Source organism: Oncorhynchus tshawytscha, linkage group LG07, assembly GCF_018296145.1.
Source record: "Oncorhynchus tshawytscha isolate Ot180627B linkage group LG07, Otsh_v2.0, whole genome shotgun sequence".
In the NCBI taxonomy this organism is placed as follows: domain Eukaryota; kingdom Metazoa; phylum Chordata; class Actinopteri; order Salmoniformes; family Salmonidae; genus Oncorhynchus; species Oncorhynchus tshawytscha.
The window spans coordinates 51323137-51395225 of record NC_056435.1 but is presented as its reverse complement, the minus strand read 5'-3'; the positions used below and the strand labels follow the sequence as shown (position 1 = coordinate 51395225).

The window sequence follows — 72089 nt, the reverse complement described above, 5'->3', positions numbered from 1 at the left end:
TTTTTTAATGTCCCATTGGTAGGATGGTCTTGATCGGAGCTCATCCATTTTCCACTCCATTTTATTATCCAATGATTGCACGTTGGCTAATAGTACTGATGGTAGAGACAGAATACTCACTTGCCACCGGATCCTTACAAGGCACCCAGACCTACGTCCCCCTGATATCTCTGTCTCTTCTTCATGCAAATTATTTGGATTTGGGACATTGTCGGATGTCTTAAGTAAATCGTTCAACCTCATTAAAGAAAAATTATTCGTCCAGAGTACGTGGTGTGAAATTGCTGTACTGATATACAGAATCTATTTTAGGTCATAAGAGATGGTGGCAGAAACATTATGTACAAAATAAGTTACAAATAATGAGAAAAAAACACTCACTGTAGCACAATTGGTTCAGAGCCAGTAAAATGGCAGCCATCTCCTCCGGCGCTATTCTGTAGACTCCTGTGAAAGATGGATCATCCAAATAATGATGTTCAAAATCTTTAATATCTCCTCTGTACAGTAGATCATTTTAGGTTTAGTATTAGCATCGGATCATGTGAAAGATGGATGATCCAAACCTCCACCAGCTAAGCGGTCAAGGATGCAGTGTGTGGGGAGTGTTGATGACTCCATAATGACGTTACACGATCCAGATGATCCCTTATACCATCCGAGTGTATCAGCTTTGGGTTACTTTCTAATTCAACAGAAAGTCACTGGACTCTTTCTCTACCATACTCTACCATTGTTTTGACAATGAGAGAATTTTTAACAGCCACTTTCGGTGTTAATGAAAGGATGTGACTATCTAAGTATATCAATACAATGGAACCAGGGTTTCGAGGGTTCTCAGAGTATCTTGGTTTATTGACTTTTCTGGTTTCATGAACCCTTTGTTCTGCTTTTTTTAACGAATAGAACGTTTAGAGAGACGTTACTAATTTGTAAATAAATCCAGTTTGTTATTTATAATGATTTATTTATGTTTTTAGAGGGAGAGCAATCAAAAGCCTAACATCACCTCATGGGTCTCCTGGTCGCAGCCAGCATGGGTATTGAACCAGCATCTGTAGCATCAGTTTGCACTGCAATGCAGTTTCTTAGACTGCTGCACTGTACAACGTGACTGGTCAGGAGTAGGCTACAGTACTACAGTAAGAGCAAAATAATCCTAACCTTTCCACACCTTAATTGTAGGCTAAATTTATCTTAGAATAAAAACCTTAGTGTAACAACATTTTTAGTAAGTAATAATGACAAGTAGTAATAAAAAAAGAAGAGACACAGTAGAGCCTTGAGACCCAAAAGCATAATCAGTGCTCTAACTCCCAGTTGCGCTGGTCTGAGGCAATGAAGTATTGATGCAGCGTACCGTACTAAACCACAAATTACCTCTAAGTCCAGCAGCATAAACGCAAAACTTTTAGTTGAGCAAGCACTGTAGGGGCTAGCCACAAAGAGTCAACACTCTCCTTAGACACCGGCAGGTGAGGACCTTTCTCCGTTCGTAATCTCCACCTCTCCGACACCATCGAGAATGTACAAGGTTTCATCTGATCCCTGTGGATAACACGCTCCCTGACGCCTTTCTCTGGACGGACAGTGAAACCGGCATGTCTGAGCCATTCTGTCCCACAACAATGTAGGGCGTAGACTCCCAGAGATCCAGAATTTTCTTGCAGCCTTTGGATTGTGGTTAGGGACCAGAGGTAGTCTGGGGTCTCAAATCAAATTGTATTTCTCACATGCTCCGAATACAACAGGTGTCACGTTCTGACCTTTATTTCCTGTGTTTTGTATTTGTTTTGTATTCTATGTTTGATTTTCTATGATTTGGGGTTTTCTATGTTTCGGCCTAGTATGGTTCTCAATCAGAGGCAGGTGTCATTAGTTGTCTCTGATTGAGAATCATACTTAGGTAGCCTGGGTTTCACTGTGTGTTTGTGGGTGATTGTTCCTGTCTCTGTCTTTGCACCAGATAGGACTGTTTAGGGTTTCACACGTTCCATGTTTATTGTTTTGTAGTGTTCATGTGTACATTTACATATTAAAAGAACCATGGACACTTACCACGCCGCACATTGGTCCTCTGATCCGTTTCGCCTCTCCTCTTCGGGAGAAGAGGAGGAAATCCCTTACAACAGGTATTCAGGTACCTGTTGTATTCGGTACCTCAGGTACCTCACAGTGAATATATTACTAACAAGCCCTTAACCACAAGCAGTTGTAAGAAAAATAAGAGTTAAGAAAATATTTGACTAAATAAACTAATATAAAAAATAAAAATAAAATTACAATATAATAAGCATTGAAGTTCCCCAAGAACACAGTGGCCTCCATCATTCTAAAATGGAAGATGTTTGGAACCACCAAGACTCTTCCTAGAGCTGACCGCCCAGCCAAACTGAGCAATGGGGGAGAAGGGCCTTGGTCAGGGAGGTTACCAAGAACCCGATGGCCACTCTGACAGAGCTCTAGAGTTCCTCTGTGGAGATGGGAGAACCTTCCAGAAGGACAACCATCTCTGCAGCATTCCACCAATCAGGTGTTTATGGTAGAGTGGCCAGACAGAAGCCACTCCTCAGAAAAAAGGCACATGACAGCCTGCTTGAAGTTTGCCAAAAGTTACCTGAAGACTCTCAGACCATGAGAAACACAATCTGGCACCATCCCTACGGTGAATTATGATGGTGGCAGCATCACGCTGTGGGGATGTTTTTCAGCAGCAGGAACTGGGAGACTAGTCAGGATCGAGGCAAAGATGTACGGAGGAAAAGTACAGAGAGATCATTAATGAAAACTTGCTCCAGAGCGCTCAGGAACCCCAGACAGGGGAGAAGGTTCACCTTCCAACAGGACAACGAGCCTAAGCACACAGCCGAGACAATGGAGGAGTGGCTTCCAGACAAGTCTCTGAATGTCCTTGAGTGGCCCAGCCAGAGCCCAGACTTGAACCTGATTGAACATCTCTAGAGAGATCTGAAAATAGCTGTGCAGCAACCCTCAGACTTGAGGCAGTAATCACTGCCAAAGGTGCCTCAAATAAGTACTGAGTAAATGGTCTACGTACTTATGTAATTGTGATTTTTCCGTTTTTTTCGAAAAAAACTGTTTTTTCTTTAGACATTATGGGGTATTTTGTGTAGATTTATGAGGGGGGGGGAACTATTTATTACATTTTTTAATAAGGCTGTAATGTAACAAAATGTGGGAAAAGTCAAAGGGTTTGAATACTTTCTGAATGCACTTGTATATGACCTCTGCTTCAAAACTCCTGCCTTGGTCAGAGTGCAGGCGGGCTAGTAAGAAATAGTAGGCAAACTAGTGTTTGATAAGCACTTGTGCAGTTTTCTTCGCCGTCTGGTTCCGGGTAGGCACAGCAACTGTGAGGCTGGTAAACATATCTGTCAGCACTAAAACCGTACCCATCACATGTTTCACATATAATCCATTGCTAGGAACTCCCGTGGCGCTGTCATGTTATCTTATTGTGTTACTTTTTAAACATTTTATTTTACTTTTGTTTATTTGGTAAATATTTTCTAAAGGAGAAGTGTATCTAAAGTTCCATGCATAACACTTGAATTTTCATCAACATTTATAACGAGTATTTCTGTAAATTCATGTGGCTCTCTGCACAATCACTGCATGTTTTAGAACTATGGAACGTAATGCGCAAATGTAAAATTAGATTTTTTATATAAATATTGACTTTATCGAACCAAACATAAATGTATTGTGTAACATGAAGTCCTATGAGTGTCATCTGATGAAGATCATCAAAGGTTAGTGATTAATTTTATCTCTATTTGTGCTTTTTGTGACTCTCTTTGGCTGGAAAAATGGATGGGTTTTTCGGTGGCTTGGTGGTGACCTAACATAATCGTTTGTGGAGCTTTTGCTGTAAAGCATTTTTTAAATCAGACACTGGGGCTGGATTAACGGGAATTTTATCTTTAAAATGGTGCCTAATAATTGTATGTTTGAGAAATTAGATTTATGAGATTTCTGTTGATTTGTCTTTGGTGCCCTGCCAGTTTATTGGCTGTTGGCGAGGGGTTCCGCTGTTGACGAGGTGTTCCCAGTTCTAGGCAGGTTAAGTTGTGTGGGATTTTATTTTGTTTGCATCTTCTTTGGCAAATTTAGTGGGAACTCGTGATGGGTGTCTTTTAGGTCCCAGTTGTTGTTGCTAGTCAACTTTCAGTAGACACACCCATGAGTATCTCTTCACAACCCCTCCTAAAAGCCCACCTGTTTCGTTTTCGTTGTTTTTAGTGACACTTCCCATTTCTGTTTGAGCGACAATTTCTTGCTTGGGGAATGTAACAAAAGTGTCAGGTTAAAAAGAGTAATAATAATGAAGTATTTACTGAGTTATTGTACTTGACAAATGTCACAATTAAGGTTTTAACAATGTGTAAATGCTATGTATTTTGAGGAAAGAAGATATTTGTGCACTATACCTATGTAAAGAATTTACAATTTGATGCAGTTCATTCATTACAAATGACTTGAAACTAAAGCCACTTCTCCGTGTGAATAATTTCTACACTTCCCCCCTTTCTGGGGTATAGCACATAGAGGACATTGTCCCAATAATGACTATTCGCACACATCCCAAACCAGAAAACCTGGGTAAATAGCAATGTCCCCACAAACCTGAGAGCGCAGACCAGCGCATTTAACTCTGGCTGTGTGTCTGGGGAAATTGATCAATACAAGAAGACTAGCTTCGACCTCCAAAAACTGCATTTCAATGGCTCCAATACGAGACGCATGTGTCAAGGACTATAAACTATCACAGATTATAAAGGAAAAACAAGCTGCAGGACGAACGCAAATGCCTTCTCCCAGATGAGCTAAACACTTTTCATGCTTGCTTTAAGGTAAACAACACCGTTCCTGATACGAGGGCTCCCACTGATGTAGAGGACTATAAGCTCTCAATTTCTGTGGCTGACGTAAGACTTTCAAGCGTGTGAATATTTGCAAAGCAGCAGGTCCATATGGCATCCCTGGACACATCCTCAGAGCATGGCTCAGGCCAGCTGGCTGTGGAGTTTATGGACATATTCAACCCGTCCCAGTCTGTGATCCCCACATGCTTCAACCATTGTCCCTGTACCCAAGCAAACAAAGGTAACCTGCCTAAATGTCTATCGCCCCGTAGCACTCACTCCTATTATCATGAAGTGCATTGAGAGGCTGGTCAAGGACTACATCAGCTCCACCTTACCTGACACCCTGGACCCATTACAATTTGCATACCGGCCCAACAGATCCACGGACAACACATGCACACCTCCCTCTGCAACTGGTTCCTGGACTTCCTGACGGGCAGACTCCAGGTGGTGAGGATAGGCAACAACACCTCGGCTTTAACACGGTGGCTCCACAGGGGTGTGTACTCAGCTCCCTCCTGTACTCCCTGTACACCCAAGACTGTGTGGCCACGCACGACTCCAACACCATCATTGAGTTTAAAGATGACACAACGGTGGTGGGCCTGATCGCCGACACTGATGAGGCAGTCTACAGGGATGAGGTTAGAGCCCTGTTACAGTGTTGCCAGGAAAACTGCCTCTCCCTCAACATAAGCAAAATCAAGGAGCTGATCGTGGACTACAGGAAACGGGGGGAGAGCATGCCCCCCATCGACACCGACATGGCTGCAGTGGAGAGGGTCAAAAGCTTCAAGTTCCTTTGCGTGCACATCACGGAGGACCTGACATGGACCAATCACACTGACATTGTGGTAAAAAATATGTAACAGTGACTGAAGAAATTTGGCATGGGCCCTCAGATCCTCAAAAAGTTTCACAGCTGCACCATCAAGAGTATCTTGACAGCATCACTACCTGGTATGGTAACTGCACCGCCATCAACCACAAGGCTCTACCGAGGGTGGTGTGGTCGGCCCAATACATCACTGGTGGCAAGCTCCCTTCCCTCCAGGACATTTACACCAGGGGATGTCTGAGGATGACCTCGAAGATCGTCAAGGAATCCAGTCACCCGTGCCATGGACTGTTACCATCCTGCAGGCATTATCGGAGCATCAGGACTCGGACCAAGAGGCTCCGGGACAGCTTCTACCACCAGGCCATCAGGCTGTTGAAGAGCAAACCCTAGCTGTCTACTGCTCAGACCTGCACCTTAGAGATATTTGCACCTTGAGACTATTTGCACTGACTCTCCACACACAAACTAACACACACTACCCACATAATATTGTTAATATAGTCATACTTGACATAGCACATTCATAATACTGTATATACTGTATATCCTATTGTGTACATAGCAGTGTTTTACTATGCATACTACCTCTTCTATTACATGTTGTTTTGATTTGAATTTGTATTATTTATATTGATTATTGTACTGTATTGTTGAGGGGTAAGCACACAAGCATTTCACTTTCATGGTGTATGGTTAATCAATACCTCCCCGCAGGACTTTATGCAAGCACATACAGCAATATGGCTTTATGAAAGACACTGCCTTATTGACCTGTTTTTCCTCCCTGCAGCCATTGTCATTTTCTCCGAGATATGGTTACACAGGAGAGAAATATTGTCTCTGCATGAAATGGCCCCTATTCCATATTTTTTTAACTGTTTTATTTTACCTTTATTTTACTAGGCAAGTCAGTTATGAACAAATTCTTATTTTCAATGACGGCCTAGGAACAGTGGGTTAACTGCCTGTTCAGGGGCAGAACGACAGTGCACAACATTTGACCAGAATCCTATGAGTGCTACATAAGGAATAGGTTGACATTTCAGACTCAACTACCATTGTGGGTTGGGTAAACTAACATGATAAATAGTTGAATTAGTTAAATTAGTTAAAAAGTAGTAAATAGTTTGCCTGTGATGTGATTCTAACACGTTATACACCCACCCATCCTCCCCGACCAACCCTCCTTTGGTTATTGGCTTACTGTCTTATGTAACCATACCAAACATAAGAGATCATACTAATGGGAAGTACACAAATGTAAGCTTACTATGTTATGTCAAGCCAGCAACATACCACCCTGCATCCCTCTGCTGACTTGCTTCTGTCCTAGTCGATCCCTGGATGGGAGACCAGATGCAGCTGGAAGTGGTGTTGGAGTGGCAGTAGGATGCAACCTTTCCTCTGGTCTAAATCCCAGTTCGCTGGGTAGGGTGCTGTCTTTTGGATGGGAAGTTAAACGGGTGTCCTTACTCTTGGTAGTCACTAAAGATCCCATGGCACTTATTGTAAGAGTAGGAGTGTAAACCCTGGTGTCCTGGCTAAATTCCCAATCTGGCCCTCATTCCATCATGGTCACCTAATCATCCCCAGCTTACAATTGGCTCATTCATCCCCCTCCTCTCCTCTGTAACTATTCCCTAGGCCGTTGCTGTAAATGAGAATGTGTTCTCAGTCAACTTACCTGGTAAAATAAGGGTTAAAAAATAAACTAGTCTGAGCAACCAGGCTGCCAGGAACAACAGTAACAGTAACCAGAGTAACAGGTCTAGAATGGTGCAGGAAGAGGTATGGGGGACTGGGGACATTATGGTGGGGTAAGGGTGCTGAACCGGCAGACAGGAGGGCCACTGAGGTGGTCCCGTTCTAGCTGGAACTGGTCCTGAGAGTGCAGGTAGGGCATACACCCCTCATCAGTCTGGTCCCCTCCCTCTCACTCTCCTTCCAACTAATTTTCCACATGATTAGCCTGCCACCTGTCCTCCGGCTGGCCCCTGGCCCTCGGTCGCCCCACGCTACGCTGCCATTAAGCACAAGCAAGTTCCTTGCAGAGTCACGGCAACTCCAAAGAAGGACGTGACAGGGAGAATGAGTCCAGACAGAGAAATGTTTCTGCGTCGTTGCAGGAGTGCCACTGCAGTCAGATCTGGGACCAGTTTACAGTGAGTCTTATAAACATAATAGGTCATCAGATGTTTCATATCAAACTACAACCATCAAAAAGGATACATTGCGTGTCCAATCAAATACACACTGGATGTTTGCTGTAACTCAGTGGTGTAAAGTTTAAAGTACTAATTAAGTATTTTTTGGTGGTATCTGTAGTTAACTTTACTATTTATATTTTTGACAACTTTTACTTTACTTCACTACATTCCTAAAGAAAATAATGTACTTTTTACTCCATATAAATCCCCTGACACCCAAAAGTACTCATTACACTTTGAATGCTTATCAGGACAAGAAAAATGGTCCAATTCACTCACTTATCAAGAGAACACCCCAGGTCATCCCTACTGCCTCTGATCTCACTAAACACAAATGCCTTGTTTTTAAGTAATGTCTGAGTGTTGGAGAGTGCACCTGGCTAGCCGTACATTTTAAAAACAAGAAATTTGTCCCGTCTGGTTTGCTTAATACAAGGAATTTGAAATGATTTATACTTTTACTTTTTATACTTAAGAATATTCTAGCTATTACATTTATTTTTGATACTTAAGTATATTTAAAACCAAATACTTTTAGACTTTAACTTAAGTAGTATTTGACTGGGTGACTTTTACCTGAGTAAATTACAGTTGAGCCGACATCAGCAGTGTTTACCTTGTAATGCAATCATAGTACCCTCCAAACATGGTAACATTGCCATTGAACACCACATTGTATACAAACGCAATTGGATTAAACCCCAGCCTTTACCGACCAGCATCAAATGTACTGTTGAAGTCAGACGTTTACATACACTTACACGGCCCGACACGGCCCGCTACCAAGACCTGCGGGCTCTCCTTCACTGCAGCAAATGAGAGTAAAACATTTAAACGTGTTAAACGTGCCGGCCCAGACGGCATCCTTAGCTGCGTCCTCAGAGCATGCGCAGAACAGCTGGCTGGTATGTTTACGGACATATTCAATCAATCCTTATCCCAGTTTGCTGTTCCCACATGCTTCAAGAGGGCCACCATTGTTCCAGTTTACAAGAAAGCTAAGGTAACTGAGCTAAATGACTATCCCCCGTGCCCCGTAGCACTCACTTCCGTCATCATGAAGTGCTTTGAGAGACTAGTCAAAGACCATATCACCTCCACCCAACCTGACACCCTAGACCCAATTTTCTTACCGCCCCAATAGGTCCACAGACGACGCAATCTCAACCACACTGCACACTGCCCTAACCCATCTGGACAAGAGGAATACCTATGTAAGAATGCTGTTCATTGACTACAGCTCAGCCTTTAACACCATAGTACCCTCCAAACTTGTCATTAAGCTTGAGACCCTGCGTCTCGACCCCACACTGTGCAACTAGGTCCTGGACTTCCTGACGTGCCGCCCCCAGGTGGTGAGGGTAGGAAACAACATCTCCAGCCCGCTAATCCTCAACACTGGGGCCCCACAAGGGTGCGTTTTCAGCCCTCTCCTGTACTCCCTTTTCAACCATGACTGCGTGGTCATTCCAACTCAATCATCAAGTTTGCAGATGACACTACAGTGGTAGGCTTGATTACCAACAACGACGAGACGGCCTACAGGGAGGAGGTGAGGGCCCTCGGAGTGTAGTGTCAGGAAAATAACCTCACACTCAATGTCAACAAAACAAGGAGATGATATTGGACTTCAGGAAACAGCAGAGGGAGCAGCCCACTATCCACATCGACGGGACAGTAGTGGAGAAGGTGGAAAGTTTTAAGTTCCTCGGCGTACACATCACGGACAAACTGAAATGGTCCACCCACACAGACAGCGTGGTGAAGAAGGCGCAGCAGCGCCTCTTCAACCTCAGGAGGCTGAAGAAATTCGGCTTGTCACCAAAAACACTAACTAACTTTTACAGATGCACAATCGAGAGCATCCTGTCGTGCTGTATTACCGCCTGTTGTGGCAACTGCTCCGCCCACTACCGTAAGGCTCTCTAGAGGGTAGTGAGGTCTGCACAACGCATCACTGGGGCAAACTACGTGCCCTCCAGGACACCTACACCACCCGATGTCACAGGAAGGCCAAATAGATCATCAAGGACATCAACTACTCGAGCCACTGCCTGTTCACCATGCTATCATCCAGAAGGCGAGGTCAGTACAGGTGCATCAAAGCTGTGACCGAGAGACTGAAAAACAGCTTCTATCTCAAGGCCCTCAGACTGTTAAACAGCCATCGCTAACATTGAGTGGTTGCTGCCAACATACTGACTCATCTCTAGCCACTTTAATACTTCAAAATGGTCATGTATGTATCACTAGCAACTTTAAACAATGCCACTTTAGACAATGTATACATACCCTACATTACTCATCTCATATGTATATACTGTACTCTATACCATCTACTGCATCTTGCCTATGCCGTTCGGCCATCGCTCATCCATATATTTTTATGTACATATTCTTATTCATTCCATGACACTTGTGTGTCTAAGGTAGTTGTTGTGAAATTGTTAGATTACTTGTTAGATATTACTGCATTGACGGAACTAGAACAAGCATTTAGCTATACTCGCATTAACATCTGTTAACCATGTGTATGTGACAAATACAATTTGATTTGATTTGATTAGATCTTGGTCAAAAAAACATTTAAATTCAGTTTTTCACAATTCCTGACATTTAATCCTAGTAATTATTCCCTGTCTTAGGTCAGTTAGGATCACCACTTCATTTTAAGAATGTGAAATGTCAGAATAATAGTAGAGAGAATGATTTATTTCAGCTTTTATTTATTTCATCACATTCCCATTGGGTCAGAAGTTTACATGCACTCAATTAGTATTTGGTAGCATTGCCTTTAAATTGTTTAACTTGGGTCAAACGTTTCGGGTAGCTTTCCACAAGCTTCCCACAATAAGTTGGGTGAATTTTGGCCCATTCCTCCTGACAGAGCTGGTGTAACTGAGTCAGGTTTGTAGGCCTCATTGCTCGCACATGCTTTTTCAGTTCTGCCCACAAATTCTCTGTGGGATTAAGGTCAGGGCTTTGTCATGGCCACTCCAATACCTTGACTTTTTTTGTCCTTAAGCCATTTTGCAACAATTTTGGAAGTATGCTTGGGGTCATTGCCCATTTGGAAGACCCATTTGCGACCAAGCTTTAACTTCCTGACTGATGTCTTGAGATGTTGCTTCAATATATCCACATAATGTTCATTCCTCATGATGCCATCTATTTTGTGAAGTGCACCAGACCCTCCTGCAGCAAAGCACCCCTACAGCATGATGCTGCCACCCCCGTGCTTCATGGTTGGGATGGTGTTCTTCGGCTTGCAAAAGCCTCACCCTTTTTCCTCCAAACATAACGATAGTGATTATTGCCAAACAGTTCTGTTTTTGTTTCATCAGACCAGAGGACATTTCTCCAAAAAGTATGATCTTATTTCCCATGTGCAGTTGCAAACCGTAGTCGGAATTTTTTTATGGCACTTTTGGAGCAGTGGATTCTTCCTTGCTTCGTGGAATTTCAGGTTATGCCGATATAGGACTCGTTTTACTGTGGATATAGATACTTTTGTACTTGATTCCTCCAGCATCTTCACAAGGTCCTTTGCTGTTGTTCTGGGATTGATTTGCACTTTTCGCACCAAATTACATTAATCTCTAGGAGACAGAAGGCGTCTCCTTCCTGAGCTGTATGACGGCAGCGTGGTCCCATGGTGTTTATACTTGCGTACTATTGTTTGTACAGATGAACGTGGTACCTTCAGGCTTTTGGAAATTGCTCCCAAGGATGAACCAGACTTGTGGAGGTTTACAATTCTTGGTTGATTTCTTTAGATTTTCCCATGATGTCAAGCAAAAAGTCAGTGAGTTTGAAGGTAGGCCTTGACATGATGTCTTGAAATGATGTCAATTAGCATATCAGAAGCTTCTAAATCCATGACATAATTTTCTGGAATCTTCCAAGCTGTTTAAAGGGACAGTCAACTTAGTGTATGTAAACTTCTGACCCACTGGAATTGTGATACCGTGAATTATAAGTGAAATAAATCTGTCTGTAAACAATTGTTGGAAAAATTACTTGTGTCATGCACAATGTAGATTTCCTTACCGACTAGCCAAAACTATAGTTTGTTAGCATGAAATTTGTGGAGTGGTTGAAAAATGAGTTTTAATGACTCCAACCTAAGTGTATGTACACTTCAGACTTCAACTTTACCTGGTTATGCATGTAATTCCTGGTTTTACTTTGGAGAAATGCACCAGACCGTGCGGGTTCGGGGGGGTCATTTCCATACTGTTTCTTAACTGGAGGATTCCATATTTATGAACAGAACACAACTATCTTTTTTAGGTTTTGCCCCAATAAATGATATTGAAAAAGTGTTGTAATGTCTAGATTACTAATCTACTCCCTTCCCTGAAAATCCCACCTCTAATAATTAATTGACAGGTCTGAAACACTACCAACTCTGGGACTCACAAACATTCTGCCCCTTTCCCTGAAAACCCCACCTATAGTGATCGATTGACAGGTTTGAAACCCTACCAACTCTGTTACTATCACAAATATCCTGCTTCTCCCGTGACAACTCCACCCACAGTGATCAATTAAAAGGCCAAACTGTTAAAGGTTCATGCCAGTCATTTTAGTTTCACTTGATTTCAATAAACAATGATCTCGAAGTATCATCAAGCTTGTTATGTGTCGTTCTTTTCAATTAAACTCGTCAAAGAGTATTTTTAAAACAGCTTTTACTGAAACCAGAATCTCTCCTGGAAACACACTTGGCGAAAGTTATGGGTGTGAGTTTAACATGATAAATATTAATGTATCTTAGTTCTAATTGGCTGATGCAAACTAAAACAAACTCACCACGCTTCTTATTCAGAAATAAAACTCTAACGTTAGCCCAGCAGTGGCGCAAGATAGTATACGGCCGACATGTATGAGTCTGACCCTGAAATTATTGAGGAAGATAATGGGCCAGCCCAAAACCCAAGAGGTATGCAGGACGTAACAAAGTGGTAAGTCTATTTGGATATCGTTGCAACCCTTAATGTTAGTGTGGCTATGTCTAGCTAGGTTGCAGTTAGCTTGATTCCCAGTGCACGCTACATTTTAAATCTCCTGAAATTTCAAATGGACAATTAAAAAATGTATCGCAAATCTTTCATATGAAAATTTGTTGTGTTGCTACTGTACTGCATGCCTATTAGCTTGTTAGATGGCTAATTGTTTGATTTGACATTTTATTTCAACGAATAAGCTATACTAGATCATAATCTATGAGCTAGCGTTATAGCTAGCTGACATCTTGACTAGATATGATTTCGACTGAATATGCTTTCCATAGCAAACTATACACAGTTATAATTTGAGCATTTGGTGGACAAGTATTGAACGATATTGCCTGAAATTTTAATGTCCTTATTGGAGACTGTGGACAGTGAGCGCCAGACATGCTGTCTCACAGGTGTACCTGTGGGCATTGTAGCGTCAGACAATGCCAACCGAGGTGGAGAACGTCTGCTGCCAGGAGATTACACAGGTTTGTGTAGGATTCTTTGTAGTTAATTGAAAGACTTTATCAGCGTTACCATGCAATATTACAGCATAGCTTATTTCAATAGGTTATCAGAAGATGTTGGCAGGTGCCTACAGAAGAACCATGCTATTACATGGCAGATCACCCTGGTATTGTGGCAGTCTGTGTCAATGGGTATGCCTTACAACATGCCATGAACATATACAGGGCAGATTATGGAGAACTGCGTCTGAGAGGACTGAATAAGAAAGTATAATGAATGTATTGAAAGGAATAAAATATTTATGTGATGGTAAAAGTTTCAATTCTTTTGTTATTATGTTGCATCCATGATCCTCATGTAACAAAATTAACAGGTTCTTCAAATAACTGCGTCTGAGGGGAGTGAATAGTGAATATAGTGAATGTGTTAAATCTGGAATAAAATATTAATGTTATGGTAAAAGTAATACATTTTAGTTTGTTTGTTGCATACTCATGTATTTTGTATTACATTGTTTATTTAACAAATTGTTATTTTACAATGACGGCCTACCCCGGCCAAACACTCCCCTAACCCAGACAACACTGGGCCAAATGTGCGCCACCCTATGGGACTCCCGATCACGGCCGGTTGTGATACAGCCCGGGATCGAACCAGGGTCTGTAATGACGCCTCTAGCACTGAGATGCAGTGCCTCAGACCACTGTGTCACTCTGAACGCAAAACAGTAATGAACAGGATCTTCACATAATGAGTGTATCATGTTCATAGAAATACAAAAAACAAAGTACAAGTCTTTATTTTTCACAAGTTAGCAGGTGGTACTGTTTGGACAGATGTTGGCGGATCAAGCTGACCAAGTTAACAAGGGAAGCTGCTGCAGAATACAGGATATCCTTTGATGTCTGACTAGTCCGAGTGCTGGGAGAGAGAGAGACATATTTAAATAGACACTCCTTCATGATGATAAAAAGGAAAAAGTCTCAGTGAAATCTAGTAGTGCAAGACAGACTCAGTGTTCAGAGAGGAGGGATCACACCTGAGGTCAAAAAGGGGGATGAGACAATGTCAGTTAATCTAGGAAGTAGCCGTGCAAGACAGGCTCATCATGGATGAAGGGTGTTGGAGAAGAGCTCAACACGTCCGCTGAGGGCAGGACAGGATTTTACTGGAAACACAAAAAAACATACACAACACTGTTAGACAAAAGAGCTATGAATGAAGGACTTAGTCCAAGCAGTGAGTGAAAAAGATGTACAGTATACAGTATGAATATGATATATTTATTTATGTAAGGGTTTTCCTCCTCGTCTGAGGAGGAGAAGCGAGAAGGATCGGAGGACCAATGCGCAGCGTGGTAAGTGTCCATGGTTGTTTAATAAACTCAACATGAACACACTACAAAACAATAAACGTGGCAAAACCCAAAAACAGTCCTATCTGGTGCAGAGAACACAGAGACAGGAAACAATCACCCACAAATCCCAACACAAAACAGGCTACCTAAATATGGTTCCCAATCAGATACAATGATTAACACCTGCCTCTGATTGAGAACCATATCAGGCCAAACATAGAAATGGACAAACTAGACACACAACATAGAATGCCCACCTAGCTCACGTCCTGACCAACACTAAAACAAGGAAAACACACAAGAACTATGGTCAGAACGTGACAATTTAGTTACTGGTTTACTATGGTATTTATCCAAACATGAGAGCGCTACTCACACACACAGTGAGCACGTTTACATGAAGAGTAATAATTCGATATTAAACTGACTGTGGCAGTAGGCAGATTATGCAATAATTATGTAACCACCTTACTAGCACTAAAGGGCAAATGTATGTGTCTTAGAAGTAACTTTATATGTCCATACTCAGTATCAAATATGATTCCCAAAAATAACATGGTCGCTGTGGTAGAACGTTTATTTTGATTGCCGATTTTCTGCATTTATCAGTGCCATCAGGTAGCCTGATTTCAGTGTCCATGTAAACAGGCTTATTAGGGAAATTATTTTTCTTGCAAAGCATGTAAACATTTTAATGACACTATTATATTCATATGACTATCCACAATAATAATCATACTCAGTGTTGGGAAGGAATCACAGCAGTGATTGAATGATAGTAAGACTTGATGTCTTCAGAGGCTTGACTTCAGGATATGACAAGACGGGGATTGATGTCTTCAGAGGCTTGACTTCAGGACACGACAGGGCAGGGGTTGATGTCTTCAGAGACTTGAATTCAGGACACAATAGGCTCATCATGGATGTAGGGTGTTGGAGAAGTGCTCAACTCTTCCGCTGAGGGCAGAACAGGATTTGACTGGGAGCACAAAAAAAAGAGTACACAACACAGTTAGACAAAATGAATGACTTAATTCAAGCAAGTAGTAACATCTCATTGATGTGTAATAATGTGATTGTGTTAGTGAATTTCATCGACTGTCGTAGCCGCTGCAGCACACCCTGATAAATCTGGACCCGTCCTCGTTCATCCTGATCCTACTCATCCCTTTGTGGTGGAGGTGGACGCCTCGGACACTAGAGCAGGGGCAGGCCTTTCAAAGTGGAACGAGGGGGGCAAGAGAATGCACCCATGTGCCTTCTCGCCAGCGGAACGCGAACTATGATGTAGGCAATCGGGAGGTCTTGGCAGTCAAGTGGGCCCTTGAGGGGTGGAGACACTGGTTGGAGGGGGCACCTCATCCTTTCATGATCTGGACGGACCATTAGACTTTGGTCTCCATTCAAGAGGTTGAATGCTCACCAGCCTGGGTGGGCTCTGTTTTTTAATTAAGAGGTTAAACTTCACTCTAGCCTATCACTTGGTATCTAAGAATCAGAAAGCAGATGCCCTGTCCCGCCAACACGATGTCTCTGACGAGGGACTCCGAGCCTATCATCCCCAGCTCCCGCATTGTGGCTCCCGAGTTGTGGACTGTAGAGACCATGGTACGACAGGCCCAGGCCCGAGAATCTGACCCTGGTGGGGGTCCCACTCACAGACTTTATGTTTCGCGATAAGCCCGTTCTCGAGTGCTACCATGAGGACACTCCTCAAAATGAACTGGGAATCCAGGGGTTAATTGGACACTGGAGTTCCTGAAGCAGAAAATCTGGCGGCCTGTTCCACCTGTGCCCAAAGCAAGTCCTCTTGACAGCAACTGGCTAGGTTGCTCCAACCTCTGCCCATTCCCATTCAGCCCTGGTCCCACCTGTCTGTAGATTTTATCACAGGGTTACCTCCATCGCAAGGGCTTACCACTATCCCGGTGGTCGTTGATCGGTTCTCCAAGGCAGCCCATTTCATTGCCTTACCCAAGTTGCCTTCCGCGAAGGAGACCGCTGATCTTATGATTACCCATGTCTTTCGACTACACAGACTTTCCAAGGACATTGTCTCGGATCGTGTGCCCCAGTTCATCACACAGTATTGGAATGCCTTCTGCTCCCTGTTGGGGGTGTCGGTGAGTCTCTCCTCTGGGTTCTACCCACAGTCAAATGGGCAAACAGAGCGGGCCAACCAGCAGCTGGAGAAGGTCCTCTGCTGTTTCGTCTCCACCCAGGCCAGTAACTGGAGCAAGTTCCTCATCAGGGCAGAGTATGCTCACAACACAGTGCTGAACTCGCACACTGGACTGTCACCGTTGGAGTGTCAGATCCCAAAATCAGAGACAATGATAGACAGCTGCCTCTGATAGGGAACCATTCCCGGCCAACAAAGAAATAGAAAACATAGATTGCCCACCCTAGTCACAACCTGACCTAACCAACTAGATAATTAAAAGGATCGCTAAGGTCAGGGCGTGACGGAAAGAAATAAAACCTGAAATAAATCATTCTCTCCACTATTATTCTGACATTTCACATTCTTAAAATGAAGTGGTGATCCTATCTGACCTAAAACAGGGAATTTTTACTTGGATTAAATGTCAGGAATTGTGAAAGACTGAGTTTAAATGTATTTGGATAAGGTGTATGTAAACTTCTAACTTCAACTGTATATGGACAAGGTGAAATCTGATTCAATTGGGTGTTGGAATGCACTGCTATATTAAAGCAATTCAGAGCTAACTTGTTGACATGTTCTGTTGCAGATTCAAAGCCAGATTAACTCATTGCAGAATATATCCATAGTCGTGAATGAATAAGCATATTTATTTGACACAAATGTACCTAGTCACCCATCAATCATGCCAAACAGCTGAAGTCCAACCATTACATTGTTTTAAAGAAATCAAATAGTAAACAATGCATACAGATGCCTTTTATACATGACATATCTGATTTATTCATTAATGCCACAAAGCTGGCACATCGAAGAGCACCATATGAACTATTATTACTATCAGAGAGCACACAGATTATTCTGCTTTTCCATTTAAGGAATAAAACCAGCACAAATAAAACAAAATGTAAAACAGCATACTGTGATTTTGGTGGGTGAGTTACAAATGCAAAAACGGGATGTTTAACAGCGAACATATCAATGTTTTCTCTCGATTCGGCAGTCTCGTCCAGATCAACATGGCCCTGGTGGGTGGTGTGAAGCTTGAGACAGGCATTTGTAGTGAGCTCCAACATTTTTTTGCAGTTTTACTTTAGTGCCATAATAATACAAACAGGGTGCATGTTTTGGTATATTTCTATTCTGTACAGGCTTCCTTCTTTTCACTACGTCATTTAGGTTAGTATTGTGAAGTAACTACAATGTTGTTCTACACCTGCATTGCTTGCTGTTTGGGGTTTTAGGCTGGGTTTCTGTACAGCACTTTGAGATATCAGCTGATGTACGAAGGGCTATATAAATAAATTTGATTTGATTTGATTTGATTTGTTGATCCTTCGTCAAGTTTTCTCCTATCACAGCCATTAAACTCTGTAACTGTTTTAAAGTTACCATTCCCTCATGGTGAAATCGTACATGAAACATAGCCCTTATTTGAAGTGTTTCTAAAATCCACAATGGATCAAATGAATGGTGGAAAAGAAATTGGAACCATTTCCGTGTTTGACTGCTAGGTTTTATGGGTATTATGACTCATACTATGGTAGACTATTACTTGTTGGCAAACATTCTGATGCTGTATTATTATTATTTCATTATAACACTAAAGCATATTTCATTACATCACATATGCACTTCCTGATGATCATCAGATTGGGTAGTGTGGTGGTGTGGTTTGAGAGAAGCATTAAAGCTCTCTTTTTTAACTCTATTCACCTCTGTCCTTGTGCTTCATTGTTATCATCATCCTCGTCATCATCGCCGTCATCAGCATTGTAATCATCATCATCATCAGTTTGATAAACATCATCACCATCTTAATCACACATCATAATTTTGGTCAATATCATCATCATCATTTTGATCAATAACTAGGCTACCCTATCTGACCTCTTTCCCTGCCTGAGCTGACCTACAACAATACCACACCCGTGACTGTCACCTGAAATTACTTATCTGCTGAAATGACTGAAATCACTTGCTCTCTGGGACCCACAGACATTTTTTTCATGAATCATTGGTGAACTGCAGCCAGCAGCCTCTAATTGTTTGTTTTGGAAGGTAGTCACATTATTTTGGGAGAAAAAAAATATGAGAAATTGCAGCTAAGTGAGTCATTTCTACTGTTAAGCTCTGAAACAAATAATCACAAAAGTGTTCTGTCATGCATATTTCATGAGAGACATCATAAAATCAGCTGGCATTTCTCCTAAAATAACGAGGAACTTTTATAGATGTAAATACTCAAGTTCATTCTGGTGTTCTCTTCACACACTACACTAAACCAGTTTGGAACAACTCAGACAAACTAGGAATGTTTACCATCAACTTTTTTGTCTGGATACATTTCAGCCCTCATCCATTGACCCTTGCCTATGGTACAGAAATGCTATTCTACACAGAATAAAATATAAACGCAACATGTAAAGTGTTGGTCCCATGTTTCATGAGCTGGAATAAAAAAATCACAGAAATGTTCCATACCCACAGAAATCTTATTTCTCTGTGCACAAATATGTTGACATCCCTGTTAGTGAGCATTTTTCCTTGCCAAGATAATCCATCCACTTGACAGGTCTGGCTCCACATCTGGCTTCTTCACCTGTGGAATTGTCTGAGAGGGGGGGGGTGCACTGAGGAGTTTTTCTGTCTGTAATAAAGCTGTTTTGTGGAGAAAACCTCATTCTGATTGGCTGGGCTTGGTTTCATAAAGCCTTCATAATGCCTTCGTAAGCACTGCATAACTGTGTTACAAAGCATCTATGTCATGCTTTATAAAAGGTTAATAAATTTGGCATAACTGTGTGCCATAATCACCACTGTCAAATGTGACATAAACAACAATGTAGAATATGATATAAACATATGCTTTATAAAGGGTGACATGTTGTGCTGAAGGATAGTACTCTAAACTGAAGTCATGTTAGTCACATTACACTTCATCTCATTCCCAGACAGTTCCGCCAAAATGTGAGGAAGGTCTGGCGGACCAATGTATCAAACTTGGCTGGGTTAGGGTTTAAAATAAGATTTTAAGAAGATAATTATGGAAATGGTCAGGATTTAGCCTTAATTATGACTTTGTGGCTGTGTTAACTAGTGATGAGCAGTGGAATGTTTTTGCAAGCAAAAGATATAGCCTAATTACAAATACATTACTCAGTAAGGTCACTAACATAGAATTCTCTGTTCACTCCCAACTTTGAATGCTTGATATCTCAGGCTTATATGTGCTGTGTAAGCAATAGCCAGGGTATGACTTTACACCAAGAAACACTTACCTTGATGAAAGCCCCCAACATAAGGACATTGAAAGTGCCTTTCTTCAGAAACCATGTTCCTCAGTATACAAACACACACACAACAACATAAAGAGCCATACCTCGCGGTGCTGGTCCCAGTCAGGTCTTTGACAATTCACCTACTACCCCTTCTGAAAGATCAGCCACAAAATGTTGGCACCATTGTTACAGGTTGTAATCTAGCCCTGGTCTCCAGCATGGGAACGGACGAGGAATACCTGGTGCAATAGTCTCAGGTTGGACTACTCTAAATCTTCTTGGCTCTGACACACACACACATATACAAACGCACGTTTTGTAGGTCCATCAACCAATTTAAATACCTCTCACAACCTACAGTAACCTGTGGATCATGAGAACCTTCATAAATCAGGCAGAATGTTAATAACCTATTTATTGACACTTTATGTAGTGTCCTGTAATAATTTGTTTGAAGTGATACGGTCGGTCATTCATAACACATCCATAAAGACTCTATATTGCATGACGCTGTACTTACTTAAAAGTCAGACCCTTTTGGTCATTTATAGCACATACATACAGTGCATTCGGACCCCTTGACTTTTTCCACATATTGTTATGTTACAGACTTATTCTAAAATAGATTAAATAAATGTTTTTCTTCATCATTCTACACACAATACCCCATAATGACAAAGCGAAAACAAGTTTCTACAAATTTTTGCAAATTTATACTGTATTTACATAAGTATTCAGACCATATGCAATCAATTGAATTTACCACAGGTGGACTCCAATCAAGTTGTAATAACATCTCAAAGATGATAAATGGAAACAGGTGCATTACCTGTGGTAAATGCAATTGATTGGAAATTATTTGGTAAGAAACACACCTGTCTATCTAAGATCCCACAGTTGACAGTGCATGTCAGAGAAGGAAAAAAAAGCCATGAGGTCGAAGGAATTTTCCTTAGAGCTCCGAGACAGGATTGTATCGAAGCACAGATCTGGGGAAGGGTACCACAACATTTCTGCGACATTAAAGTTCCCCGAAGAACACAGCGGACTCCATCATTCTTAAATGGAAGAAGTTTGGAAACACCAAGTCTCTTCCTACTGCTGGCCGCTCGGCCAAACTGAGCAATCAGTGGAGAAGGGTCTTGGTCCGGCAGGTGACCAAGAACCCGTTGGTCACTCTGACAGAGCTCCAGAATTCCTCTGTGGAGATGGGAGAACCTTCCAGAAGGACAACCATCTCTGCAGCATTCCACCAAGCAGGCCTTTATGGTAGAGTGGCCAGATGGAAGCCACTCCTCAGTAAAAGGCATATGACAGCCCGCTTGGAGTTTGCTAAAAGGCACCTAAAGGACTCTCAGACCACGAGAAACAAGATTCTGATAAAACCAAGATTGAACTCTTTGGCTGAATGCGTCAAGTCTGGAGGATACCTGGCACCATCCCTACTGTGAAGCATGGCAGCATCATGCTTTGAGGATGTTTTTCAGCGGCAGGGACTGCGAGACTAGCCAGGATCGAGGGAAAGATGAACGGAGCAAAGTACAGAGAGATCCTTTATGAAAACCTGCTCCCGAGCACTCAGGACCTCAGACTGGGGCGAAGATTCACCTTCCAACAAGACTATGACCCTAAGCACACAGCCAAGACAACACAGGGGTGGCTTTGGGACAAGTTTCTGGATGTCCTTGAGTGGCCCAGCCAGAGCCCGGACTTGAACCCAATCGGAAAATCTCTGGAAAGACCTTAAAATAGCCGTGCAGCTGCGCTCCCCATCCAACCTGACAGCTTGAGAGGAGAGGCAGAGAAGAATAGGTTAAACTCCCCAAATACAGGTGTGCCAAGCTTGTAGCGTCATACCCAAGAAGGCTGTAATCGCTGCCAAAGGTGCTTCAACAAAGTGCTGAGTAAAAGTCTGAATACTTATATAAATGTATATTTCAGTAAAAAAATGTATACATTAGCAAAAATGTCTAAAAGCCCGTTTGTGCTTAGTCATTATGGAGTATTGTGTTTAGACTGCTGAGGGAAAAATGATTTAATCCATTCTAGAATAAAGCTGTAATGTTACAAAATGTTGAAAAAGTCAAGGGGTCTAAAGATTTTCTGAATGCACTGTAAATGTCTTGTATCATAAGACGCTGTACTTACTATAAAGTCAGACACATTTGGTCACTCATAACACACAAATGAATGCTTAATGGTGTAAACACAGATGTATTAACACTTAGGGAATTATCACTAACAGCTAAAACAAATAAACATTACCATACATTTCCTTTTATTTTTACATTTTTGAATCACTACAAATATAAGTTTGAAAAAGTCCAGCAATGCAATTACATTGATCATTACACAGGGCTGTGAATAGTGTAGCTGGTCCTTGAGGTGGTGGGCGAATGGTTCTTGCTGGAGGTACTGCATGTTGGTTCCAACCTTAAAAGTAACAACAACAAAAAGTTACCAGGTCTGTTAGGAAATGCTTTTGTCACACCATCTGGATAAAGGTATTTCTGTGCAGCACCAGAAATACTCTAAACGTTTTTTGCATGACTGCACTTTAGAATCCTGTTATCCTGCAGCACAGCATTTTGGGGAAAGTTGAGGTCAGGTCCAGTATTGGCTATGCACCCAAGAGGGAAAGAGGTTTGGTCATCCTAGAAATATTTTAGAGTAATATAATTAAGAAATAAGGCTCGAGGAGATGTGGTATATGGCCAATATACCACTGCTAAAGGCTGTTCTTATGCACCGTGAAAAGTTGAGTGACTGGATACACCTATTATCCAGGGTATAAATGGCATTATACCACAAACCCCTGAGGTTTGCTATTAGAACAGTAAAAATAAAAGTTTTGTCATACCCGTGGTATACAATCTGATTTAGCACGTCTTTCAGCCAATCAGCATTCAGGGCTCAAACCACACAGTTTGTAATATTATATAATATAATATATAACATTTAGCAGACACTTTTATCCAAAGCAATTTACAGTCATGTGTGCATGCATTTTTACGTATGTTGGTCCCGGCAATCAAACCCACAATCCTGGCGTTGCAATGCTCAACCAAGATGCATGACCAGGTTATAAATGCTTTGTGAAGCCTCAATTTAATATGATTGTTAAAGCCTTTATTAAGTAGTGCTTATGCCACTCTTTATAAAGCACAAGTTTATGTCATATTTGACATATTGGGTTATGTCACATTTGACATTGGTGGATATGTCATACAGTTATGCCACATTTACAAACTATTTATAGAGCATGACATATGGGTATAGATGATTTGTGACACATTTATGTAGTGTTTATTAAGGCTTTATGAAGCCTTAATAAACAGCTGCAAGTCATTTAAAGCGGGACCGTTTTACCTATAATTTGCAGTGATATGTAGTTCTATGATATGTAGTTCTAGGGGCGGCAGGGTAGCCTAGTGGTTAGAGCATTGTACTAGTAACCGAAAGGTTGCAAGTTCAAATTCCCGAGCTGACAAGGTACAAATCTATCGTTCTACCCCTGAACAAGGTAGTTAACCCATTGTTCCTAGGCCGTCATTGAAAATAAGAATTTGTTCTTAACTGACTTGCCTAGTTAAATAAAGGTCAAATAAAATAAAAAAATAAGCTGCAAGTCATTTAAAGTGGGACCGTTTTACCTATCATTTGCAGTGATATGTAGTTCTATGATATGTAGTTCTATGTGCCTAGTCCTAGTGAATTACAGTACATGAGTTATTCCCCTGTAGTTACATGGAACGTGTTAGTTTACTTATCATGACACTTGACACATCATGACACCTCTTCCTAAACAAGTCAACAAGGGCATGTGTGGGTCCGTTCCTCACATTCCTATATTTCACATTTCCAAATGATTTCTTAGAAGTAATTATATTTTGAGTGTGTGTGAGTGGACAAAACAGACAAAAGACAGAGACAAGCTGTACAACTCACCAGAAGGGAAATCAACTTTCTTTGCCTTGGCCATATGTTACCACGATGACGATCCATGACATCAATCTCTCTGTTGACATATGCCAGCAGCCTACGTTTCTGGTGCTTGTGCTGGTCGTCTGTATGTCCATCTGGGCCACAACTGTCTGTCTGTTGGCATCTGTAAAACAGGGACAGAGGAAAACTGGATTTTTCTCTGCCAAGAGAGTTTAAACGGCATCAATGCAGCATATAAGAATTGAGAAGCAGATAAGATAAGGTAATCTTTGGTATCAGGTTTGGTACCCATTTGTGCTGATTAAATGCATTGTTACCAGCCCATGCAGTAACACAATAGTATGTTAAATTGAATCTCAGTATTTACACTTACAGAACCATGTGATACTAATTTCAGGACCGCTTGGCAACCTGACAATGTGTATTGTTTATTTTATGCCGGGTCCATTCAAGCATACAGTATTCAGACCCCTTGACTTTTCCCACATTCTGTAACGTTACAGCCTTATTCTAAAATGAATTCAATCATTTTTTCCCCACATCAATCTACACACAATACCCCATAATGACAAAGCAAAAACAGGGTTGTAGAATTTTTTAGCAAAAATGAAATAAAAACGGAAATATCACTATTACATACAGTAAGTATTCAGACCCTTTACTCAGTACTTTGTTGAAGAACGTTTGGCAGCGATTACAACATTGAGTCTTACTGGGTATGACGCTACAGGCTTGGCACACTTGTATTTGGGGAGTTTCTCCCATTCTTCTCTGCAAATCCTCTCAAGCACTATCAGGTTGGATGGGGAGCGCTGCTGCACAGCTATTTTCAGGGCTCTCCAAAGATGCTCGATCCGGTTCAAGTCCGGGCTCTGGCTAGGCTTCTTGTCCTGAAGCCCCTCCTGCGTTGTCTTGGCTGTGTGCTTAGGGTCGTTGTCCTGTTGTAAGGGAACCTTTGCCCCAGTCTGAGGTCCTGAGCGCTCTGGAGCAGGTTTTCATCAAAGGTTCTCTCTGTACTTTTCTCCACTCATCTTTGCCTCGATCCTGGCTAGTCTCCCAGTCCCTGCCACTGAAAAACATCCCCACTGCATGATGCTGCCACCACCATGCTTCACCTGCCTGACCAAGACCCTTCTCCCCCTGATTGCTCAGTTTGGCCGTGTGGCCAGCTCTAGGAAGGGTCTTAGTGGTTCCAAACTTCTTCCATGTAAGAATGATGGAGGCCACTGTGTTCTTAGAGACCTTCAATGCTGCAGAAATGATGTGGTACCTTCCCCAGATCTGTGCCTCAACACAATCCTGTCTCGATGCTCTACAGTCAATTCCTTTGACCTCGTGGCTTTGTTTTTGCTCTGACATGCACTGTCAACTGTGGGACCTTATATTGACAGGCATGTGCCTTTCCAAATCATGTCCAATCAATTGAATTTACAACAGGGGTACTACAATCAAGTTGTAGAAACATCTTAAGGATGATCAATGGAAACAGAATGCACCTGAGTTTAATTTCGAGTCTCATAGCAAAGGGTCTGAATACTTATGTAAATAAGGTATTTCACTTTTCTTTTCTTTTTTTAATAAATTTGCAAAAATGTATGAAAACCTGTTTTGACTTTGTCATTATGGGGTATTGTGTGTAGATTGATGAGGATTTTTTTCATTTAATCCATTTTAGAATAAGGCTGTAACGTAACAAAATGTGGAAAAAGTCAAGGTATCTGAATACTTTCCGAAGGCACTGTATGTTCCCTGGGTCAGCCTCCTTCTAGCATTTAGTCTGATTAAGGTGAATGGTTCTGCTAGAGTGATTGTCAATATTGACAACACACATTCACCAGACTGTGAAGTGATTCAGGATTAGTTGGGGTCACCCTGGATTTACTTTTCATGCTGGAATATTCTCACAATGAGTATAGCCTGATATATGGCCTGCATCCCAAATGGCACCTTATCCCATATAGTGCACCACTTTTGACCATAGCCCTATGGGCTTTGCACTGTATAAGAAATAGGGTGCCATTTGGGACGCAGTCATGGTTATTTGATAGCAGAGGTTCCACCACCTTTATCCTACTCGATATCATATATATCAACGTATGTATCTTTTGTAAGTGAATCATGGCCATGATGCCCTTTACAATAGGAGACACAAAAATTACAATGTCAAAGCAACCACTTTTGTCAGTCATCATTTGACACTATTTTTACAGATGGCTAACTTCCATACCTGTGCCACATTTTAGCAACAATGGGCAAAACAGTGCATTAATTCAATCTGATCACTATGTCAGTAATCGTGGGATACAGAGGGGTATACCCATTCTATCTATTGTATTTCTTTGGCATGGACATCGCTAGCGGCAAGACAGTGGGGTGTGCGGCTCTATTCTAAGCAGCCCCTGGACTTCTGCTAGAGAGATTTGCAGGCAAGAAGGAACAGAGGAAGAGAGCGGAGGGACAGAGGAAGAAAAAAAGAAGCCTTTTGTCCCACCCCCCATTCATCTGAAGAACATAAGGAAATGCCAAGGGGATTAAATGTGTTACTCCAAAAGCTTTTTTCTTCTTGCTGCTCAGACTGCAAATTAAAAGATGGGGAAAGGGGGGTGGGGGGGTAAAAAAAAACATGAATTGCTTGCCAATCGATAATTCTATAATTACTTTGCGACAAATGGCTCGCTTGCAGCGTCAGGGTGGGTTCAGAAGGGAGTGGGAGGTTACTGGTGGGTGGGGATGTTTGAAGGGATTGGCTGCGATCAGAAAAGGAAATATTTGCTTTTGTGTCTACAAGCGTGGCCACCCCAGCATTGTGACAGGGAATTTGTGTCAGGTTTAAACAAGAAGCACAACCCTCTAGGGAACCTTCTAGGGCTCAAAGAAGAATGGACACACACACGTACACAAACCATCAAGCCAAACACCCTTGGCAGAGAGCTGGTTATGTAGAATGTCATTGTTTTAAAACACACACACACACACACACACACACACACACACACACACACACACACACATGTGTGAAAGTGAAAGTTGTCAGAAATACATATAAGGAAAGTCATCAGTAGCGTAGAGTATTCTGTCAAAGCCATAAAATAATAACTTGTAGGGCTATTCAAGTCCTGCTCTCAGAGGCTGAAGTACCAAAGTGCCACTGTACCACGTCTTTTCTTCCTGATGTTAATTGATTTATTAATAACCTCTTTGGGCTAGGGGGCACTATTTTCACGTCCGGATGAAAAGCGTGCCCAAAGTAAACTACCTGTTACTCAGGCCCAGAAGCTAGGATATGCATATAGAGAAAACACTCTAAAGTTTCTAAAACTGTTAAAATAATGTGAGTATAACAGAACTGAAATGGCAGGCGAAACCCCAAGGACAACCCCCCCAATGGCTGGCACTTTTATTATAAGGCAAAACCCTCCCCAATTGCAGTTCCTAGGGCTTCCACTAGATGTCAACAGTCTTTAGAAAGAGTTTCAGGCTGTTTTTTGTCAAATGAAGTTCTAGTTTTCGTAAGTGGCTCCCATTTTGGCTTGTAGTGATTCCATGCACATGGACAAGTGCGCGTTCTTTTTGTTTATCTCCGGTAAAGACAATTCTCCATCTTAAATTTTATCATTTATTTATGTATGAGGGTACCTAAGGTTTGATTATAAACGTTGTTTGACATGTTTGGAAAGGTTTATTAGTAACGTTTGGGATTCATTTTGTATGCATTTTCATGGAGGGAAACCAGTGGATTATTGACTGAAGCGCGCCAGCTAAACTGAGCTATTATAGATATAAAGAAGGACTTTATCGAACAAAAGGACCATTTGTAATGTAACTGGGACCTTTTGGAGTTCCAGCAGAAGAAGATCTTCAAAGGTAAGGCATATTTTACATTGCTATTTCTGACTTTCGTGTCGCAACTGCCTGGTTCAAAAATGATTGTCATGCATTTGTATGCGGGGCGCTGTCCTCAGATAATCGCATGGTATGCTTTCACCATAAAGCCTTTTTTAAATCTGAAATCTGCAGCTGGATTAACAAAAAGTTAAGCTTTATTTTGATGTATTGCGTGTGTATTTGGCCCCATGTTGGCTCTTCTCAATGTAACCAAAGAACCTGAAGAGATTGAAGTGATGGGAGTTATTTATGCCTCTATAGAGAGCAATTCCAAATGCTTTAGGATTTTGAGCCTGACAGCATGGAGGCATCCGGAGACCTGTGCAGGTCACAGCAGGTCAAAGAGGTGAAAGAGAGCGTCAAAGAGAGCGTCAAAGAGAGGTCAAAGAGAGGTCAAAGAGAGCGTCAAAGGTGCCAGGTTGAGAGCGTCAAAGGTGCCAGGCTGAGATTGATGGCACACACTCACTCAAGTCAAATCACCTGTCAGCTGGCCGTCAATATTGAATCCATTTTGTTTAATGTGGCCATTAACCTTGAAACACCTGGATTAATTTCCTGCCCTTTCCATGAGCTGGCCTTAGACCTTTGTCCACTTTAGCCATCTGCCGCCAACCTGTAAATGTGTTTGGTTGTTTTTTCTTTGTGTTTTCTATCCAGAAGACTACTTTAAACATTAAACAAGGCAACATTTGTCAGTTACTCCACAAAGTCAAAACCAAACACTTTCGGGACATAATAACAAAGAACCCTTGTCTGCAGAGAAAGAAAACAGAGAACAACAGAGAACAACAGAACAACAGCAGTAAATCCAATTCTGTGATTCCTGTTTGGGCCTATTGACCCAGACATTTTGGACAGGCCCTTCAGAAGGTCCTCCTGGGGTCCTGTTGTGTTTTGGGTGCTTGTTGATTATGAGCTACATGTTTAAGTATCAGAGGATGGCTAATGAAGTGTGATGGGAGGGGAGGCAGCTGGGGAACGGGCCGCTGAACCTGACACAGAAGGGAAGCAACAGGAGGGCTGGAGGGAGGGACTTTCTGCTTGTTAGCAGGAGCCCAATTTGGAATACAGTTGTGAGCCATTATATTCTCATCACTAATCACACTCCTGTTCCCAAGCTCTCTCGCTGAACTCTACGGTCTGATGCAAAGAGAAAACACTGTCAGAGAAAAGCACTCTGAATATCAGGGTGGGAGAGTAAGTAATATAATATGTACAGGACAAATGATCATCCTTTTGTAGTTTTCAACGTACATGAAAAGCAACTAGTAACACATTTGTTTAGGCACCCTACAGTAAGATTATAAAACGCTATCATAAGCTATCATATCTTCATAAGGCGATGAAGATTCATGAATGCTTGTCATCATAGTGGTTTAGAATCCCTACAAGTTTCAGTAAAACACACAAACAACATGCACAACATGGTAATTGTATTGTCACATTCATGGTACAATGTACAGTGGGAATATTGGTGTGAGACCTGGTCTTAGATCATTTCATATTATTCTCTACGTAAATCAGAGACATTCCATTTAGTATGATATGCTATGTTTCATATGGTATCTATTCATTTGTGGATGTCCGTCATCCATTCCGTATGACATGTTACAAATTACAAATCGTATTATATAATACGAATTTGAAAAACATACATAGCTAGGTGGTTAACATTAGCATGCTGGCTAACGTTAGCTAGGCTAGGGGTTAGGGATATGTTTAGGAGTTTGGTTAAAGGGTTAAGGTTAGGGTTAGCTTAAAGGGTTAAGGTTAGGGTTAGCTAACATGCTAAGTAGTTACAAAGTAGCTAATTAGCTAAAGTTGTCTGTGATGAGATTCGAACTCGCAACCCTCGGGTTGCTAGACATTCCTGTTATAGAGCCCCACAGTGGAGGTGCCAAAATACCCATAACACCTAGCGGTTAAACACGAAAATGATTCCAATCGATTTTTCATCATTCATATTTCCCATAGGGAACTTTAGAATCACTTAATATAAGGGCTGTGTTTCGTGTAGGCTTACACTGGCGTGACGTTTTGATAACCATGTAAATCTCTCTTGGACAAGGCAACTTTGATCAATATATTCAACTTTATTTACTCTCAGATTCGAAAATGTTAATTAGCATCAAAGTAGATATCATGCAAGACTACAAATCCCTGCAAGTTCCTTGCACATCGTCTCTAGATGACACCTTTGCTAACAGGTATTGTGTCAATTTAAAACGTGCACAAGACAGTTCACAGAATTGTCCATTTAAAGACGTATCCAATTTATAAATGACTGAATTTAGCTAACATTAGATAGTTAACCCCCTAGAGTTGATTCAAGCACCGGTGCGTCAATCTAAATTACATTTTTTCTAAATGTAAAATTCTACAGATATTTGTAGTTTTTTTCTGCAGTGAAAAGTGGCAGAGCTAGAGTGGTGTTTGACCATGAGTCATCCCAAAAATCGGTCTTCTCACAAAAACGTCTGTAGTGTCCGAATGGTTTGACCTACAAACTATTATTCTCAGTTTTGCTCTACAACCCCCACAAGTTTCAGAAGACTAGTCTGAAGTCGGTGCTTTCTATTTTCCAACTTCTGTTTGGTAGCATCCAAACAGTTTAGGTTACAAACTACTGGGAATTATTGTGATCTCCATTTTGCTCTATGACCCTCACAAGTATCATGGGACTAATCTGAAGGTAACCAGTTCCAGTTTTAAAAAACGAATGGAAGTATGAAGGTAGTTTTGTGCCTACACACAAAAAATGTTAAATATGCGTAAAATAAATAAATAAATAAATATATATATATATATATATATATATATATATATATATATTTTTCCTGAATCTTTTTAAATCACCTAGATTTAGGGTAGACACTTCAAAACCTTGTTTCTTATGATTTTGGGGGCGGGGCTGTCCTTTTTGCCATTTATGAATGTGTTATTCAATGCGTTTCTATGGGCTTTAGTAGTAAAGGCCAAAACCTATATTTTATCTAATCATTTTTTATATATATTTTTTATATTTAAAGGGGTCCTAAAATTCGAAACCAAATAGCTAAATGATCCATTGTACCCCCCAACTTCTAAGACTCGAAAGAATCGATTCTTATCTTTGCATCGATTCGGCAGCCTCGTCCAGATCATCATGGTATTTTTAGTTCTTTCTGAAAGTCACATTAGCAGCTAATTAAAATTTCATTTTGTAGGGGTAAATACAGGCAAATATATTGATAAAAGTCCCCATATCCTACAGAGATTTACACGGTTATCAAAGCATCACACCAGGGTAAGCCTACATGAAACACAACCCTTATTTTAAGTGTTTCTAAAATCCCCTACGGGAAAAATGAATAGTGGAAAAATGATTGGAACCATTTTTGACCCACTCATCCAATGTGAGGGAAAAATTCTGTATTCACCTTATTTGTTGGATATGTAACAATTATTTACTTAACAAATGATTTACTTAAGATATTTCTGTCCTGCTAATGCTGAGTTTTATGGTGTCCACTCTAGCTTACTGCTGCTAGTCTGAGTGTCGTGGACATGGGTTTTACTAGAGATAGCTGGAGCTGACACATAGATTGACCTGGTGATAAAACCTACAGCTGGCATTCCATTGACATGATTGTGGGGTGGTTTTAACTGTGATAGAGAGGAGTAGAACAAAGGCCTGAATGGTTCTTAGACATCCTGGCATCTGGGAAATTAGGCCAGGGTCGGGGGTTAAGATAACCCCAGAAGCAGATGAAGACAGGATGAGTCCAAAGTGACTCATGGTGCCCCACAATCTTTATGGGAAGGCTGGAGCCAGCCATGGTTTAAGGATTTTTAGGTTTTGTATATAGAGACACGGTATTCTCTGTATGATTCAAGCACTCGGTCAGACAGTCAAGACTGCTGGGCTGACAGCTTCATTATTGCAATAATTAATCGATATTAAATAAATATGATTGTTTGAAGAAGAAATTACCAAGTCTCTCTCAGTACTGAATTTCCACGACACCATCCACCCCACCCAACCACCCTACTTTTGTTTTTGCCTTAAGTAACCATCTGTCTAATGTAACCATACCAAACGTAACGTATCAACCTAATTTGAGTGTCCCGGATTTGCGTTTACATGTTACATCTAGTCTATGAGACCAGGCTGTGGCGTGGGATGGCCAGATGGAGGATGACAAAGTGAACGTTTTTTTCTTGCTGAATCTGTAGCTTATATACCTCATTACAACTCTCTATTTTTTGTTAAGCATTTAATTACTACATTTACATTTCTAAAGCGCTGAATAGGAGTCTGTTGGCCACAGTGCCACCATGATAATCAAGAGCTGGAGTAAGCATTTATCACACTCCACAATCCCTTACTCAAAATATGAATGTTGGGTGTTGACATTCCAATGGCATTACACATCGAAACACTACGTTTGTCTGTAATACTTATCTTTCTGAACTTTAACTCATTGACATGTAGCCTGAGTGCCAGTCTGTTAGTGCTATCATGCCAAATCCTTGTCACTTACTGTCATGCTAAACATACTTGACAAAACAGCAATGGAGTTGGCAAGAGCACAAGCAGACGAGGCTAATAGACATGATCTAACAAACAAAAACCATGATTCTTCTTAGAATTCTTCTCATGGTTGTGGATGCTATGAATAAAATCATTGTGATCAGTATGGTCCATTTACACTTCAGCAATGTAAAAAACATTGCATTTACGCTAGATTAAAATATTAATCGTGTTCCAATTGTGATTAACGCAGCAGACCTCTGCTGCTTCATTTATGCTCAAATTCTCATAGAATTCCCATTAAGTGCATTGCGTGATTCGAGACCGAGCTTCTCGCTCTTCAAAGATGGCAGTGGCAAGCATCGAAAGTGTTTTGTACTGGGTAGGTAAAGTTACAGTGCGGAAAACAGACCTCTGGGAATGCTCTTGAGCCAAAAGTGTCCCCAAAATGGCCAGAAATGTTGTCCAAATGCCAACTCCCACTGCTGTTTGATATTGTAAATAAATTTATCTGCCATTTTGAAAGCAATGTCCTGTTTCTTCCCTGACTTTTCTTAAATATTTTTATTTTACATTGCTCAGTCGTCAGAATTTTTAAATCACCAAATTTAAGATGAACTTAAAAAGAAAACCTGTTACTGCATTATATTACTTACTACTAATCAACTCTACAAATAAAATTGATAAAATGTAATAAATTGTAGTGTTTTTATAGCAATAAAAATGAAAATACATGCTGCAGTACTTTTTACAATGGTATTTATTTAGGTTGATAATAACACAGCAGATGCATCTCAAAGGGGACACCCGACACTGTTCTCTAGCTGGTATGCTGAGAAGCCCAGCGGTTGTATTGTTAAAGGGCGCACCTCTTTACACCCAGAAGCAACAGTTTGTTAGCCTAAGGATTGTTTGGTCTAATGAGGTAAGACATGTATTATATATCAAACTATATGTGTGGGTGTATGTCTTGCACACAGTACAGAAAGGTAGCTGGGGGAACAGTGAGATAACCTTAGCTATTTTTGGCCTGAATTCTTTTTTAATGCATGAATTCTGCAAAAGGGGTGAGTTGACCATCGCAAATCAAGATTCTCCTCTACAGTACACTAGGTCTGAGATGCCCTGGGAGAATTCCCGCACAGATGGGACATTCTGGGGGAGATAGATGGAAGAGACGTGTCGGGGGCAGGTTGCCAGACAGATAGACAGAGAGAGAGAGAGCACTAGCTGGCACACACACACATTAAGAGACAAGTGACAGCCACCGGCATGCAGGTCTTATCACCGCAACACGGCACCTTGGCCTGTGCTATTATCGGCAAGATGGCCAGTGGACTGCCCACCCGCTGTCTCCGAGGAGAGGAGCTGAACACTGATTGGGTTTCATCTCAACCCAACCACCTTGGCTTCTCTCCCCCTCCATCAACTATTGATGTTCTACCTTGCATGGTATTATGTGCTGGAGCGTACCCATGCACATTGCACAAATACATTACTAGTAGTGCTGTAAACTTGACATAAGAGTAACACTTTATTTGAATCATAGCATCATAACACTGTATAACACCTTATATCCCAGTCAAAACCATGTCATAACAGTTGACATAACTTTTCACAACCTGAAGTCCCAAAATATAGCAAGAAACCATAATAATCCAGCAGCAAGAAATTACATAAGCATTGATTTTACCAGTTAGGTCTGTGTAATAAGCCAAAGGAAAGTAGTCCACAGAAGAAAAGCCGAAAACATATAAGTAGACCTTAAAACTTCTTGGTGACAGGGGGGCAGTATTGAGTAGCTTGAATTGTCACGTTCTGACCTTAGTTCTGTTATTATATCTTTGTTTTAGTATGGTCAGGGCGTGAGTTGGGTGGGCAGTCTATGTTTGTTTTTCTATGTTGGTTTTTTAGTTCGGCCTAGTATGGTTCTCAATCAGAGGCAGCTGTCAATTGTTGTCCCTGATTGAGAATCATACTTAGGTAGCCTGGGATTCCCTTTTGGGTTGTGGGTGTTTGTTTTCCGTGTGAGTGTTTGGTCCACACGGTACTGTTTTCAGTTTTGTATATTCACGTTATAGTTTGTTGTTTTGTCCGAGTGTTCTATTGTCTTTATTAAAAAACATTATGGACACTTAACCACGCTGCACATTGGTCCTCCGATCCTTCTCGCTACTCCTCTTCAGAAGAGGAGGACGAGAACCCTGACAGAAACACCCACCACCAAAGGACCAAGCAGCGTGGTAATGGGCAGCAGCAGCAGCAGCAGAGATCGCAGGACTCCTGGTCATGGGAGGAGATACTTGACGGCAAGGGACCCTGGGCACAGGCTGGGGAATATCGCCGCTCCAAGGCAGAGCTGGAGGCAGCAAAAGCTGAGGGGCAGCGATATGAGGAGGCAGCATGAGAAGCAGCCCCCCAAAAAATGTGGGTGGGGGCACATGGGGAGTGGGGCAGAGTCAGGTTGGAGACCTGAGCCCAATCCTCGTGCTTATCGGAAGAAGCGCAGTACTGGTCAGGCACCGAATTATGCGGTCAAACGCACAGTGTCGCCAGTACGCGCTCATAGCCCGGAGGGCTATAGGCCAGACCCCCGCAAGTGCCATGCGAGAGTAGGCATCCATTCTCAAAAGAAACTAGCTCCCTGGTATACAGAAAATACCCGAGCTCTGAAGCAAGCTTCAAGACAATTGGAACGGAAATGGTGCCACACCAACTGGAAGTCTTCCGACTAGCTTGGAAAGACAGTACCGTGCAGTATCGAAGAGCCCTTACTGCTGCTCGATCATCCTATTTTTCCAACTTAATTGAGGAAAATAAGAACAATCCGAAATTCCTTTTTAATACTGTCGCAAAGCTAACTAAAAAGCAGCATTCCCCAAGAGAGGATGGCTTTCAGTTCAGCAGTAATAAATTCACAAACTTCTTAGAGGAAAAGATCATGATTATTAGAAAGCAAATTACGGACTCCTCTTTAAATCGGCGTATTCCTTCAAAGCTCAGTTGTCCTGAGTCTGCACAACTCTGCCAGGACCTAGGATCAAGAGAGACACTCAAGTGTTTTAGTACTATATCGCTTGACACAATGATGAAAATAATCATGGCCTCTAAACCTTCAAGCTGCATACTGGACCCTATTCCAACTAAACTACTGAAAGAGCTGCTTCCTGTGCTTGGCCCTCCTATGTTGAACATAATAAATGGCTCTCTATGCACCTGATGTGTACCAAACTCACTAAAAGTGGCAGTAATAAAGCCTCTCTTGAAACCGCAAAACCTTGACCCAGAAAATATAAAAAACTATCGGCCTATATCGAATCTTCCATTCCTCTCAAAAATTTTAGAAAAGGCTGTTGACAAACTATGTATACGAAATGCTTCAGTCTGGTTTTAGACCCCATCATAGCACTGAGAATGCACTTGTGGAGTTGGTAAATGACCTTTTAATGGCATCAGACCGAGGCTTTGCATCTGTTCTCGTGCTCCAAGACCTTAGTGTTGCTTTTGATACCATCGATCACCACATTCTTTTGGAGAGATTGGAAAACCAAATTGGTCTACACGGTCAAGTTCTGGCCTGGTTTAGATCTTATCTGTCGGAAAGATATCAGTTTGTCTCTGTGAATGGTTTGTCCTCTGACAAATCAACTGTAAATTTCGGTGTTCCTCAAGTTTCCGTTTTAGGACCACTATTGTTTTCACTATATATTCTACCTCTTGGGGATGTCATTCGAAAACGTAATGTTAACTTTCACTGCTATGCGGATGACACACAGCTGTACATTTCAATGAAACATGGTGAAGCCCCAAAATTGCCCTCGCTAGAAGCCTGTGTTTCAGACATAAGGAAGTGGATGGCTGCAAACGTTCTACTTTTATACTCGGACAAAACAGAGATGCTTATTCTAGGTCCCAAGAAACAAAGAGATCTTCTGTTGAATCTGACAATTAATCTTGATGGTTGTACAGTCGTCTCAAATAAAACTGTGAAGGACCTCGGCGTTACTCTGGACCCTGATCTCTCTTTTGACGAACATATCAAGACTGTTTCAAGGACAGCTTTTTTCCATCTACGTAACATTGCAAAAAATCTAAAACTTTCTGTCCAAAAATAATGCAGAAAAATTAATCCATTCTTTTGTTACTTCTAGGTTAGACTACTGCAATGCCCTACTTTCCAGCTACCCGGATAAAGCACTAAATAAACTTCAATTAGGGCTATTTACGGCTGCTAGAATCCTGACTAGAACCAAAATATTTGATCATATTACTCCAGTGCTAGCCTCCCTAAACTGGCTTCCTGTCAAGGCAAGGGCTGATTTCAAGGTTTAAATGCTAACCTACAAAGCATTACATGGACTTGCTCCTACCTATCTCTCTGATTTGGTCCTGCCGTACATACCTACACGTACGCTACGGTCACAAGACGCAGGCCTCCTAATTGTCCCTAGAATTTCTAAGCAAACAGCTGGAGGCAGGGCTTTCTCCTATAGAGCTCCATTTTTATGGAATGGTCTGCCTACCAATGTGAGAGACGTAAACTTGGTCTCAACCTTTAAGTCTTTACTGAAGACTCATTTCTTCAGTGGGTCATATGATTGAGTGTAGTCTGGCCCAGGAGTGTGAAGGAGAACGGAAAGGCTCTGGAACAACGAACCGCCCTTGCTGTCTCTGCCTGGCCGGTTCCCCTCTTTCCACTGTGATTCTTTGCCTCTAACCCTATCACAGGGGCTGAGTCACTGGCTTACTGGTGCTCTTTCATGCCGTCCCTAGGAGGGGTGCGTCTCTTGAGTGGGTTGAGTCACTGATGTGATCTTCCTGTCTGAGTTGGCGCCCCCCCTTGGGTTGTGCCGTGGCGGAGATCTTTGTGGGCTATACTCGGCCTTGTCTCAGGATGAAGATATCCCTCTAGTGGTGTGGTGTGGGGGCTGTGCTTTGGCAAAGTGGGTGGAAAGGCAGGAAATGGGGGAGGGAGAAGTTCCGGGGCCCTGGGTGGCCCCCTCTTTGCCTTCTCTTTCACTCCTGTGGGAGATAGACCTCCCAGGTATTGCCCAGAGTTGGGCAATGGAGGGGGGTCCAAGTTTCCTGTTTGGTGACACGGGGTCCTCAGTAAAGAGCCCGGGGGGAGGTAGGGTGGTGGATTTTGGCGTGAGGCATTTGATGCGGGTTGCACAGGTGCTGGGTGCCGTTCCTGCATCCAGAGATGGGGGTAAGGTGGTCGACGGGGGGGAATCAGGAGTGGAGAAGGCATCCCCGTCGGCCAGGACAGAGAAGGGGAATATAGGGTAAGAGAACACACCCCTGAAATGTACAAAAATTAATGGGAACTCATTGGCACTTGACAAACCATATACACGGTGTCCAATACCACTCAATTCGGCGTCATTTCATTCAAAGTTGATTGCAGATGCCATATGGCAAATGCCAAGTGTAACACTTTAAAAATCCAACAGATGGCGAGTGCGCTCCACCGTGATTTTTCATATTGCAAATGTAACACAAGTTACATTTTTCAAAAGCGTATCACCCCCTTTAAAAAGTGCTTTCTGGACCATTTTTCAAAATTCTTTAGATTTTTTTTGTCAATTACACATGTGTAAGAAGAACTGTATGAAAATACTTTTGTCCAATTTTATTATCATCATTTTTTTTATCTTGTGCATAAGGCATATGTTTTGTCCATTTGCAATATGATTTCATAGGAAGTCAAAAGTCAAAAGTTTTAAAAAAGCAACAATTTTGAAAACTTATCACACCTTTAAAAAAGTGGTTTCTGGACCGTTTTTCGAAATTCTTTTGATTTTAGTGTGAATTAAACATGTATAAGAACTGTATCAACATACTTTAGTCATATTTTATTATCATCGTTTTATTTTTATTTTTTTACGTGTCCCGGTGGATATTTTATCGAATAGATATGTGAAAAACACCTTGAGGATTGATTCTAAACAACGTTTGCCATGTTTCTGTCGATATTACGGAGCTAATTTGGAAAAAAGTTTGGCGTTGTAGTGACTGCATTTTCCGGTCGATTTCTCAGCCAAATGTGAAGAACAAACGGAGCTATTTCGCCTACAAAAATAATCTTTTTGGGAAAAAGGAACATTTGCTATCTAACTGGGAGTCTCCTGAGTGAAAACATCTGAGGTTCTTCAAAGGTAAATTATTTAATTTGATTGCTTTTCTTATTTTTGTGAAAATGTTGCCTGCTGGTAGCAGAGCCTAGCATAGCATTATGCCATGATAAACTTACACAAATGCTTGTCTAGCGTTGGCTCTACAGCATATTTTGAAAATCTGAGATGACAGTGTGATTAAAAAAGTGCTTTCTGGACTGTTTTTCGAAATTCTTTCGAATTTTGTGTCAACTACACATGTATAAGAACTGTCTCAACATACTTTAGTCATATTTTATTATCCATATTCACAGCGCCTTCAGTTTAAAACATAAAAAAAACGTAAAACACATAGTTACGTTCTAGCTGCGGTTCCAGTTCTGACATTATGTGTAGGCCTATGTGAGGCGACCCTGAATCCCGAGTTTGGGCTCGATAGGTCCTTCGGTGCCCGAGCAAGACCTTAATTGGTGCTGAAAATCCACTTTTTTCCATGCCTTGCTACGGGGTCCTTGAATGAGCTATTGGACAGAAATGTTGGGGTCCATCTCTGTTGGCCGAGCCGGTTTCAATGCACCTAGTCTTGCGTCTCTGAGACTTTTCTAAATGTCGTCATTTTCGTAATGGTCAAAATTAATTGAAGTCATTGCAAATGTACGAGGCTGTTTCTCGGTCCGAGAACCGTCTAGAGCCAAGTAACTCACCACCCACTATCAACCTGAGGTCTAGAACAGGTTTCTAAAGTTTCAGAACTCTAGGTCTGATGGTTCTTTTTTAGCTACAACAAAGGTAACTGTTGCAGGCACTGTCTGTCTCTACGCACCACACTGTGTCCCTCTGTCCTAGCTGTGTGTGTGTATGATTTTTTCTTGGAAATTTTATGGGAGAAATTACTGATTTACAGTTCATGGAGGTTGCCTAATCACACATATGAAGTTTTGAAAAGATCTGACCTTTTTAACCCTTCAAAACAGTCACTATGACACCATTTAAGTCACTTCCGGTTGGCACAGGAAGCTATAAGTAAACTCATATCCTGATTGGGGTATGCCTTTACAGAATCCTGAGTTTTAAGTGTTTACATTAAGAACTGACCAATTTACACAGGGTTGCATGCACTATTTATCACAAACTGCTGGTTGGGTATGGAAAAACACTTTTAGGGTGATTTTAAACACTTCCGGTTGCTTCAGGAAGCTTAGAATCGACATAGGTAGACCTCATAGTGTCCTGGTGGACTGTCATTGAAGACAGGTTCATAAGGCATTCATAACCCACATAGGCTTCAGGTTGACTTTAGAGGAGCAGGCAATGTATTCCTATGGGGAGAGATGTCATTGTAATCTGTGAAGGTTAGGCTTGCACAGATCGGGAGGACCTCAGGAACATTCCTGCGGTTGAATTGTCCTTCTAAACCTAACAGTTCCGCCGCTGTCCCCCAAAAGCCCATGAAATTTAGGGCCAGCCCTCATTTTGAGCCTGCTTTTTTTCACTGTTGCTGCACTCAGAGCGAGCTACGGTCAAGCGGGGCGTCTCGTTGAACTCGGCACAGTCTGGAGACTATGGTTATGCCATTTTTAGTGTTGATTTCAGAATGCCATTTTGGTGATGGTCCCTCTCCGTTTAAACATATTGCAAATGTACAAAAGTCAACTAGCAAGTCAGTGTCCATCAGTCAATTAGATGTCATTCTGACACCAAACTGATACCATCTGACACCAAACCCACTTTTTCCAACTCAAACAATTGAGAATGAGAATGTACCCTTAAATGGAAACGATGGGCTCGTGGTAATGGCTGGAACTGAATAAATGGAAAAGTATCAAACACATCAAACACATGGTTTCCAGGTGTTTGATACTCTTCCACTCACTCCATTCCAGCCTTTATAATGAGCCGTCCTCCCCTCATTCCTGTGGAATGTACAGATGTAGGATCTTAATTTGATCGTCCTGTTACAGGAAATGTAAAACTTGTAGTATATTTGAGGTTTAAAAAGGCTTCTGACGTTTGCAATTTCCCTTTATGAAAAATTTATCAACCCCTACAAAAATGTCCATTCATTATAATCCACAAAATAATTCACTGATCGTGTTGCTGCAGGATTATTTTCCTGCTTTAGCAAACTGGCTCAAAATAAGATCCTACATCTGTACTGCATAAAACTGTGTGTGAAAGCCTGAACAAATATGTAAAACTGTCCTTGTGTGTCTGTATCTGTAAAGTACAGTAGCTCCAAAGCCCATGTTAACCCTTTGGTTTTATCAGTCTTCTGCCAAATCAGTTATGCAGCATAACATACTTTTACTTTTACTTAAAGGCTGCCCATAGAATGCTCTAGTATTGATGGATGGTGGACAGGTGGGGGCCCGGGAGCCACCCTCAGACGGGCCCTGTTTATTTATTCAGTCTGTCGTCTGCCCACATCGCCCAGCACTGGGCAGGATCTGTTACATTTAGCGACATCTACAGAGACAAAGTATGCTAATGAGGCTACTGACTGAGCCTGTTTGGGAGAAACTGAGAAACTTAACACCATCCTCTTATGAACATTCAGGTTTTTTCGCCCAGCTAATATCACCCTATGAATCCTCCTAGGTTCTCTCGCTGCACTAAAGTGAAGTATGAATACCAGGAGAAATTAGATAAATATATAGGAAAAGGGTGAGGGTTGTTAGGGTGTTATTTTGGGTCACTTTACCATGACTGATCTTATGTTTATCTCTAATCTTTGAGGCCCTACTGTACTACTTTAGCTTTAGTAACCCCAGTCTAGATCTGGTAGGGGTATAGGTGTGGGACTAATTGACTGCTTTCCTTATATGAACTGTAACTCAGTAAAATCTTTGAAATTGTTGCATGTTGTGTTTATATTTTTATTCAGTATACTAAAAGAATCTCCCCATTAAGAAATGGTGACTTCAGTTGCTAGGTCGTCGTGTGTTGTCCATGCTGGACGAAAAGGCTCATGTTCTCTCTCACTCTTATCTCTCTCTCTCTCTCTCCACACACCATTAGTGTCTCTGAATAGCTAAGCCCAGTTCTTCTTCAGTTATCTCAGATCGAGGAGTCAGTCAGTGATTCGATGGGACTGTGAACTGCCTTGCTGAGCATGTCACCCCTCCAGTGAGCAAACAGCATACGGCAGACCTGAGATCAGTGTGTGTCCCCAACAGGGGAGGGTGGATCTGAGTGTTTGTACAGGATACATCCCAAATGGCACATTATTCCTTTTAAGTAGTGCACTAATAAGGGAATATGGTGGCATTTGGGACACAGATCCATCCACTGAGCAGAGCACAGCAGGTCTCAGGTCTATGGGAAAGTGTGGCTGAGAGTCTCTGCTGTGTCACGGCGGCAGGTGGCAGCTCTCCAGGTGGCTGCTGGGGAGCGTGGAGGCCACAAGGCTAAAAATCCCATCAAGTCCCAGTTCCAGGCCTGTGCGCCAACGCGCAATTGGACAGACAAAGCCAAATCCTGACACATGTCTCCTTCATGTCCCTCTTTCTAAATAGTTTCCCCTCCTTCTTTTTCTTCCTTCCAGGAGAATACTACATGCCCAACAAGCCAGAATACGCCACAGTGTTGCCCCAGGGTTCGTGCTCTCACTTGTTAAATGAAGGTGTTGACTGGCTGATTGATAGACCCTCACCAGTCCCTGCCCCTCACACGTTTCCCAGTTCGCCTTAAATAAGAATCCTTTGTTGGGCAGCCTGATTTGGGCATTTGTTAAATGTAGAGTTTGATGGATGGCACCAATTTTACTCCAAACCCAGATGAGCCACCTGAGGAACGCCCCCCCCCCGAACACACACACACAGCCCCCTCTTTCCTCCACAGGTAAATCCCCTGTGTGCGAGAGGACAGGAGTATTCCAAAACGGTATCAATCACACCAAAGCCCACACCGCCGCAGCACAATGTTTCAATTATACCTTCTTGGACCCCTAGTCAGAGGAGAGTCTCCAACCCTCTTATCACTGAAGTGCCTTCTTTATAATCCAATTTCATTGTTTGATTCACAGTTTTCTCCACTTCGATCACCCTGTCTATTCTACAACACGATCCTCCCTTCCTTACCCCAATGTGCCACACGTCACACCAACCTCAGAGTGGACAGATACTGCCGTCGTCCAAAAAGGCCATCTTCCACACCACAGTGCATGGCTGTATCTGAAAGGCATGGTTTGAGATCCGTAGAGTCCGGCCCGGCCGGGGCTTTGTCGGTCTGCTGCAGTGGGTCGGAGACAGACAGGCAGGTGGATAGAAGAGATAAACAGATGCGAGCCCACGGTCTCCAGTGTGTCAGGTTAATTTGTTACCTGGAAGGACAGACATATTCCCATCAGACAGGGCCACAGCAGCACCAGATGGGAGGTCAGTCCCGTGGCAGAATAAAAACCTTGGTTTAAGGATAAAGACTTTCTTGGCTGTGGGCTTTTATTTCCCTTGTGGCGCGTCCGAAGCAGCCAATACACCTAAGCACTCACAAGACTTATCCAAGAACTGTTGCTCTTTTGAACTCTTCTCTCTGCCACTCCTCCTTTATGTCAGTTTTTCCACTGTCTTGTTTTCTTTTATGAAATTAGCCAAATGTGATGCTGACTCTATTTTCAGATTTTGTATACAGTAATTATTTAACACAACAGGAGCAGTCATTTGATAGGCTACAATAGATAATTCACTGAAAGGACTCAAGTCTTCAGTAATATTCTTCACTCTCAAGTGCCCTTTTCCTCTTAAATGTGTATTTATTTAAATGTTGACATTTAGCAACTCGTATCCAGAGTGACTTACAGTAGTGAGTGCATACATTATGTTCGTACTGGTCACCTGTGGGAATCAAACAAACAACCCTGGCATTGCAATCGCCATGCTCTACCAACTGAGCCACACAGGACCATGTACCTTGTAGGGATGATGCATAAGGACCAGGTCCCATATCAACAGAAAAACTGACTATGAATACACTGAATACAGACAACAACAGCAACCAGAAACCCCTCTATGGAACCAACTGGTTGCATCCCTCATGCATGTCTGGTACCATGAACATCCACATTACCGGACAGAACTGGTTTGAACATCACAAGAAGCATTCCATCATACTGAGCCAAACGTCTCCACCATCTATGCAATTCATTAGGTGAGTTTTACTATCATACTATAGCCATCGCTATTGAGCAACGAGTCTTGCATAAACATCATACAGTTGATGTCAGAAGTTTACATACACCTTAGCCAATACAATTAATTCCTGATATTTAATCCTAGTAAAAATTCCCTGTTTTAGGTCAGTAAGGATCACCACTTTATTTTAAGAATGTGAAATGTCAAAATAATACTTGAGAGAATTATTTATTTAAGCTTTTATTTCTTTCATCAAATTCCCAGTGGGTCAGAAGTTTACATACACTCAATTAGTATTTGGTAGCATTGCCTTTAAATTGTTTAACTTGGGTCAACTGTTTCAGGTAGCCTTCCACAAGTTTCCCACAATACGTTGGGTGAATTTTGGCCCATTCCTCTTGACAGAGCTGGTGAAACTGAGTCAAGTTTGTAGGCCTCCTTGCTCGCCCACAAATTTTCTATAGTATTGAGGTCAGGGCTTTGTGATGGCCACTCCAATACCTTGACTTTGTTGTCCTTAAGCCATTTTGCCACAACTTTGGAAGTATGCTTGGGGTCATTGTCCATTTGGAAGACCCATTTACAAACAAGCTTTAACTTCCTGACTGATGTCTTTTGCTTCAATATATCCACATAATTTTCCATCCTCATGCAGCCATCTATTTTGTGAAGTGCACCAGTCCCTCCTGCAGCAAAGCACCCCCACAACATGAAGCTGCCACCCTCATGCTTCACGGTTGGGATGGTGTTCTTCAGCTTGCAAGCCTCCCCCTTTTTCCTCCAAACATAACGATGGTCATTATGGCGAAACAGTCTATTTTTGTTTCATCAGACCAGAGGACATTTCTCCAAAAAGTTTGGTCTTTGTCCCCATGTGGTTGCAAACCGTAGTTTAGGAGCAGTGTCTTCTTCCTTGCTGAGCGGCCTTTCAGGTTATGTCGATATAGGACTCGTTTTACTGTGGAAATACAGTGGGGCAAAAAAGTATTTAGTCAGCCACCAATTGTGCAAATTCTCCCACTTAAAAAGATGAGAGAGGCCTGTAATTTTCATCATAGGTACACTTCAACTATAACAGACAAAATGAGGAGAAAAAAATCCAGAAAATCACATTGTAGGATTTTTAATGAATTTATTTGCAAATTATGGTGGAAAATAAGTATTTGGTCAATAACAAAAGTTTATCTCAATACTTTGTTATATACACTTTGTTGGCAATGGTGGACACTAAGTTGACTGTGCATTTATAAACAGCCTGGAAAATTCCAGAAAATTATGTCATGGCTTTAGAAGCTTCTGATAGGCTAATTGACATACCTTAATCTCTAGGAGACAGAACTCGTCTATTTCTTGAGCGGTATGATGGTTGCGTGGTCCAATGGTGTTTATACTTGCGTACTATTGTTTGTACAGATGAACGTGGTACCTTCAGGCGTTTGGAAATTGCTCCCAAGGATGAACCAGACTTGTGGAGCTCTAAAATAATATTTTTCTGAGGTCTTGTCTGATTTCTTTAGATTTTCCCATGATGTCAGGCAAAGAGGCACTGAGTTTGAAGGTAGGCCTTGACATACATCCACAGGTCCACCTCCAATTGACTCAAATTATGTCAATTAGCCTATCAGAAGCTTCTAAAGCCATGACATCATTTTCTGGAATTTTCCAAGCTGTTAATAAATGCACAGTCAACTTAGTGTTCTGACCCCACTGGAATTGTGATACAGTGAATTATAAGTGAAATAATCTGTCTGTAAACAATTGTTGGAAAAATTACTTGTCTCATGCACAAGGTAGATGTCCTGACTTGCCAAAACTATAGTTTGTTCCAAGAAATTTGTGGAGAGGTTGAAAAATGTGTTTTAATGACTCCAACCTAAGTGTATGTAAACTTCCGACTTCAACTGTATATACAGAATTTAAATACTATTTTAAATCCTTCAAATACTTTGAGAGTTAGCTTTAACCTGCCTGGAGTGCCAGGTTGGACTGGGTTTACAATTGTCTATTGATTCCATTGAAACAGGCAAGCTCAATCAAACACAGCTAAAGTATTTGAAATTTTTATAAGAGTATTGGAACCCAGTTCTGGTCCTGACTAGCCTCACTAACCCAATGACTCAGTCCAGCCGACATCACTACTTTAGGCTCTCTGCAATCACTAAGGGCACTAAATGCAGTGTGTTGTTCAGATCTAGGTTGATAATAACTAAATAATTAGATATTCAGAAAAAAAATATGGGAGTGTTTGTCTCGTTACAATGGCTCTTTAGTACGGGTTTAGAAAGCATGGCCAACTTGAATTTGATTTAAGTGAGTTTGGGGGTGCTCACAGAAAAGTAATCAATCCCACACATTTGCATGGTAATCTAGTATTATGAATGGATATCCAGGTTTAATTTGATCAATGAAGTTTAGAGTGATTACAGTCTTAAAACCTAACTTTTTTATTGACAATTTTTGTTATTACTGAGAAAATGACTACTGTATACCTACTTTCTACAAAGGCTTTATTTCCATTTATATCAACCTGAATTATGTTGCTATAGATGGTGAATTACATGCTATTCCTGTCACACAAGTGCAAACACCACAGAGCCAAGATGACTACTGTTCAACCCACCCAAACTATTTCAAATTGTTGTGTTGTTATGGTTACAGGCCTCTTTGAGTGGGCCGGTCCGATCCATGGCTTTTAACATGAAACCAGGAGCAAACACGGTCTATGGGCAACGGCTATGGATTTCACAGTAGGACAGACCGAACCCGAAAGGGGAGTTTGGTGGGGTGGTTCTTGAGTTGAGAGACACTCGCCCACGATCAGAACTGGCACCTCTCCTCCGCAGATGGACATACAGGTGGGGGAGGGAGGGTATTTGTGTTCTCCGTGCTGCTCCATGTGTGTGTTTCAAGTGTTTTCTGTTGCCTTGTTGCTGGTCACATCTGGACTGTGGTCCGCTCACTGTCTTCCTTTCTGAGGCTGTAATAGGAATCTACACTGCACTCCAGTGGACAACACAGGTAGTGCCACAAACTTAGTGATTGATAAATGTTGTGGTTATTATCTTCTGTTTTGATTTAGAAGACTACATTTGAACTAAGGTTTGAGTGAATGTTTAATATTTGATTGTTTAAAATGCAGCAAATACAACAGGTGTTAGTACTTGTAGGAGAGTTGGCTATATGCATCATTTATAATGTATTTATAGTGGTGTGTATCATGGTCCAGTTACTTTTTTATGCTCCTGGAGCATGGAGGCACAAGGTTATTATAAATCATAGAATAGATACTTGTATCCACACTTTTCAATTTGTAAGAAGTGCTTCTTTCCACCAATGTTATTGCCTTCACATTAAATATGGATATTCACACATCCATAGGCCACATTACATAGGCCTCGAGGTCCTCTTTTAAAGCAACATTTCATCTTCCCCAGTCAACCCTCATTCAAAAGTAAAATTGCTTATCTTTTGTCCTATTAAAAAAAATGAACAAAACAATCATTGCAAAAAAGCAAACTTACAATAGTATTGATTTCCTTTAACGTAGACAGCAAATGGATGTGTCTCCTCAGCGCAGGCCGTGAGACTAGTTACATTTCAGAGAGGAGTCATTGACAAACAAAGTGGAGTCGCTCCAAGGAGCGTTCAGGGGTGTGGACTGTGGTGAATTTACCATCAAACCAGACCATTACCATCATAAGTGGTCAGTATGTTTGTAAGTCTAAAGAGCAAAGGTATTTGGGTAATAAAAGAACAGTTATCAATTAAATATAATTTGACGTTTACCAGATGCTTTTGTATATTATGTCAGCCTGTTTATCTAAGATTCTCTTATTGCGGTTACCCTATCCAGCCATCTTTACCATCCCCCCACTCCATGGCCCTCCCCTCTAATCCCAAACTACGAGATGATGTATTGATCCGAGGTAGCCTCCATGTAACCTGTAGAATTGCTTCATTGCTTTGCCATTATCAGCCCATGATGGGCTGGGTCACTGAAAGCTACAAAAGGTGTCTCCCTAAGGGGATCTTATTCAACGGGGAACGGTGGAGAAATCTGCTTCTGCGGCCAATTCTTCTAAGGTTGCAGAAGGTTGGAGGTTTGATCATTCTGTTGGCGAAGCAGCAGACACATGTTTCTGGCACTAGACATGTATTACTGTACCATTCAAATACAAAGGCAGATCATTGACAATCATTCAAATGTTTATATTATTTGCCACAACGTAAACACAAGGGGAAAAACAACAGACAGTTATAAAATTCAAGCAAATTAAAGATTATCATTGTACATTTTAGTCATATGAATAAACACAATCCAGGCTATGCATTGAAGACAAAGGCAACATGACTTCCATTGTATTATTCCTAGAAATACAGGTTAAATTGGAGTAGTTACTAATCACAAAAACTTGAGAGTTAGTGTGACATGTCAACATCACAATGAAAGGCAACTGTGGCAATACTGTACTACAGTCATGAGTAGATCATCACCATGGCAACAACACTGAACAAAAATATAAATGCAACATGTAAAGTGTTGGTCCCATGTTTCATCAGCTGAAAAATAATAATCCCAGAGTTGTTCCATACGCACAAAAAGCATATGTTTTGTCACAACACAATGTCACAGATGTCTCAAATTGAGGGAGTGTGCAATTGGCATGCTGACTGCAGAAATGTCCACCAGAGCTGCTGGCAGAGAATTTAATGTTAATTGCTCTACCATAAACTGCCTCCAACGTTGTTTTAGAGAATTTGGCAGCACGTCCAACCGGCCTCACAACCGCAGATCCCGTGTTTCCATGCCAGCCTAGGTCCTCCACATCCGGCTTTTACACCTACGGGATTGTCTGAGTGGGGTGGTGAGTATTTCTGTCTGAAATAAAGCCATTTTGTGGGGAAAAAAACTCATTCTGATTGGCTGGGCCTTAAATTAATTTCAATTGACTGATTTTCATATATGTACTAACTCAGTAAAATGTTTGAAATTGTTGCATGTTGCATTTATATTTTTGTTCAGTATATATTAAAACCTACTCAATGTCCCTGATATCATAAGCCTTTAAAATAAAATTAGCCTTTAAAAATGTTATTAAAAGAACACAACCATGTCTAAGCATTTTCAACAAAGCTGGTGGTGGTCCTTGAAATTCAGCATTAGGATATATAACTTTACATTTCAGCAAGATACTGAATGACAAAATGTACTTTTACATCAAAATAATACCGAAGGTCCAAAGATGTCCTTACTTACGTCATTGAAACAAACTCACGTTTCTGTAGCTTTACAGATTTGCGTTGCCTTTTGCCAAATTGGCAACAAGGGATGCAACATAGTAGCTGGGGGTACCGGTCTTTCTGCTTAGCTAACTTAAAATTGTCAGCAATTTGATGTTCTTGAATGGCACAGTTCAGTAGGCCTACCTCCACTATCAATATGTAACCACATATAATTACACAGTAGCTTTTTGTAGTCGTGTGTAGATTGAAATGTTTTCTAAGTGTTGTCTCTGGCTTAGAAAAAAACCCAGTGATTGACATACACTGAGAATATAAAAAGGCATTTCCAAAGCTATCCTCCTAAAGGAAAAAGGACTTGAGTGTCACAAATCAGTAAGAAGCGTAAAAAAAAAAAGTTTAAAAAAGCTAAAGTGGAGATGTTTTCCCAACCCATCCTTTGAGGCCATGAGCCATACATTCATTGCTATATCAGTGCGTACCTTTCTCTGACTAACAATACATTGATACTTTACTCTTTTGAACCTCACATTGTTATAAAACTAGCTTTACCATAGCCTTCACTGTTCACACAATCTCATGGAGAACCATGTGATGCAAGCAAATACAACTGCAAATCAGACTGCTTGACTTTATGGTGGTGGGAGACCCTCACAATAACTCTCCCACATACAAACAATGTAATTTGTCAATCTAATCTGTTCCAGGTCACATAATGCTGAACGTGTATTGACAAGCCTTCGCATATTGTGCTTTTGGCCCAAATTACTATATTATGCTGTTCACTAGAAAAATCTATAATAAAAAGGTACTAAATATAAAAATTAATCAAAGCGGTTTCATCTGCAATGACAGTCCCTGCAAACTGTTGCTATTTCACTCATGTTTTTGGCTTGCATACAAAATCTCCTGTCATGGGTAAAGAGTGCTCTGAAATTCAAAGAGAACTCTGTCAGCATCTTGATGTTCTTGTTTTGTATGTACCAAAAGTGGAAAACACTTAGGCTAGTTCCAGCGAGTCTTTCAGGAGAGCATAGATCTACTCTTGTAAGGTAATAGTGCTAGACATAGACGATGACGGTCGAGACTAAAGGTCGATATGAGAACTGCTATAAATAAGCAGGGATGTTATGGAGAAGCTTCTGCCAGTAAAAACAATGACCCATAGGTGACCTAAGAGTTCACATTACCGTGACATAGTGAACGTACACAGGTTCAATCTTTAAGGTCTCCAAGGACTGGCTAACAAAACAGTAAAACATTTAGCAATATAACAATTACAAAGAGTAGTGACATTCAAATATCTGTCAGAAGTATAATTCATGCAGTCATAAATCATGCTGAAAATGTGGCAGTATATTATTTGTTAAACGGCATTTAGGACAGTCTGGATGGATATTTGACATATGTCACACACAGTGGTTCCAGTTCAAAGTTCAGTTCACTCAGATCTCATAGCATCTTACATATTGGATTATTTCATTATTGCCTGCTTAAACAAAAATTTAATAGCACCCATTTCAAGTCCTCTCAATGAAGCCTGACATGTAAAGACTATTTAGCCAAAGGTTGAGGGTATAATATTAAAAAGTCACACCAAATTAAATGGATAGCTTGTCACTTAAAACATTACAAGACTGAGAAGAGTAATTAAGCTTTAAGCACTCAAAAAGACATGTCTAATCACCTACTTCCATGTCAAGAAGTGGGTCCCCGTATGTCTGAGCGGCTTGTATGAGTGGAGGCTTGGAGATGCTAAACGTGTTTCTGTTAATTAATGGTCAGTTACCGTGAGACCAGCAGTCTTTTGCATGACAATAACCAGTTGACAAAATGTTATAACCGCCACAGTTCTAGTCCCAGATGGCACCCTATTCCCTATTTAGTGCACTATTTTGCCTTCTACATAGGGAATAGGGTGCCATTTGGGAAGTAGACAAGGTTAACACAACAGGGAAAATATGACACCCAACTTCCGGAGAAATCTTCAGGTGAAGAATCTCACGTGCAGCTTCTTTTGATTTCAGAGTGGCGAGAACCTTAACAGAACAACCACTGACTGAACAATTACACACTGCATTGTTAAGTGCATTGACACAATAACAAAAATATTAGCAAAACCAAAAAATAATTAACATATATGTAAGTATACAAGGCATTTTCACATCAAAATATACTTCTTCCCTTCTTAGTGTGTTGACTCATAAATAAGACATGAAAGCATTCAAATATCAGCCCTTAAAAATGTCTAAAAGACAGCCGATGACTATTCTGTTAATAGTCGACTGTTATGTCATGCTGAATAAATGTTTGGGTCATGTCTCTCATGATACATAATTGTAATGCATAAACATATCTACTTTCCAGAGGATGCTGGTGGGAGGGTCTATAGGAGGATGGGCTCAATGTAATGGGTGGAATGGCTTAAATGGAACAGTAAACACAGATATGGAAACCAGGCTTGACTCCGTTCCATTAATTCCATTCGAGCAATTACAATGACCCCGTCCTCCTATAGCTCCTCCCACCTGCCTCCTCTGCTACATTCCTGGGTTATTGCAAAGGCACATGTTTGAGCAAGCAGGAAAGGTTTCGCCTTGATATTTCTTCAAAAATAGTGATTCTAAATTTACAAGAACACAAATGTGCTGTGAGCCATGACTTCAGAGAAAATACTATAAACAAATGCATGCAGGCCCACCCGCTAAGCTGTCCAGCCTTATAACTCTCTTCACTAAACCCAGACAAAGTAAGCAATTTCATCAAGATCTACCGGGTAGTCTGTAAGGTGCAGAGGCTCCTTAATATCAAACCGTTCTCCCTTGTAGCTCCGCCAGTGTCCAGCCGGGAGATAGATGTCCCTCTCCTGCTTTCCAGGCTCCAGTACTGGCGCCACCATGAGGTCATCCCCTATCAGGAACTGGGAGTCAATCTTATAAGCAGTCTCGTCGCCAGTGGCGATCCACCACAGAGGTCGTATGATGGGGTCTCCTGTGTCCAGCACCTCCCCAGCAAGTTCCAGAACCCGTGGGGCCACTATGCTCTCATGGATAGCAGTGTACTTCCGGGCGATCTCCACCACCTCGTTATCATACTCCCAGGGGGGGATGGAGAACTGCATGGAGGGCATGAAAGCCGACAGCTCCAGCCAGCGGATGTAGAGCTCACGGTCCGGTAAAGTGCGCTCACCATCAGTGCGGTTCAGATAGGCGTTGCCACCGATCATGTCCGGTAGGATGAACTGGTAGCCGAGAATGCTGATGGTAAGCACGGTGGGAATAAGGGACTTGAGGCCTAGCTCATAGCCCCAAACAGAGTCCCGGTCAATGGGCCTGAAGAAGCAGGAGATGTTCTGGGACTGGTAGCCTGAACGCAGCTCAGCTCGCTCATTGTAAGGAATAGCCATCTCGGTGTAGCGACGGGTGAACGTGCTAGGGTCGCGAAGGGGTGTTTTTGTGCTGAATTGCCAGGGCAAGTAGTTTGTCTCGCCCGCGTCCAGCTTGAAGGAGGACACTCCGTACTTGGATCGTAAAGACCGCAGGTGGGAGGCGAACCAATCACGGGCCTCTGGGTTAGTAAAGTCTAGAATGCCCCCGATGCCGTTCCACCAGCTTACCAAAGCCGGAAGACGACCTGTAGGTTCTCGGACAAAAAGCCCTCTTTCTACACAGGTGTGAAAATTCTCAGAGTCATAATTGACAAAAGGGTGTGTCCAGAGAGAGACCAGAAATCCGTCTGTTTTGAGCTTCTGGAACATGGCTGTAGCGTTAGGAAACTTGGCCAAGTCAAAATCAAATTCCCCATAGCGGTTTGTGTAGCGATCGTCTAGCTCCAGGTGGCTACAGTTGAAGCCATGCTTGCGGATGTTGGCAGCAAACTTCAACAGTTTCTCTTGGTCTATGTCAGTCTTGTGTAGCGCCCACGTGGACCAGATGGGATGGCGGAACATGGCTTTGGAAGGCACCTTGTTGGGCTTGTTGAAGTATCTGCGCACCATGTACTTGTGAATGGATGTGACATCCAAGCCCACACAGACTCTGTAGCTGAGTTCAGCACAAGGTGCCTCACCAGGGTTTGGCTTGTAAGGGGTGTCATGGTACCTCGCCTGGAAGTACATGGTCTTCTCTGTGTCGTTCCAGCCAAGATGAAATGGCACAGAGTCATTGATCTTAATGGCCGTGGCATTGGATGAGAGCCAGTAGCGTTCCAAGATGCCCCCAAAGCCGTTTCGGTTTGAGTAGATATCACTGGTGACAAAGGGTTTGGGTGCCTGCTGCCCGGAGATGGATATAGGCCAATGCTGTATGGCAGTCTCGGCTCCACCATACCAGTGCGAGACGTTATAGGTCATGGCGTGCTCCACGGGCAGGCTGGGAACCAATTCTTCCCAACGCACACGGTAACATTGGACTGTATTGTCAAATACAGTCTGGATGAAAAACTTGAGTTTCCGATCACTGGTGCGCCCACAGCTCAGTATCTCCCCCTCCTTAGAACACGAGTCTAAGTCCAGGGTGCCAGACCTGTCATTCAACATTTAGAGAAGAATGATCAGTTTCATAGCACATTACTTTGCATTCAAGTCTCAGGCTATTTCATGTTAGAGCAGTTGATTTATGATTACATTTGGTACTTTAAAATATAAATACCTGAATAAGCTTATATTGTTTCTGAGATTAAAAATAACCAAACTAGACATGATTTAAAGGGGAACTGTACCAGATTAGGGGGCAAGCATGCTTTCCATTCCCCAGTAGATTAATTTGAATTGGATACAGGTATATAATTAGAAAGAAATTCTCAAAGCACACCTAACACACTTTCTATAATGATAAATAGTAACGGTTGGTTAATGAAAATAAATAAAAAATACTGATTGATGCTGTCCTATACTGAAGTGAATCACAAACCTGAAAGACATCCTGAAGACAATAGCCCCTGCCTGGTTGCGAATGATGTAGCCATCCTTGTTGAGGTCCAGAAGTTCTGTCTTAAGCAGTTCAGCCTTGCGCAGAGAACCAATGTAATAGCACCATGCGGTCACCGCAGCAATCACCAGCACCAAGCCTAAGACACTTGCTACAACAAGGGGACGAGCATCCCTTTTTAGTTTCTGTTTGATAGGTGTAGCATTGGTAACTGTGCCCCCTGCACCTCCTGGTACCACTTGGTACATTGTGGTTATTGTGCAACAGTCCCCCAGTGAAATGGGTTGTAAGAAATCCCTTAAATTTGTTAAAGTGACTTTAAAAGTAAAGCAGGAGTCCCCTGATTGACACACCAGTCACAACACAGTTCTTCCTATATGCAGAGACTTCTATGAGGCATGGCCTTGCAGACTGCCGAGGGAATGTGTCTTGGTTATTTCTTCAGTAGACGTTGCTCTCTTCCCCCACTATTTTCATCTGTTTACCTGCCTGAACGAAAAGAAAGATAACCGGCTTTTAGATAAAAAGTCTCAAGTCAAAGTTCACCCTAGCAGTTCTTCAGATGTAAAAATCACAGAGAAAGAGGGAGGGAGAGAGTTTACTTGCTGCTGACCCACTCTATAAATAAACCACTCACCAATTGTTTGAAATCAAAAAGAAAACAAAGAACAGAAGATATTCACTTTCTCTACTATCACTTTCGGAGTTTGCCCTGCAGCAATACCAAAATGTTTGTTTGGTTCAAACACAGACCTAATTTGTATGCAATCAGGTAGATTTTGGAGTCAATGCAGGGCAAATTCAGGCCTACTCTGAGTCTTTTGTTCTAAAACCACACGAAAGCCAATAAGAGGCACACATACAAAACATCCTGTCGCACTAAGTTAATATAACGCCAGTCACGGAACCTTTGACCACATTAGTGCAACTTAAGGGAAATGTGTAACCAAAGCAACAACTCCACTCAGCCATGGGGGTAGGTGGGAATAATCATCAAACCAGGAGCTAAGAGCTTGCCAATGCGCTGACTCATATGTAAACACACACAAATCCTCAAGGGCCTTCCCTGGTAGGCCAAAACTAAGCAGACAGGGTGGTTCTGGGTCATTACATGGCTGATGTTAGTTACCAGGACAAATCCAGAGAGAAGTTCAATTCAAGATGCACCAGGCCCAGTGATATCTGTTCTCTGCCTCTCTCTGAAACCTCTTGCGTGCTGTGCTGACTGGTATTCCTAACTGGTATGCCTTCATAGCCTGCCTGTGCTGCTGGGGGTCGATAATGGTAGTTAATTAGCAATCTAATGGTCTAATTCTGTGTTCAACCAGCCTTGCTATGGATTTTAACATCAACGTGAACGGCAACTAATCTTGAAGGGTAAGCAATGGATTTTACATTAACAGGCTGTGGCTGCCAGACCCAACATAGCACAAGCATTAGCCTACAAGTACATGTGATAGCCAAGGTGATACCAAAAAATGCATGAATCATGTTTTTTGGTCAATGGTCTGTGAAGGTCAGGCCTACTAGTTGTTATTTCAGCTGATTTGCTATCAGCTAGGCTTGTGCAAATGTCTGTGTGAAATAAACAAAGTACTGACAGGAACCATGAATGTTTCACAAGATATAACAGCAAGGAAGTTAGTGTTAATTTTAGTAACCCCACCCTAAATATAAAATATCCACTTGTTGAGTGAAGAAAATATATTATAAACTGGGTGGTTTGAACCCTGAATGCTGTGGTATATCAGATTGTATACCAGGGGTAGGACAAAACATTTATTTGTACTTCTCTAATTACGTTGGTACCGGTTTATAATTGCAAAATGGCACCTCAGGAGTTTGTGATATTTGGCCAATATACCATGACTAAGGAATGTATCCAGGCACTCCGCGTTGCGTGGTGCTTAGAACTGCCCTTAACCGCGGTATGTTGGCCATATTGCAACACCCCCTCGGGCCTTATACCATACAAACTTTAACCCAACTAGTCTTTGTAATACCCATGAGAGATTGCTTTATCGCTCCAGCCAGGCATAAACCGTTAAAAACTTGAAGAGTTGAGGTGTTCTGAGAAAGCGTTTTGACACAATACGCGGGGCAGTCATTGACAGTGCTAAGTAGCTATTTTACAACGGGTGAGTATAATTTGTGGAACGTTCCAACAGGAATCTTCGTAAATAACAAGGTTGCCAACAAACAACGCATACAAAGTTGTACAGCGGCATAATCAGATACCGGGTCGGGTGTGAGCTATTTAATTACGTTTTTCACGCACAACGTTTATTCCGAAAATTCCTCACTATGGTAGCCTATGGACAAACATTAAGAATAAGTTGTGGTGAGTTGATGCCTATTCGGCAGCTAGTTGAATTGATATTGCTACTTTGTATGCGTTTGTTGGCAACCTTGTACTTTACGAAGTTTTTGGAACAGATTCCTGTTGGAACGTTCCACAAATTACACCCAGCCACTTACAACTAAAACAAAATCGGTATATTAACACGATGGGTGTTTAATAGGAGAATTCATTGCAATAATACTCACCGTTCAAGGTAGCAAAATATCCTGTTCCACACACAAAGCTTGGGAGGTGTGTGATTGCATCGAATCTGGTCGAATTGTTTGCGCTCACAAAAACAAGACTACATAGGGTGCCTGGGAAATGTAGTTTCAGATGTGGCGTTCAAACAAAATAAATCGTTTAGCTTTGGTCTCATTAGCTCGGTTTCGATCCAGTTGGAAACAGATTTTCATGCAAATATTCTAAAATCGGCATAAAAACAATATGCGCAAAAAACACTAACCAAAATGAATTATACTTCTGTTAATAAAAAATAAAATATATTTTTTTAACTAGGCAAATCAGTTAAGATTAAGAACAAATTCTTATTCACAATGACGGGCTACCAAAAGGCCTCCTGCGGGGAAGGGGGCTGGGATTAAAAATAGCAATTAATTAAATAAAAATATAGGACAGGACACACATCACGACAAGAGACAACACTACATAAAGACAGACCTAAGACAACAACATAGCATGGTAGCAACATGACAACAACATGGGAGCAGCACAAAACAGGGTACAAACATTATTGGGCACAGACAACAGCAGAAAGGGCAAGATGGTAGAGACAACAATACATCACTAAAAGCATCCACAAGTGTCAGTAAGAGTGTCCATGATTGAGTCTTTGGCCTGGGAGGGCAGTACTTCTTCCCTTGCCAGTACTCACATTGTATATAGACTTGTTTATACTGTATTATTGACTGTATGTTTGTTTTACTCCATGTGTAACTCTGTGTCGTTGTATCTGTCGAACTGCTTTGCTTTATCTTGGCCAGGTCGCAATTGTAAATGAGAACTTGTTCTCAACTTGCCTACCTGGTTAAATAAAGGTAAAATAAAAAATAAATAAATAAATAAACCCTTGCAGGTCTTCCACTGAGAAATATTTCAGGCCCAAACACTTTTCTGACGATTCTCGTTTGACAAACATTCACTAATGGTTGGGGCGTATTCACTATCATATCATCAACACTAGCGCCACTTGCGTTCTCAATTCTTTTGACTGCCCGTAGGAGATTCTATTCTCACCTTTACGGGGCACTCCAATAACTCTGGATCATGATCCCCACCACAGTTGCAACACTGACCTTCTTCACTTTGATTTTCAATACACTCCTTCCGCCTGCAAACATTTGCAACATGGCCAAATCCTTTAAAGTTATTGCATTGTAGTAGCTTGTGGACAAATGCTCTTACTGCATACTTTACATAACCTAACTTTATATCTGTGGGGATGTGCTCTTTATCAAAAAACTAAAGAACCAATAGACTTTCTTCCTTTTCTCCATTCACCATGCGTTTCAGATGACGAGCACCAACCACAACTTGGATTCTCTTGAATAATTCAATATCTACTTCCATCGACACCCCGGCTATGAATTTTAACAGGTGCTCTACTCCTTCAGTTCAAAGTATAATTCTTCAGAATTTGACATTCTTGTGATTCCCAATGCATTCTTCTTCTGCTCTTCAGTGACACAATTAACCAGCAAAAACCCACTCCTGGTCACTCCGATTGATTCCACTTTGGTCGAGTTAGGGGGAAATAATAAAGAAGGAAAATATATTTTTAAAATATATATACATTTAAAATAATATGTGGTACCAGTCAAAAGTTTGGACACACCTACTCATTCCAGGGTTTTCTTTATTTTTACTATTTTCTGCATTGTAAAATAATAGTGAAGGCAAACTATGAAATAACACATATGGAACAATGTAGTAACCAAATAAGTGTTAAAAATATATATTTTATATGAAATTATTCAAAGTGGCCACCCTTTGCCCCAATGACAGCTTTGCACACTCTTGGCATTCTCTCAACCAGCTTCATGAGGTAGTCACCTCGCATTTCAATTAACAGGTGTGCCTTGTTAAAAGTTAATTTGTGGAATTTCTTTCTTTCTTAATACGTTTGAGCCAATCATTTGTGCTGTGACAAGGTAGGGTTGATATACAGAAGATAGCCATATTTGAAAGTCTTTTCAGATGTTCAGGGCCTGAGTTTTTCATGTCAGACACGAAGACAGTTGGAATTTCCCAACAAACTAATCTGTATAATTTGGATATGCCCTATCGAATGAATGCTGAATGTACTGTATGGAGTACAAATTGATAACGGTGATACACCAAGATTTTGTACCTGTCAAAAACTGATTGAGACAATGCTTTTTCTATAGGTCTCATACATTGACAAAGGCCATTTGTAATTTTTCCATTAAGAGGTCAGACTCTTACCTGAGTCCCTGTGATGAGCGTGGATGGAGGTCACCATGTTAACGCTGGATATCAGTCAGGGAGCCATCTGGCCTCTGTTGTAAGAACTTGGAGGAATCCATGTTACTGTAATCAACATCAAGTCAAATTCATCTTAATTATTAGTCTTCTCCATTAGAATGAATCACAGAGACAAACTCAGACACCTTTCTTAGGAATCCCAATCTTGATTTAAATCAAGTGTATATGCAACACTTCACTGCTTTATTTTCAGGTCTGACAATAGACTTGCAGTGCGTCATTATAGTAATACATGCACTGGTTAACTGATTTGGACAGTCCTATTAAAGAACCAAAACTAAAATACATAAGAAATGAATAGCTCATACTCTTCCCCTGTATGTTTTTCAGGAGTGATTGAAGTTCTCTGATTGAGAGGTCAGTTATTGGTTTGTGTAGCCAGCCTGCAGAGGGCAGCACGTGTGTTGTTTTGGATGAGCTGAGTGGAGGCATGTGAGGTATCCACTGCACTCAGAGAGCGTGCACGTTTGCTATCTGGTGGGAGAAGAGCCATATAAGACACTGCACAACAGTAGGCCCTATGTAGGACTACAAAATAAATACAGACACACATTTTAAATACTTTAATTTGAATCCACAAATCATATTACAGATCAAGAAGGATTCAAACATTTCAAAGGTCATATGGCCATTTATGGGTAAACAAAAGCAATGTCATACTGGTTTGGACCAGACAGGATCAGATAGATGGCCTACATATAGAGAGACAGAGGGGCGCTGTTTCACTCGCTCAGTCTCTCACTCGCTCTTTCTCCTGTGAGATACATTCAGAATCTTGTGAATTGTAGGAAAATTAAGAAACACAGAGAGACTAAAAATACATTACGTTTTATAAAAAAATTGTATTGGTCCATTTTTTGGGGAAGCCTGGCTTCCCTTGGCATCCATGAATACACGCCACTGAGTTTTGCATAGTAAGTCTTGCATAGTTTGTTTAGTCTACATTGAAAGGGGTTAATATTGCTTTGATTTAATCACAATTCCAACAGTAAAGCGAAATGTTGATAGTGTTAACTAATGGGGAAAACTCAACTCAAACTAATGGGGAAATTATTCATCCACGCCACAGCCCCGGGAGAGCTACACAGGCACGCAGTTTAGAGGGAACATTGCTGCACACACACACAGAGAAACAGAGAGACACAGAACAAGGGGGAGATGATGAGAAGATGAAAAGTCAATGTTGAACTGGTAGAATGGAGCACAGACAGTCGTACCTGGGTTATGCTGAAAAGAGAATTGCAGGACAGGAGGGAAGAGTGGGCATCCGTTGTTTACAGCAGCAGCTGACCCCTAGAACACTGACCTGGAGGCCCTGTGACTCATCTGTAGTTTCCTGAGCTACAGGAAGTCCTGTTTGGGCAGATGAAGAAAGAGGGGAAATAAGACATCTGTCCCTCAACTCTGGGCACAGAAGATGTATGATTGGTTTGATAGGCTCAGGTGAAGCATTGTGGATAATTATGGGAATACTAGTGTAAAAGAGGATTTTGTAACACTTGTTAGGTTCTAAATGAACCTAGTAAAACTCACGGACAATTAGTAAAGCTTAAACCAAGTTTATTCACTAATTGTGTCATCTACCAGTGGTAGTGTATATACCCCAATTTGGGGTGAAATCTCCTCCTTCTCTCTAAACATTGCATCTTTGTTGCTAGGCAGGAAATTAAGTGACGCAGGCAATAAACTGTTTCTTCTCCCTTAACCTCGGCCCCCTTCCTCACTAAACCACATCTCACACCACTGCATGTTAAATAAAAAATTAACAAATTAGAATAACTAATCAACTTAGAATTACACTCTTGATAACTCCATAAGAAAATAATGGTGTCCCATAAGGTAATGGTAAAATAGACTAGAGACTGGTGTCTCTCATTCATATTATAATTAATTCCCACCTGTCTCGATCATTTCTAGTGCGGTTGATTCCTCTGTGTACATGCTGAGCTTGAGCTGAGGAGCCATGATCTCCCCAGTCTCTATACAGTACCTCTCATACACAGAGCTGTGTCTCACTCTCCACCTCTCCTACCCCACCTTAACCTATAAGAGTATAAGCCCTGTCTAAACCAGGGGAGGGTGGGGGGTACTACCAAGCTATATGACATTGTTTTAAGAAGGTCATACCAAGGATCATTTTACTAATTGATTTTTAATTTTAAAACCTCTTGAAGTATCAAAAAAATGTATAAATATTATATATATTATGAAATATTATAAATAAATATATTTGATGAAAAAAAAGCATTTGGCCTTACTGCTATTAGCGCATACAAATGCATTGAATAACATGTTCACTACATGGAACAACAGATAGTCCCCCCTCAAAAAAAATCTAAAGAAAGTTTGTTCTGATACATCTATCCTTTATCTGAGAGATATAAGAAAGATCCAGAACCATTATTTTTTTCGTTTTTTTTTTACATGTATTTGAACCCCATATTTTTGTCACTAAACAGTCTTCATATATACTTCCATAAATGTTTTTAACTGGTACTGAGGGACCTCCACATGAATCTTGTTAGGTCTGTGGGCATCCTAGAGAAAAACAACCAACATGTACAGTATCAGTCAAAAGTTTGGACACACCTACTCATTCAAGGGTTTTCTTTATTTTTACAATTTTCTACATTGTAAAATAATAGTGAAGACATCAAAACTATGAAATAACACATGGAATCATGTAGTAACCAAAGAAGTGTAAACAAATCAAAATATATTTTATATTTGAGGTTCTTCAAAGTAGCCACCCTTTGCCTTGATGACAGCTTTGCGCACTCTTGGCATTCTCTCAACCAGCTTCATGAGGTAGTCACCTGGAATGCATTTCAATTAACAGGTGTGCATTGTTAAAAGTTAATTTGTGGAATTTCTTTCCTTCTTAATGCGTTTGAGCCAATCAGTTGTGCTGTGACAAGGTAGGGGTGGTATACAGAAGATAGCTCTATTTAGTAAAAGATCAATCTATATTAAAGCAAGAATAAGCAAAGAGAAACGACAGTCAATCATTACTTTAAGACATGAAGGTCAGTCAATACGGAAAATTTCAAGAACTTTGAAAGTTTCTTCAAATGCAGTCACAAAAACCAGCAAGCCCTATGATGAAACTGGCTCTCATGAGGACTGCCACAGGAAAGGAAGACCCAGAGTTACCTCTGCTGCAGAGGATAAGTCCATTAGAACTACCAGCCTCAGAAATGTCAGCCAAAATAAATGTAGAGTTCAGAGGAGACTGCGTGAAACAGGCCTTCATTTTTGAATTACTGCAAAAAATAACACTAATAAAGGACACAAATATGAAGAAGAGACTTGCTTGGGCCAAAAAACATGACCAATGGACATTAGACCGGTGGAAATCTGTCCTTTGGTCTGATGAGTCCACATTTTTGGTTCCAACCGCCGTGTCTTTGTGAGATGCAGAGTAGATGAACGGATGATCTCCGCATGTGTGGTTCCCACCATGAAGCATGGAGGAGGTGTTTAGATCTCAATCCAGGTTCCCCTGTCTCTGGTCATTGTGCCTCAGATTAATCTATTGTTGAGCCAGCGGCTGCAGGGTCTCTTTGTGTCTTCACTGGTCCACTACCCACCTGACAAGGTATGGTCAGGTCAGCTTCCCAAGAATCACAGGAGCGGGGCAGCCAATTAAAAGGAAGATGGTCATGGTAAATCTGTTGGACCTTTATTAGCTTATTTCAGCTCACTGTACCCTTTAAGGATCCACTCCAGGTTACGAGTGTAGTGACCCCAACATTCTACAGCGATATATTGTAGTAGGCTACATATAGAGAGATGCACCACCGTTCATTCGTCCTCACTTGTATGGACCATTTGTCCTCGCGTGCACAGTCCTGCTCACAGACCCCCGATCTTTTGCATTCTAGCACCCATCTCCCACTGGAGCCTACAAGTCTGGGGTCATAACCTCTGATATCTTGATCAACATCTCACCTAAGCCTATTACCCCTGTAACGCCCGGGGTGTAGTGGAGGAAGAAGTTAGGCGCAGGAAGCAGAGAGTTCAGGGTAGCGCTACTTTTAATACACCACACCGGTGAAACGACGCCAACCCAAACAAATGCCCCAAACACGGGGAACTTAAACAGTTCAGCAAAATACACACACATGGACAACCGTGACCTACAGTCGTGTACAACCTTACACTGAAAATAATCCCACACAACCAGCAGGCGGGCCGGCTGGGAAATAAAGCCCAACCATTTATCCTAACTAAACACAGGTGCAACTAATAAACAGAAAAGGGGGAAAAGGGATCAGTGGCAGCTAGTAGGCCGGTGACGACGACCGCCGAGTGCCACCCGAACAGGAAGGGGAGCCACCTTCGGCAGGAGTCGTGACAACCCCTTATTTGTTGCCGGCTGCTCAATAACAATGACACAGGGCCCGCCCAAATAGTCAGCCCTTAGCCCAAGTTTTCACCTTCAATAAATACCAAAACACATTCCTTTCCAAAGAAAGCTGGCACATTTCCCACCAGCCGGCATGAGGCAGGAATGACAGTCAGTACCGGTGAACTCTCTCTCTCCCTCACTGTGTACATTTGCATCTGACTTTTGCATCTGACAAAAAAAGGTCAGACAATTTCTAATATGTTATCTTCATACTTGCTTATGTGGTGACATAGATAAAGACAGAGAAGACAGAACCTACATGCCAGGAGGTGTCTGAGAAAGGCCTGAAAAATGGTCAAAGACTCCAGCCACCTGAGACATGGACTGTTCTCCATGCTCCCGTCCAGCAGGTAGTACCGGTGCATCAAGGCTTCGACCAACAGACTCATAAAAACTTCTATCCCTTGGTCATAAAACTGTTAAACGGCTAAACACTACTGCTCCCCCTTATACTTACGCTGCTACTAAAATTATTATTGATTCGATTTATTACTACCACCACGCTGCTGTTCATTTATTATTGATTGCCATTATCATAGGTATTTATCTATTTATCCTGCTACTGGTCACTATTGCTCCTGTTTACGTGTATATATTACCATTAATACATAGCTAAAAGTAGTTCTATATTCCTGCTAGAGTCACTTTTCATCCCTGGTTACATGTGCTGTATATCCACCTATCATGCCTACACTGACACTCTTACATACCCACACTCACACACACACGCACCACTACACACACACCCACCCACCTCCTATGCTGCTGCCATACTATTATAATTATTGTTATTCATCCTGCTACCAGTCACTTTTCCTAATCCCTGCCTACATGTAAATATCTACCTCAAATACTCAAGTATCCCTGCACATTGTAAATTTACCCTGTACAGTATGTAAAGTTGAAGACAGAAGTTTACATACACACTAGCCAAATATATTTAAACTCAGTTTTCACAATTCCTGACATTTAATCCTAGTAAATATACCCTAGGAATATACCCTTAGGTCAGTTAGGATCACCACTTTATTTAAGAATGTAAAATGTCAGAATAACAGTAGAGAGAATTATTTATTTCAGCTTTTATTTCTTTCATCACATTCCCAGTGGGTCAAAAGTTTACATACACTCAATAAGTATTTGGTATCATTGCCTTTAAATTGTTTAACATGGGTCAAACATTTTGGGTAGCCTTCCACAAGCTTCCCACAATAAGTTGGGTGAATTTTGGCCCATTCCTCCTGACAGAGCTGGTGTAACTGAGTCAGGTTTGTAGGCCTCCTTGCTCGCACACGCCTTTTCAGTTCTGCCCACAAAATTTCTATAAGATTGAGGTCAGGGCTTTGTGATGGCCACTCCAATACCTTGACTTTGTTGTCCTTATGACATTTTGCCACATCTTTGGAAGTATGCTTGGGGTCATTGTCCATTTGGAAGACCCATTTGCAACCAAGCTTTAACTTCCTGACTGATGTCTTGAGATGTTGCTTCAATATATCCACATAATTTTCCTGCCTCATGATGCCATCTATTTTGTGAAGTGCACCAGTCCCTCCTGCAACAAAGCACCCCCACAACATGATGCTGCCACCACCGTGCTTCATGGTTGGGATGTGGTTCTTTGGCTTGCAAGCCTCCCCCTTTTTCCTCCAAACATAACGATGGTCATTATGGCCAAACAGTTATATTTTTGTTTCATCAGACCAGAGGACATTTCTCCAAAAAGTACGATCTTTGTCCCCATGTGCAGTTGCAAACCATAGTCTGGCTTTTTTATGGCGGTTTTGGAACAGTTGCTTCTTTCTTGCTGAGCAGCCTTTCAGGTTCTGTCTATATAGGATTATTTTTACTGTGGATATAGATAATTTTGTACCTGTTTCCTCCAGCATCTTCACAAGTTCCTTTGCTGTTGTTCTGGGATTGATTTGCACTTTTCGCACCAAAGTACGTTCATCTCTCAGAGACAGAACTCGTCTCCTTCATGGGCGGTATGACGGTTGCGTGTTCCCATGGTGTTTATACTTGCATATTATTGTTTGTACGGATGAACGAGGTTCTTTCAGGTCTTTAGAAATTGCTCCCAAGGATGAATCAGACTTGTGGAGGTCTACAATGTTTTTTTCTGGGGTCTTGGCTGATTTTGTTTGATTTTCCCATGATGCCAAGCAAAGAGGCACTGAGTTTGAAGGTAGACCTTGAAATACATCCACAGGTACACCTCTAATTGACTCAAATGATGTCAATTAGCCTATCAGAAGCTTCTGAAGCCATGACATTTTCTGGAATTTTTCAAGTGTTTAAAGGCACAGTCAACTTAGTGTATGTAAACTTCTGTCCCACTGGAATTGTGATACAGTGAATTATAAGTGAAATAATCTGCCTGTAAACAATTGTTGGAAAAATTACTTGTGTCTTGCACAATGTAGATGTCCTAACTGACTTGGCAAAACTATAGTTTATTAACAAGACATTTGTGGAGTGGTTGAATAGCAAGTTTTAATGACTCCAACCTCCTACTTCAACTGTAGCTTCCTTTTTTATTTCTTATGTTAGAATTTTTTTTGTTATTATTATTATATTGAATACTGCACTGTTGGGTAAGGCTCGCACGTTTATCATTTCACTGTACTTGTTCATATGAAAACTAAATCTTCAAACTTGAAATAGAGAGAGGCGGGTCGTTGAGTTGGCACTCTGCCCAGTCCTCATACCGTTTGTGTTCCATGGAACTCCACCATGAACCCACCCCCACTTAAACTCTGCATAAAGAGTGCACAAACTATTCAGACTCAAACAAACCGACTAACACAACTCCTGACGTATCTGAGGAGAGGAGATGAGAGGAAAGGAGATGTGAAAAGAGAAGAGGGACTTTTTATGAAGACATAGTTTATATTATTGGGGGTGTCTTGACTGGACATACTCAGAAGACTCCAGATGTGTGTAGTTAGAGTCTTCTAACAATAATCTACCAGTACTGTAGTATCTGATAACAACACAGCAAAGGTCGACGGGCAGACACTATTTGTACCACGAACGATGTTCAACAGAATGCAGGAGCATGCTCTGACAGAATGACAAGTGAGTAACTGCAGCTGCTTCACACACATCTGTTGAAACAGTTACTTGTAGTGTGCTCACTACAATGTGAGCACACTACATCCTGTGGCATAAAGGTCCAGACCTCTTGGAAGAGGTCATTGTACTCACATATAAGACTGAAGTATTTGTTTTCAGCAGAATGCTGTTTTACTGTAGTACTGTATATATAGGACTTTGTTGTTGTTAACATCGCCGTTGCCTCAGGCAGGTATATAACTGATCATTTTCTTGTGGTTTGTAACATTTGCATCAGCGAACAGACCTAGGCGAGCAGAACAACATAACTCGTGTTCACCTGAGGACACACTTCCTCATTCCAATGTAAATGCCTAGTGCTATTTTGGGTATGGTGGTCCTGTCCAGAAACAACCACACACCCTTAAAACCTAGGTCCTAGGCAGGTCTAAGCAACATGGTAATAGTGCCACCTTTCCCTAACAGTTAAATAACATAATAGAAATTATTCTGCTGATAATGATGATGATTATGATTAAAAGGTGATAGTGTTGATAAAGAGGGTAATAATAACGATGATGGTAATGATGATGAAGATGATTATGGTGATAGTGATAATTACGCCAATGATGATGCCTCTGTGTCTCTCCCCAGCTCCGTGGCTTGAAACGTCCCACTCGCTCGACTACACCCTTCCACCAGTGATCATTCACCTTGGTAACCACACGACGACAGCATTGAATAGCAACCAGTCCTGTAGTGGTGATGACGAGATCTTTAAGTACCGAGCCTACACTGTCACCTACCTACTGGTGTTCCCTATGGCGTTTCTTAGCAACATTGGAGCGCTGTTTGTGTTCCTGCGACTGATGCCCAAACGGTCTGCGTCCTCTGTCCTCATGACCAATCTCGCCCTATCAGATGCATGCTTCTCCCTCACCCTGCCGCTGCGATTGGCCTACTACTTCAGAGGCGCTCGCTGGGACCTCCCTGATTGGCTGTGCCGACTGTGTGTGTTTTGCTTCTATCTCAACCTCTACACCAGGTACAGTACACACACACACAACTTAATTAGCAGAAAGTGAGTTGACACTGGTTGCCCAGAAAGACACTTAACTAATAAACTATGTCTTAACTATTCTTCCCTACAGCGTTCTCTTCCTTACTGGACTGAGCATACTCCGTTGGCTGGCCGTGCTGAAGCCTCTCCGTCATCGAGCCTTGGCCACGCCCCTTCGTGCCTTATTGGCTTGCTTGGGCATTTGGCTGTTTGTGGGCGGCGCTTCAGTCCCATTCCTGTTTTCGGGGACCAGGGTGAGGGCGGGATTAACACGCTGCTTCGAGCCACGTAACCCTGCCTCCTGGAAGATGATCTTCATTCTCAACTACGTGGGCATGACATTCGGCTTCCTGATCCCGTTCCTCACCATCCTCGGTTGCTACGGCTGCATCATCCACCGACTGACAGCTACAATCTCGTCAGCATTAGGGTTGACTGGTAGCCTGAACAGGAACAAGATACGTAACCAGGGGAGACGTCGGCGCCGGCGCCGGTCTCTGCGTCTGGTCGCCATGGTGATCTGCACATTCCTACTGTGCTTTCTGCCCTATCACGTGGCTCGCTCACTACACCTGCACGCGGTGGTGGGCAGGTGGGGCTGTGTTGCTACGGCGACACTGCAGCGGGTGTTGGTGGTGACGCTGTGTCTAGCGGCGGCCAACAGTGCGGTTAACCCTCTGTTGTACTACTACTCCGGGGAGTCCTTTAGAGCGGTCATACGCAGCGCCTCGTCACGACGACGGTCCTTCTCCTCCTCCTTCACTCAGGGCAGCCTGCTGCTCTCTCGCAGAAAGAAGACCACAATGCATACAACAGCAACAATGCGAGACTCACCCCTCGCTCCACCCCTAACCCTTCCTGGGTCCCTACCAGACACACCCCTCGCTCCACCCCTAACCCTTCCTGGGTCGCTACCAGACACAAACCTCGCTCCACCCCTAACCCTTCCTGGGTCGCTACCAGACAGAACCCTCGCTCCACCCCTAACCCTTCCTGGGTCCCTACCAGACACACCCCTCGCTCCACCCCTAACCCTTCCTGGGTCCCTACCAGACACACAAAGCCGTGTGGAAGACAGTCTATAAAGGGTTCAAAACCTATTTGCCCTATACCCCACCTCTACTTACAGACACTGAGACCTGAACACCTAGCTACATTCTCCAGAATCAGAGACACTTTGCTGCACATGTAAAATGGAGCCCTGAGGCCTGAACCAGAACCACACACACACACACACCCACACGGAGACACTAACCTTTAGGTTTCCGAGGCACTTTGTGGGTGTGCTCTCTGTTATTTCCATTCCCGCTGCCCGGCCGGCAGCCACAGGTGCCGGGCCTACTTTTGTTTGATCGTTTATTATCCCAGTGTTAATCATTACACTCTTCATAGATGTATCATATAGGTCAAAAACAGTTTGCACAAGTCCCACAGGCTCACATTTGTAGGTTAAATTTAATAATATCTTCAGTTGATCATAGTGACTGACAATTGTTGCCTACGTAATACATATTTAGTTTTTTCCTTGACATTGAAGTAACGGATATATTTGATGCAAGAGCTTCGAATACCATATGCGTCTCACAAAAGACCTCATCCAACATCAAGAGGCTCTTGTCCAGTTTGACATTGCATATAAAGTTAGCAGGGCCATTGGAGACTAGCCAGACCTCATGCAGAGATTTGATGAAGGCTGTTGGCTGAAGCCAGAGTCTGGAAAGCACTCAATCTCAAGGACATCTGAGGATATCAACCATATAGTAAGTGTGCTTCTTGATCAGGTGTGTACCTGATCAAGATTACTTTGACACCTGTCAGGTTTTACCAAAGCTTCCAGAACATCCAAATAAACCTGTTGCGCAAATTGGACTATGAGAAACTAGTGTTGTGGATCAGCAACCCCAAACTGAAATCACACTGTGAGAAGAACAAACTGTCTGCTCATTTGGCACGCAGACAGAGGCCCAAAGTTGACAGTTGATTTCAGCTGTAGTGCTAAGACCCTAGAATATAAATTGTTATCTTAAATGCCACAGTTAGAGAAGTGATGTAAGAAATGGGAAAGAATAAGTAGTACTGAAACCAATGACAATGTAGACTCACAAAATGTATGTTTATTTTTATAATGTTCAGTGGCGTGTATTCATGGTTGCCAAGGGAAGCCAGGCTGCCCACAAAAAAATTACCAAAAAATAAATTATTAATTTATCTTTCGTCTCTGTGTTTCATAATTTTCCTTCAATTTGAAAGAAGCTGTATGTTTCTCACCTTCTGTCTTTGTATGTGTAGGCCATCTGATGCTGTCTGGTCAAAAAGAGTATGACATTGTTGCCGCTTGTAGCATTTAATGCAAGGGAGTCCAACATGCATTTGGCCTCCTTTGATAAAAAAAGTATAAAATAATAGCCAATCAGGGTTGAGCTAAACTGAGTGAGTTCAACTGTGAATGGTCCTGGAGCACCAAAAAAAGTGTCAAGGGAAGCCAGTGAGGATTTGGCTTTACTCCAAACGTAATTGACAGAAAAAAAACTTGAATTGTTGCATCTCGTTGTGTTGTTGTCCTCCAGTGGCTAGCTAGCTAAAATTGGTATTTTCCTAAATTGGCCATGGATGGAGACAAGGATTTTGACTTTTTAAACTCTCCGTATTGGCCGATGATTATAACGGCAATTCTGATCCAACCATAAATGCGTACATTGCTGTGCCTGAGAGGATGGAAGTTCCATATGTAGCTAGATGTAACTAATGTTAACTAGCTGGCCTGGCGCATTGTTGCCCATGAAAGTAAGTTAGGCTAGCAAGCAAGCATTTTAGTCAGATAGCCTAGGACAACAAAAAATGTTAGCCTGTACTGTATGACAGAGTCATAGACCCTTTCGTCATCATGAAAGGCGAGGAGGACGGCATTGGTGTTTCTCTACACGTAGGGTCAACATGTTTTTTCTAGTTACACGGACGCACGCACACACACACAAACAGAGAAGTCAGAACCATGGAAAGCCACATCATATTTGGCTTACGTAGTTTGAACTATCTTTTAGTTGTCACTGTATTAGATTAAGGAGATTTGATGATGTTGAAATGGTGCTTGAATAGTGGAGGCAGCTCCTGTTTTCTTTGTGACTTGCATTAACTCTCCATGGTTCTAAATCAATAGTCGTTTAGTAGTCCGAAAATGTTGGAAACATGAACTTGCTTGACCATGCTGTAGGTCATGCAACTGTTTGTTACATGCAATATGCTTTGTGGACTTCACCGGACAGAGGTTCCTCTCCAGTTTTGTGATGAAACAAAGGTGTGGTTGAATTTATTCTGCCACTGTATCTTCTAATTGTCTTGGCCTTAGGCCTATATATCACTGGTGCAAGGCATTTGAACTAACAGGTTATAGCGCAAACAACACAATTATCAAAACACAGGTTGTAATATGTCTTTTTTTCTGGCTTGGCTTCCCCAGTGATTTTATCCACGCACCGCTACTGATTACATTGCATTTATTTGTGTAATTATTTTAACTGAAAATATTCCCTGTACCTTTTTTTGTACCATTTATTTGTGTAATTACTTTGCTATGTATCAAATCAAATCAAATGTACTGTTAATATTCTTCCTGTTGTTGCTGTCTGAGACTTTATATAGGAATAAGTTATATGGGCTATGATTTGTACACCATGCAAGAGCAGTAACATAACTGCCATAGCCTTTTCCCAATTCACTTTTTCAACTTTGAAAGTTTATAGTAGTACACTTTGTTACCTAATTTCATCCAAAAAGGCAATTACAAATTCATTTACAATAGTCATATAATCCACTGAGCATTGATGTTTCCAAATCTGGATTATTTATTGAAGTCAAGTGAAGGAGAAAAATTAAGGAACAAGTAACTATCGGTGACAGGTCACATCTTGGCCCACTCTATACTTTAGATCAGGGTTTCCCAAACTTGGTCCTTAGATCTGGGGTGCACAGCTGTTTCAAATAATCAAAGCATGATGAGCTGGTTATTTGAATAAGCTGTGTAGTGCTAGGGCTAAAACCAAAATGTGCACCCAGTGGGGCCCCACTGGGAAACCCTGCTTTAGATAACTCTAAATGAGTATTAGAACAAATAATATCCTAGACTACATACCCCTTTGAAGTGTTAGGCAGATGAGACAATATTTACAGTTTTAATCAACACAGGATGCACAAGTCCTCATGTATGCACACTACACAGTAGTGTTTACAAAAGCCACAAGTTGTCCCAACACTGAATCATCATCATAATCATCATCCCACAAAACCTAAGTGATGATAGACATTCGAGCTATTGCATGTCTCATGTCAGTAATGGGAAGAGCAGAAAACATTTCCTCAATTCAGAAGAGTAAGGGAATTGTGCTCCGAATGATTTTGTTATTTTGATTTTGTCTTACTCTAATTAGCTGATGTGCAATAAACAGAGACACTACCATGAACAGTTGTGTGGTCATATAATACCTCTCTCTGTTATTGCCGATGCCCTTCACTGACCAGTCTATGTCTTGGATGTAATTGTTGTCCTGCATGCCTCTCCTTGCAATGGCATGAGGTAGCACAATTGTCACAGCTGTTATGTTTGGGTTATATTGATTGTGTGACCTCATCATCAAAGAGCTGTAACAGTTCTGAACAAATATTCTGAAATGTCCATCCCCAACTACAACATTTTCCAGCAAGATAGAACTTCCAAAGGGGGCAGAGTTGCA

The 72089-nt window shown here is 41.7% G+C and overlaps 2 protein-coding genes and 1 long non-coding RNA gene across 6 annotated transcripts; 1 reads left to right on the top strand and 2 right to left on the bottom strand.

Annotated features, from left to right (window-relative positions):
- Nucleotides 1–47986: 47986 nt before the first annotated feature.
- LOC112254790 (myogenesis-regulating glycosidase) lies at nucleotides 47987–56647 on the bottom strand. 3 transcript variants are annotated; one of them, XM_024427646.2, is made up of 4 exons: nucleotides 56515–56647; nucleotides 54321–54456; nucleotides 53950–54118; nucleotides 47987–53562 (listed from the first exon to the last, which is right to left on the bottom strand). In XM_024427646.2, exons 3-4 carry the CDS (start codon nucleotides 53958–53960, stop codon nucleotides 51774–51776), a joined length of 1800 nt encoding a protein of 599 aa, XP_024283414.1. In that variant the 5' UTR covers nucleotides 53961–54118; nucleotides 54321–54456; nucleotides 56515–56647; the 3' UTR covers nucleotides 47987–51773. The 3 variants fall into 3 exon arrangements, with proteins under 3 accessions (XP_024283414.1, XP_024283412.1, XP_024283413.1); XM_024427644.2 differs by having other exon boundaries at nucleotides 53950–54456; XM_024427645.2 differs by having other exon boundaries at nucleotides 53950–54452; nucleotides 56515–56627.
- On the top strand, nucleotides 55055–70106 carry LOC112254791 (cysteinyl leukotriene receptor 2). Of its 2 annotated transcripts, none has more exons than XM_042324599.1 (3): nucleotides 55055–55344; nucleotides 66957–67347; nucleotides 67454–70106. In XM_042324599.1, the coding sequence occupies exons 2-3, from the start codon at nucleotides 67124–67126 to the stop codon at nucleotides 68445–68447; spliced, it is 1218 nt and encodes a 405-aa protein (XP_042180533.1). In that variant the 5' UTR covers nucleotides 55055–55344; nucleotides 66957–67123; the 3' UTR covers nucleotides 68448–70106. The 2 variants fall into 2 exon arrangements, with proteins under 2 accessions (XP_042180533.1, XP_024283415.1); XM_024427647.2 differs by lacking the exon at nucleotides 55055–55344 and adding an exon at nucleotides 65801–66326.
- Nucleotides 57349–60366, bottom strand: LOC112254792. The gene is made up of 4 exons (XR_002954200.2): nucleotides 60052–60366; nucleotides 59143–59308; nucleotides 58775–58879; nucleotides 57349–58061 (listed from the first exon to the last, which is right to left on the bottom strand). It is a non-coding gene; the product is annotated as an uncharacterized LOC112254792 (long non-coding RNA).
- Nucleotides 70107–72089: the final 1983 nt, after the last annotated feature.

Coding starts and splice junctions, on each gene's coding strand:
- LOC112254791 (XM_024427647.2), top strand. Junction 67,348..67,453: donor TATCTCAACCTCTACACCAG/GTACAGTACACA, acceptor TCTTCCCTACAG/CGTTCTCTTCCTTACTGGAC.
- LOC112254790 (XM_024427644.2), bottom strand. CDS start 54,215: ATGTACCAAGTGGTACCAGGAGGTGCAGGGGGCACAGTTACCAATGCT. Junction 53,563..53,949: donor GTCTTCAGGATGTCTTTCAG/GTTTGTGATTCA, acceptor GTTGAATGACAG/GTCTGGCACCCTGGACTTAG.